The sequence below is a fragment of the Tenrec ecaudatus genome, chromosome 1, assembly GCF_050624435.1.
Source record: "Tenrec ecaudatus isolate mTenEca1 chromosome 1, mTenEca1.hap1, whole genome shotgun sequence".
Lineage (NCBI taxonomy): Eukaryota > Metazoa > Chordata > Mammalia > Afrosoricida > Tenrecidae > Tenrec > Tenrec ecaudatus.
In genome coordinates, this window is record NC_134530.1 from 160,789,051 (window position 1) to 160,857,422 (window position 68,372).

The following is a 68,372-nucleotide window of genomic DNA, read 5'->3' on the forward strand; positions in this document are numbered from 1 at the left end:
GAATCAGTCTATTACCAGTCAGGACTTTGTGACAATGTCCTTGGTCTTCCTTCTGTAGTAGTCACGTGGCCATGAATCAGACACATGATGTGCGGTAGACTTGTTCCGTCTGTAGGCTGCACAAATATCAGAGGAGCTGGATTATATGCAGAAGAGTGCGGCATCAGGATGGGAGGAAGGTGTATCAACCACCTGAGACATGCAGCCCCCACAGCCTCGCTGGCTGAAAGCGAGGTCTCGAAGCGCTTGCTGATGGAGATCAAGGACTGTGGCCTTCAGTGTGGACGACAACTCAATGTCAGGAAGACCAGAATCCTCACCACTGGACCGATGGGGACCATCAGGATAAAGGGAGGAAAGGTTAGAGCAGTCAAGGATTTTGTCGTACTTGGATCCACAATCAATGCTCATGGAAGCAGCAGTCGACATCAAAAGATGTACTGCATTAGGTAAATCTGATGCACAAGACCTCCTTAAGAGTATTGAGGAGCAAGGATGTCACTCTGAGGATGTGTGTGATGCAAGCCATGGTGTTCTTCAGTGCCTGTGAGTAGGACACTGAGTAGGAAGACCGTGCAAGAGTCCATACATTTTAAAGTACTAGAGTGCTAAAATGACAAACTGATCTGTATCCGAAGGCCAGAGGTTCTTAGAAGAAATGGCAAGACTTCTGCTTATGTACTTTGGACATGTCAGGAGAGCCCAATCCCTGGGGAAGGACGTCATGCTTGGTAAAGTGTAGGGGCAGTGAGAGAGAGGAAGACCCCCCACCAAGATGGATCAACACAGTGGCTGCATCAATGGGCTCAGGCACAGGAACAATTGAGGATGGTGCAGGGCTGTGGTTTTGTTGTTGTGAATTGGGTTGCTATGGGTCAGAGCCATAGCACTCAATGTTTTTTGCATTTCCATATGAATTGAGTCAGTTTGTTAACTGCTACACAGAAGCCTGATGGAATTGCATTGTATTTATCAATTTGGGAAGAAATAACATATCTTAAGGATCTTCTGATCTGTAAACATGGTATTTTCATTTTTTGAAATGATTCATATTTTGGGGGTGTTTTTTAAAAATCATTTTATTGGGGGCTCGTACAATTATCACAATCCATCGTGTCAAGAACATATGTACATTTGTTGCCAACATCATTCTCAAAACATCTGCTTTCTACTTGAGCCCTTAATATCAGCTGCTCATTTCCCCCCTCCTCCGATATTTTCATTTAAAGTTTTATTAGCCCTTCATCCACGCCATGCAATTAAATAATTCAATCATATCAAGAAGAGTTGTACCATTATCACATTCAATTCTAGAACATTTTTTGGAACATTTTCTTCTAATTGTAGCCAAAAATATCCTTAGCAAAGCATTCTCCAATTCCACTTCTACAAGTCTAACTCTGTGCTATCGATTACACACTGTGTTGCACAACCAAGACTGAGATCTTTTTCCAAGTTATCCCACCACCAGTGGCATGACCTCGGTGCTCCCTAAGCCAGAACTTTCTTTCTCCATCATCCATGGGAATCAATGTCAAGTTTGGCATTTTTTAGTAGTTTATTTGATACAGTATTCATATATATTCCAAGGTTTAATAACTTTTAAAAGAGTTGTAAATACACCATCAGTTCTAGTATTTTCATTTCTTTAGATCATAATTTCTATTGGTGGTTGTTAGGCTGGGTTCTCCAGAGAAGTAAAACCAGTTTTATTTTTTTAAATTTCGACCTACCTATCTCACTATATAAATGGTCTGCACAATTGTAGAAGCATGTAAAAGTCTGTGGTTCACATGCAGGGAGATGAACCAGGAAGACAAATCAGGAAGACCACAGGTTGGTGGATGCAGAGGCAAATGCATTCAAGGTCAGCCAGTCCTGTTAGCCCAATCAGGTCAGCTGACGCCCCCCAGGGTTGGCAGGCAATATGGGGGGGCTGAGAGATCAAATAACTAGGCAGATACAGGGTGGAGCTCCAACAAGAAGCAAGCAGCCTTTCCTCAGTCTACTTCTATAGGAAGCAGGCTAGACCCATGAGAAGACATCAGTTCTGCGACCTGAATAAAGGGCCTCCATTCCATGTTAATTTTGTAACCAGTTGGTGCTCAGCAGGTCCTGTTCTGGAGCTGACTAACCTGGACTATGTCACATCACAGGGGACCACTTGGCATAAACTGCAAAACCACTGAGACACTGGTCCAGCTAAGTTGACACAAAACCCAACTATCAGTGATGTTTTGTATTTTTCCTTAAATAGTTCTTGCACCCATTGTTAAATGTTTTCCAAAATATTATTTGATGCTTTTATAAAAATACAATTAATTTTTGTAATATTGTCCATGTGTCTAGTGACACTGCTAAGCTAGCTCTATACTTTTCTCGTATATTCCTTAAGGATTTCTACATAGATGGTCATGTATGTGTGAATAAAGCACTGGAACAGCCTATTGAAGGTACAGTTGAACCTGGGCTCCCAATTAAAAAACATGGGTCTGAGAAAAAGGGGGTAGGGTGTTTTTCCTCCCCAATGTCATCACTCCAAGTGACCCTAATGGGGGAACTCTCACCAGCAAAGCGTCCATTAACATTACGCCTTGGCGGTCATCAGTCTTCACCTGCCAGGACACTAGGAAGCAAGTGGCTTGGATGACAATGCTGTAACGGTTGAGTGGTCAGTGGGCTCCAGCAGGACTTCAAGACCCCTCTTCACTTTCCGAGACCGCACAGCCTCATAAGAGCCCTAGTCGCGTTACGGGTTAAACACCGGTCTGCTAGCCCAAAGGCCAGAGGTTTGAACCCTCTAGCCCAGGGGTTCTCAACCTTTCACAGAGCTCACCCAATTCGTAACAGTAGCAAAGTTACAGTGATGAAGTAGCAACAAAAATCATTCGATGGTTGGGGTCCCCACCACATGAGGAACTGTCTGAAAGGGCCGCACACGTCAGGAAGGTGGAGAACCCTGCTCTGTGGTAACTAGGGAGTAGCCTGCCGACGCATACGCTCTCTCAGAGGAATCTACTGCTCACTGGATGTCCTGCCAGAGCCGACTCTCACACCGAAGCCCAGGAGCCAACACCTACAAAGAATGTAGCCTCTTTATTCCTTTGAGAAACAAATGCTTGGCTTAGGGGACAAGAACAAGTCAAACACTAGATAGTGATAGTTCTTCCGATTGGTTCCAGGGGGCTGCAACCCAGGAAGAGGCCACAGGGGCTTTAGAATGCTTCAGTCCACTGCTGTCCAGCTAATCAAACTTCAGTTTGGTGCATTTTCAGCAGGATTATCCCAATAAAGACATCTGTGAAGATAGTACGAGAAAGAGATGACAAATACGGATACTTCAATATGTATGTGCAGTTTAGTCTGCTGTCCCTATACGTGCTCTAAAATCCTGTAGTTATTCCAGCTGACAGTGTGGTCAGCGTTCTGGTCCATCTTCATTCCACTGCTCCTGATTCTGCTCTGCAGAACATCCGAGTCTCGACGGCCATGGGCAGAGGGCAGGTCAGACCATCTGGGGTCTCTGGGAGGCCATTCCCTTGGCAGCCTGCTTGGCTAACCAGTACTTGTATCTTTTGGTCTTAGGCTTCTCAAAGTTCACCACAGACATAGGCACCCTCACAGTGTCAAGTCCATTTACCTGTAGACAAAATAACACCAGATGCCAATGAATGCACGAGAGGTAACACCGTGCCATTCTGGATTTCCACCCAACCAGAAAGGGAGGCAGCATGTGACAACTCACCGTTACCTCACACCAGTACTCGCCCCACCGTGTGATGGACTCTTCTGGTAACTTGATCGCATGGGGAGCTACCACAACACCAAGCTGCAAGAAGTCAGGGCGGAATGAACGCTTGTTCTCATGGCTGCCCCCTAAGCAGCAGCAGAAAGCATGCTCTCGAATTTCTTCTACTCTTGAGTACAGTCACCTGGGGCGTGTACTTGGGTTGACCTTATGGGTCGATACAGACATAAGCTGACAAGATGATAGAGAGAAGTCGATTCTCAGAGCAAAGCAGGATTTAACACCAAAATGGCTTTGTCCACAAAAGTAAAAATTCTCCAGTAAATCAATTACATCTCCACAGTACACCACCCTCCACCCTCCATGCCCAGAGAGGAAATAAATGAAACAGACCAATCTCCGTCAGTCTTCAAATTCTGTGACCAAGCTTCATCTCCAGCCATTTCCCTCCCGCAGCCTTACAAACCAACTGAGATGCCGAACTCCAGCCGGAGAGTTATTTACAGCCGGTACTACCAAAGACTCAGGTTGAGAGTGCCCCCTCTGAACAGTGGCATTTGGGGGACACTCACATTTCTGTTGAAGTGGCGGGCCACAATTTCAGGGTTCAGCTCCCATTTCACATTGTTCTTCATCCCTACTTCTAAGTGACAGGTTTTCAGAAATTTCACTGTCTGAGGGTAATTACAAGTAGCGGCACGGTTAGAGGTGGAATCAAAACAGAAGAAAGGAACAAAGTCTAAGAGTTCGAGAAAAGGCATTCACTTCTGCCTAACATCCCAGACAGGTGGGACATAATCAGGAAGGCTATGACATTCTTTTTGTTTTGGCTACAATATTCTTATCTCAAGGCTGATACCATGGGGAAATGTTTTAGCAAAACCTCATGGGGAAATGCACTTATAACTTGGCTGATCTTAAGCAAGGAAAGAGGCTAATCAATGGAGGCCAAGATAAACTGGGGGTATAATAGACCCCACAAGCATCTGGGATGAGGATCTTCTCGACCATGTCCTCAAATTCATCCGCATTAAGCCTGGTGAAGCCCCACGTCTTGGAGATATGGATCTTCTGGCACCCAGCACACGAGAAGTTGGCCCTGTGTGAGGCCTCAATCACATACTCCTGTTTTTACGCTTGGTGTGGATGGACATGATGACCTGGCCGATGCAGACTTCAGTCACCATGCCTTGGGGTTTCCCCAAACACCTCGCATCCCAGTTTGGAGGCTAGGTTAGGGACAGCAGAAATTAGCCAGATCTGAGCCACCAAAGAGCAGCAAAGGGTTGTCTCCAAGGTCCCTTAGGACAGTCTGTACATGCCAACAGACTTCGTACACTACCGAGGAGGATGCTGTTCGCAGCCATTGCACACTGGCCCCCACAGGAATGAGGACAGTCGGCTTAATTGGCTGCAGAGAATTAAACATTTTTTCAGTTTGGGGAAAGCTTACAAGTTCACGAAGCACGTTGGTTTCCCATTCAACAAGTGATACCCATTTTGTTTTGTGACGACAGTTGCAATCCCACTTCCTCCCCAGATGCCCATCCTTTCTACCTTCTGAACTTGGTTTCGGGGCCACTGCTGCTCTTTGGTCTCACATGGTCGATTATTCTAAAGAGCACACTCCCCCCAGCTGCAATTTTCCCTTTGTATGCCTGTTTATATTGACTGAAAGGTAATCTTGTTCCAGAGCGGGGTCAGTCCCAGGATTGAAGGGTGTCTATGAGTTACAGTCTGGGGGAAGGTGGGGTTCTACCATAGACTAATATACTTTCTATGCCAAAATTAGGACTTAAAGTTTTAACTTACACCTTTTCTCTTTAAGAATATCTTTCGGAGGGAGGGGGGAAAAAAAAGAGGACCTGATGCAGAGGGCTTAAGTGGAGAGCAAATGCTTGGAGAGTGATTAGGGCAAAGAATGTGCGGATGTGCCTTATACAATTGATGTATGTATATGGGTGGATTGTGATAAGAGTTGTATGAGTCCCTAATAAAATGTTTTTTTTTAAAGAATATCTTTCTACTCTTTCTTATTCAGTTTCCTGATTTAAAGCTTCATTCAATGTCTTCTGTTATACAGAGACCTCTCCAATCATCCTAGTCTATTATGGTTTCCATTATTTTAATAATTTACTGCCTTGAGTTTACTGATCATCCTATCCATCTGCTATCTCCACCTTACATGTAACTATCTTGGAGGGCAGAGCCCTCATCTCATTGTTTCATGGGTTCCTCTGTGCCCAAGACAGGGCCTCTCCCAGGTCAGGGTCTGCTAGGAAGTCCCCACCCTCTCACCGCAGCCCCAACCCTTGTCTTTCTCCCCCAGGAAGGCGTTCAGAAAGACACTGGTGACCCGTCGGTGGGCAGTAAAGATGCTGTCTCTATACTCACCGCCTCGCCAGCCCCGGTCTGCAGCTTCTCTGATTTCCCTTCTTGCCTCAGCTGGAAAAGAAGGAGCACGCTGAGACCAAGCAGTAGGAAGCAAGCTCGTGGCGATTAAGAGCACACGCTCCCTACACGCTGGGCTTGCAGTTTCTACTTCACTTTCAAATTAAATGTAACAGCCAAACGATCTTTTCTTAGTCTTCCAGTTCCTCTTGCCTTCCTTTGACGTACCAATTTCTCTTCCTCAAAGAGCTTCCTGTTTTCAGGGGATGCATAGACAGCCAGTCCTTCAGGAAAGAGTCGATTACGGGCTATGGATTTCGTGACGGACACCAGGTCACCCCGCACTCCAAGTTCTGCCAAAGAGAACAAGAGAGGCACTGGATAAGGAAAACTATCCAGGAGTCCTGTAGCGGTCCATGACAGCGCGGGGCAGAAATGAAAACCTGGGAAATGTGTTCAGCACCAGCGAAGGGCTGACACTGCGCTGGGTGTAGCGCCGATGGCCGCCCTGCACAGTCTTTTATTTTCTGCTAGCTAGGGCAAGGGTTAGTAAGCACATTTGCATGTTCTCAAAGTAAACAAGGAACAGGGAGCAGACTAAGCACTAGGATCTCCTAACAAACTGCCTCAAGGTTTTTGTCCTTGGGAAGCAGCACAGCGCCCTCGGTCAGGTCCTGCTCCCAGAATTGCATCCACGCCGTGTGCAGCCCAGGTGCCCAGATCTTCCCTCCAGTGCAAGGGCTATCTGGTGTCCATGGAAACAGTCCACTGCCCTCAGTCTCTGTTAACTCCTTCGGGGCCAAAAGAGTCTGCCAAGAACAAGTATCTTAGAAGAAAGAAAATGTGGCCCACCAAGCCTTGAGGACAATACTCCTGGTTAAGGGCAGCCAATCCACAGAGAAGACCATATGGCCAGTCCCACTATGACATGACATCTCTCAATGACCCATAGCTCTACAGGGGACAACTCTGGAGACACAGTGTGAAAATTGCACCTGATTGATCCCACCACACGGAGGCAAAACACTAAGGGTATGCAACAGAACAGCAAGGGGAACAGAGCAATGAAATCCCCAAGGAAAACCAAAATTAGACTTTGGGGCCAGGGCTTGGCGCCCCATCAGACTCCACCAGAAAACACTCCTAAGGCCAAGAAACAGTCCTTGAATGAACTACAAGCTTTTCTTTTTTGATGCCGTGTGTGTGTGTTGTTTTTTTTTGTCATCGGCTTTTTGTTGTTTTGTTGCTTGGTTTTGCTTTGTCATGTTTTTGTTCATGTTATTATCTCCGCAGGTCTGTCTAAATAAGATAGGCTGGATGAACAATCTGGAGGAGAAAACAACGGAACCAACAGTTCCCGGGGGACATGGGATAGGGGGAGGTTGGCAACTGGACATCCCCTAATAAAGGGTTGCGGGGAGGAGAAAACCCAGTTAGGGTACGGTGTAGCAACGATGAAACATACAACTTTCCTCTAGTTCCTAAATGCTTCCTCCCCTCCCACTATCATGATCCCAATTCTACTTTACAAATCTGGCTAGACCAGAGGATGCACACTGGTTCAGAAAAGAACTGGAAACACAGGGAATCCAGGACAGATGATTCCTTTCAGGGCCAGTGTTGAGAGTGGGGATACCGGGAGGGTGAAGTGGAAAGGGGGAACCGATTACAGGGATCTACATATAACCTCTTCCCTGGGGGATGGACAACAGAAAAGTGGGTGAAGGGAGACGTCAGAAGGGCAAGATATGAAAAATAAAAATTTATAAATTATCAAGAGTTCATGAGGAAGGAGCTGATGCCAAGGGCTTAAGTGGCGAGCAAATGTTTTGAAAATGTTGATGGTAACGAATGTACAAATGTGCTTTATACAATTGATGTATGCATGGATTGTGATAAGAGTTGTATGAGTCCCCAATAAAATGATTTTTAAAAGGTGAAATATTAATTCACGTCCAGTAGGAACAACATTTAAGGGATCTCTAATTTATTTACAACTTGATTTTGAAATTGAATATTCGTTATGCCGGCCGAGGTCATGGGAACAGCCAGTTCTTTCTCCCCACATACTGTGAACTGTGCTGCTGCGTTCCTGTCCCGTGTCCATGTAAAAGGCCAATACCACATTTCTCAAATACAGAGCTGCTTGTTCTCACAGAGCGGGCCAAGCCAGGCAAACGGGCAGGGCGAAGCGCAGGGAGCGGCGTGCATCGCGAAGGGCTGGCCCGGGCCTTACCCTCCACAGACTGCGTGAGGAAGAGCTCCAGGTTCTCCTTGGGCCGGTGTTTGGTGTCTTCCACCAGTTGGTAGACGCGGTGTCGCCGGTGCAGGCGCGGCTTCTTGCCCTTCCCGGCCAGCGGCACCTTCCAGCAGCGCTCCACGATGACTGTGCCCTGGAGCGCGGGGAGACCACGGTGAGCGCCCATCTGCCGGGACTCCCCCGCGTCGGCCCCGCGCCACCCTGGCCTCGACTCGCCCCGAGAAGCACCACTCGGGCTGACGCCGCATGCCCGGTCGAAGGACCCCACAGCCCGGCGCTGGCCCTTACCCGACCGAGCGAGAGGCTGAACTCGCGCTCTGGGCCCCGGGGGCCCGCTCCCAGGCGCGGCCGGATCAGCTCGCGGACTCCCGCCCAGAACAGAGCCCGGCCCGGGGCCGCCATGTTCCCGAGCTCCGAGGCACCGCTGAGGAAGGACCCCAGCGCGGCCGCAGAAAAGGCCCCCGGGCTGCCCGCCGTGCGCCTGAGCGGAGGGGTGCGCCGCGCCGGGCTGCCCGCCGTGCGCCTGAGCGGAGGGGTCCGCCTGAGCGGAGGGGGCGCGCGGGCGCTGCTCGGAGCGCGGAGGCTCGGCCTCGCCGGCGCGGGGGTGCTGTGGAGCCACACGCCGAGCCGCCCTCTGGGCTTCATTTTTAAACGGTGGCTTCGTTTCAGCCACTTCCAACTCTGACATGTTATGATAACTGGATTGAGAAGATGCCGACGCCTCCCATTAAAAAAAAAACCCACAATCTCCAGGCTACCTCAAAATGACGAGGGAGGGGACGGGTCCTTTAGAAAAGGGTTGCGGGTGTAAGGCTGAGCCACTGCCCTGCAGTGGCTGAGCAAATCCGCAAAGAGAACTCTCAAGCACAAGCGGTAACAGGCCACAGGCAGAGGAAAGCGGTAGGGCCCAGGTAATTCCCTGGTGTAGCTCAGTACGGGGAGTGCAACTTTGCCACCTTTTCCAAGAGGACTCCCAAGATCACCCTAATCCAGTAACTGCGTGTGTCGTCGTCGTCCCCCACCCCCCCACCCCACGTGAACCTGCTCGAGTTTTCCTGGCAGCAGTTAGTTCCTAACATAGTAAGTAATTCACTTATTGTTAGGCGTGGCTCTCACTGCTGGAAGTCCCCGTTTTCAGGTAACGTTCACAGCAGAAGAGTGCAGGCCCTTCTCGGATGACACAGGGTTGAGTTTGAACCTCCGACCTTTAGGCTAGTAGCTGAGAGCAGACTTGGCCACAGAGGGGCCATTGGCGCATAATAGGCCCTCAATAGGCACTTGATGAATAGATGACAATGAACATGGAGAGGTCTCAAACTAATGGGCACCAGAAACACATCTTTCTCACAATGCTTTTTAAAAAATAAAATCAATAACTTTTAGTTTTTTAATTAGTAGCGTGTATGTGTGTGTGCATATATTATTTTTTAAATGGTGGAATTCACCACATACACAAATCATTCCAAGAATCTAGAGGCTAGAGGTGTTGAGTTGGGTGAAGGGGAAGGTAAAATCTGTAAGAAGATGGAAAAGAGAGAAACAAACAAGGGGCAGGGAGCAGGGTAAGCTATTTGAAGGTTTGTCAAGTTATTGAAGTTGTTGAATATAAAATGATCTGAAATGTAAACCCCCACCTAATTTCACGATTTAAAAAATATTTGGTGCCCTGGTGGTGTAGTGAGTGACAGGGCGGGCTCACTTAACTGCAAGGCCAGCAGTTTGAAACCACTCACAGCTTCTCCGGAGTCTGCTCCCTTAAAGCTTGACAGCCTGGGAAAACCAACAGGGAGTTCTTTGACCCGAAGGGTCGCTGTTTGGAATCGGCTTGATGGTAGTTGGTGTGTTTACATTATGAAGGAGGCTTGATGTCATTTTTTTTCAAAACCCATTTCACTTGAATTATCTTATGCTCTGGTACCACCTAGTCTGCATTCCACCACGGCAAGAACTGGGTGGCACTGAGTCATGCCAGCTGTTAGGGTGTGGGCTTTCCATTTTGCTAGCCCCCACCCCCTGGCACCGCAGCTGCAGTCAGTTTCAGGAGCTCTCCAGGGGCCTGAACGATTAGGTTTGCATTGGAGAACGCACAGCCGGGTGAAGGACCACCAGGGCCTCTGAAGCCTTTCCTGCAACATCCAACACAGGCACTTTAGTTGACAGGCCTTGGGAAAGTGACTGCGGTCAGGTCCCAGAATCAGGGCTCTGTCCTGAGTTGGCCTGTACGGATATTTGAACCACTACGACAGCAGGAAAGGGCGTGTAGAGCTAACAGGAGCTGTGGGTTAGGGGCTAGGGTAGGGCAGTGGCAATGTGAAGCCTGAGAGTGACTTAAGCGCTGACCCTTTGTCCATGTCATAGTGCCCACCGGGTCACAATCACCAGACTGCTTGAAGCTCAGCCGCTCACACCCGAACCTCACTTTGCCGCAGGGAGGCACTGAACTGAAAAGCTGCCTTGTATCAGGTCATACCCTCCTGTTTATTCCCTTTCTTATACCAGGAAGGGGAAAACACGGAACTACCGCTACCCGATTTGGTCCCCATTCGCCTATTACCTTTACTGCTACAAATACCGGATCACCCGCCGGGAGAAGATGCTGCCTTGTTGTTGTAAAAGGTACTTGGAAGGAAAACAATAACATTTGGAGGACCTTGCTAAGCAGCAGATGATGGAACTTCTTTGGAATTTGTCCAACTATTTTGCCTGCACGTGCGGGGTGGTAGAGGAGCTAGGAGCCTTTCCTCATCCCAGAACGTACGCTAATTTGGGCCTCTCTTTTTCTCAACCAGCATCACTTACAAGGAGCAGGAGGACCTGACACTCCGGCCCCGTTCGTGCCTTCAGTGCTCCTGAGTCCCTAGTAGGCCTTCAGGTGGGCAGAAGCACTGATCAGGGGGCCCACAAGCAGCTGAAGGAACTGTACTCGGTAGGTGGATGGTGGGCTGGGCCTGCGACAGGGGAAGCTCCTTGTTCGGTTAAACCTGGGTGTGCCAGAACTCGACGAGACTGCGGGTTTTCTGGCTCTCCCAAGCCTCACCCTGCTTACAGCCTTGTCATTTGTCGATTGCTCCCTCTGTGTTTTCAGGTTTTCCTTTTCTGACAGGTTCCTGCCTTACATGGATCCCAGTGTTTTCAGATTTTACTGTATGAGATCTGCGGAGGAGGGCCATTCACAGCTTGAAAAAAAAAAGAAATATCGAAAACTAAAGCCAGGTGGAATCTTGGGGTGCAGATGTAAAAGCTGTGCGTTTTATGGAGCAGCGTTCTTTGGTCCAGACCACACTAAACTCCAAACAAACCCATTGCTGTGCAGTTAACTCTGACCGCCATGACCACAGAGGGCAGAGGAGAAGTGCCCCTTAGAGTGGGCAAGGCTGCCATCTTCACAGCAGCGGGCTGCCAGGGGGACAGCGGGCGGGTTCAAGCGGCTGCTCTTCCCGTTGGCATTCAGGAGCCCCACCGCTGCACCCAGTGCCACCAGGGTCCCCATGGCTGGTGGTAAAAATCGGGACAGGAAAAGAAGGGAACTCGAGCTGTGTATTAAGACTTCTGTAAGGTACTTGGACAGTCCCTCTCAGAAAAGCCACACGGCAGGGAGCGCTGATGGAGCACATAACCTCCTCTAGTTCTTTCATGTTTCCTCCCCTCACGATTATGGATTTTGTTTTACCCCATTTAATGATGTCAGATATGTGTAGGTTCATTTGTATATCTGAGACCGCTGGATACATGAAAGTCAAGATAGACATCCTCTCAGAAACAGTAAGGGGAGTGCTGAGTCCCTGAGGGAAGGAGAGGTGGGGAGGGAAGGGGGGATAGGAAGCTGAGGGCATTGATGACTATTTAACCCCACTCGATGGGATAAACAGGGTTTTACGTGAATGGATATGTTGGATGTGTGAGATATGGCTAATTAAACAGGTAAGGGTTCCTGTGGTGGAGTGTAGGGGTGGGAGGGGAGAAAGGGGAGCTGGTACCAAGGAGTTCAAGCAGAAAGAAAGTGGTTTGAAACTGATGGTGATAGCAGTTGCCCAGTACTGCTTGAGGTGACGGAACTATGAAACCTGTAAGAGCTCCCGATAAAAGGCTTAAAAATGCCAACCAAACCCAAACGCTCCCTGGACTGCAAGTTATATGCACCAGAATCCACAGCTCCCTGCTTGTTCTTGTTCTTGTGCATTTTATTTCACTGAGGCACATGTGGAAAATGGGAGAATTTAGAAGAAAAAGGTAGGGGAAAGTGATGGTGTGGCATCCGTGCAGCCCTGGGGTGAGGCGAGTAGGGAGTAACACTGCATCTCCTCAGTTCTAAATCGAGTCTGGTGCCAAGAACTCCGTAACAGAGAGGGCTGTTAGGCCTCAGGCCTGAGTAATCAGCGAGTCTCTAAGGTGCTCCCAGCCCCCTCCTCCTCTCCCTACACATACGTACCCCCCACCCGCCAAGCTCTCTCTGTCAGAGCCCCGATTCGGAGGGCTGGATGAACAGAGCTGGTTGCTCTCACATTTCCTTCTGACCTCTTCTAGGCTGGGAACCTGACGGTGCTAACCACTGACCCCCTGCTCCACCAGGACCCAGTGCAAGTAGACTTCCACTTCCGCCTCACCCCCCAGACCTCTGCCCATTGGCACGGCCTTCTCTGTGATCATCGACTCTTCCTGGATACCCCATATCGGGCCTTGGATCAAGGCAGCCGGGAGAGGTGACTGAACCTGGATGGGAGGGAAGGGCAGGGGCTCTCCCTCTGGTCACACGGCAGTCAGGTAGCGGGTGTAGTGACCGGGACACGTGCAGACCACCTGGCATGCAGTCAAACCTGTGGATGAGCCGGGCTCCGGGCTCCAGGGAGGTTGCTGGACTCCAGAGGTTGAGACAAAAGCGGGAATCCTGCACCAATGACAACAGCAATTCCCTCCTGCCAGCCGTTTGCCTAGCTGAAGCAGTCCCTCCACTCGTCCTGGCTGTCAGTCCGGTCGTGGGCCATCTTTTGGCTTCAGAGAAAAATCCACCACAGCTAGTTTGGCCACTCCCAATTCCTTTTGCTTTGGTGGAAAGACAGCCGAGCAGTCAGGCTCTGCCGCTTACAGGGCGCATTCTGGCTGGCTCGCCATTTCTCTAACCGGGGCTGCCCTCCGGCCCCTAGCTTGACCGCCACCCTGGAGTACGTGGAGGAAAAGACCCATGTGGACTCCGTGTTCGTGAATTTCCAGAATGATCGCAACGACAGAGGTAGCTGCTGTCCTTCCTTGTGCTCCGTGCAGCTGGCGGGTCCATCTCCTTTGTGGGAGCTCCTCTTCCCACCCCCCCTTTAAAAAGGGCACTCTCAGGCATTAAGGCCCCTAGCACTGTCCCTTCAAGGCACATCTGGATTACCAGGATGCCCTGGAGGGCAGAGCTGAGGCAAACTGGGGAAGCACCGGAGAACTGGGAGGCCTTCTTGGGTGTGGGGGACGGTGATAGGGGCTCAGTGGCATCAGGCACAAAACCAGGAAAGGAAATCACGTAGTTCTCTGAAGCCTGTCACAGAAGCAGCACGTCTTCCCGCCGAGTTGGTAGTTCTGACAAAGGCTGTTTAACCATTCATGCTCCAGTGCCGTGTATCAGCAGCCAAACCGACCCTTCAGGGGTCTCAGCTTCCATCCTGAGGAGCTGTGTGCTCCGGTTCACAAATGAGAGCCCTGACCTTTGGAAGCCGGGCTGATGACATCACCCCCATGCTGCGCTGCCCAGCACCCCTGACAGCTGCCCCTGGGGGAGGAGCCCTCCGTGTGGGTTGAGACCCCTTTGGGGGCCCAACAACCCTTTCACAGGGGTCGCCTGATTCCTAACAGTAGCAAAATGACAGTGATGAAGTAGCAACGAAGAGTGTTATGGGTGGGGGGTCACCCGAGGCACTGTGCGAACGGGCCGCAGCATTCGGAAGGGGCGAGCCACTGCTCTAGGGGAAGAGGTTGTGCTCAAGAATGCCAGTAATCTCTCCTCTTCCTTCCACAGGTGCCCTGCTGCGGGCCTTCAGCTACATGGGCTTTGAGGTGGTCAGACCAGGCCACCCTGCCCTCCCTCCCTGGGACAATGCCATCTTTATGGTGTACCCCCTTGAAAGGGACCATGGCCACCCGCCCAGTGAGCCTCCCTGATCATGCTTATTCACAGGCTGCGGGGGGCGGGGAGCCTGGAGGTGGGAACCAAGCAGCCAGCATGTGATCCGGGATCCTCCTCCATCCTAGGAATAAAGGGTAGCGCAATCCTCCAGTGTTGTTTCTTTGGGGTGGGAGGCAGTAGGAATAGAACGTTCGCCTGAGTTCGTTGTAGGGTAAGCACTAAATGACTGGCTGCCTGAAACTGCCCCAAAGTTGGTTGGTTTTATTCAATTTTCATCTATTGAGCACTCAGACTGCGCCTTGTGGGGCCATTTCCCTAGCTCCAGAGCTCCAGTTGGAGACCAGGATCCCATGGTCTTTGCCTCAAGGGGCGGATTTCAAGCAAGCCAGAGTGGGCAGGTGCCCCAGGAGCAGGAAGTGCGGGCTGTGCTTGGCTGTACCTTTGGGGCTTTGAGGAGCAAGCCGCACAGGGAAGGACCCTTCATTTCCCACACCAGGGGTCCGGGAATGATTTGCCCTGGGAGGTGGCAGAACAAAGGCTGCTGGGAGGGAGGAGGGGTGGGGGAGTCCCTGTCTGCTGAAGGCCATGTGGTGTCTTAGCCAAGCCACCTTGCAGGGCAGCTGGGATCCCAGGGCAGTGTGCGCTTCAGGAAACTCAGGACGCCCGCACTGATGCCTGCGAGATCACCCTCCTACTTCACCAGATGGTCTGCTATACTTGGTTTTTCTGAGAAAATAAAGCCACTGTACCTATCAGATAAAATATGGTTGCCATGTAGGAGCAACAAGACTTTACCATGAATCCCTACCTTACAAAAAGGACAAAGTTTTCCAGTTCATATTGCTTGGCCGCCCCCTTCATTAGCCATGGTCACTCCACGACCACTACACACTTAAAAGTACCGTCCCGAATGGCAAGGGAGCCCCAGTGGGTTACACGCTAGGCTGAGAACCACAAGGTGCGCCGTTCGAAAACACTAGCCCATCCCTGGGAGGAGGATGAGGTTTTCTCCTCCCATGAGGATGGACAGCCACGGACCCCACAGGGCAGTTGTGTCCCCCCCCTCCCCCATAGGGTGGCTGCAGTCAGAGCTGATTGGATGTCAGGGAGCTGAGCTGCTGGACACTGTGTGCGCGTACGCAGGGCACTCACTGCCGTGGTGGGGAATCCAATCCCTGCCAAGGGTTTAGGTGCGTATTTGCACACACTTTACTGGCTGAGGGAATGTTCCCTGGAAGGAGGGGCGTAGGAACAACACTTGCTTTTTAGGTGGGCCCCTCGTGTGAAGTCATTTTGTTTAGAGTTTAGTTTCCTTTTGATCCAATCAATTTTGTTTCAGATTGTCTTAAGAACTTTATTCAGCAAAGAATCCCCCAAATGATTTCAACAGCCATATAATGTTCTGTCGCTCAATGAGCTGCCTCTCTAAAAATTTTTATTATTATCTTGCCTCTTTTTTTCTACCTGGTTTTTACCACCGTTTTCAGGGAAACAGCAGGAGCACTGCTTCAGCAGCCCTGGGCTCCAGGAGTGTGTGTGTCAGCAGTTGAGGCTACTCTCTGCTTTTTCCTTCGGACTCACTGCAGTGCGGGAGCCCCCAAACTTCTCTTAACCAGAGGCAGATGTCTGCAGCATCATCACTTCCAGGGACCCAAATTCTGGCTGTTTCCCAGCTTCCAAAAGGACACAGTCTAGTGTGAATGGGCACTGTGACAGGCGGGGGGCAGGAAGTAATAATGCCGTGGTATTCCAACAGTGGGAGGGAGCTGTGTGTGTGTGTGTGTGTGTGTGTCTACCGCACACTTGCTGGTAGTCCAGGGCAAGTGTTCACAAGGTAGACTAACAGGAGGGACTGCAGGGGACCTCTCTATCACAGCTGCTGCTCTTCTGCCAGACACACAGCTTGCCGGGCGCGCTCTGGGAGCAGTGAAGCTGCAGGACAGTGGGGAAGGGGGCCTCCCGCTCCGCTGGGCTCCACTCTGCGGCACAGCAGCAGCAGCTGGGGCTTCAGAGCATGCGGTCGTCTTCGAGGTTGTCATCGCCACACAGGGAGGCCGCTTCTAGTGCACAGAGCGAGGAGAGAGACAGTGTCCTGCGCTAGCTGGCCCAGCTGTGAGGTTCCAGGGGAGAGAGAGGCCTCTCTCTTGTGGTCAATGAGCTGGCGAAGCTGTCACTTTCCTCAGCTGGCAGAAATCGAGAGGTGGTGCCCTCCCAAGATGGGAGAGAGGAGGAAACGCTGTTCGTACCTGATAAGCTGAGGCAGGACAGGGTACGTGCCATCTCTTCAGGGCTCCTCTTGGACTCCGGGAACATGCTGTCTAGAGAGACGTCAGTTTCTGTGGCCTGATGGGAAAGAAACCCCAGAAAGAAGTTGTTGGCTGGTGGATGAGGAGAGCGGCCAGTCATATTTCCCGAGCGTGGCTCCTGAGGGGCACACGCGTCCTTGATCAGTATGTGGGGCAGTTCTGAGACCCCTTAGGAAAGCACCCTATCACAGTCACCACTAGAGCCCTCTGGTCTCTCAGGCTCCGGGCTGGCTCTGAAGAATGACTACAAGGCTCATCATTACCTGCAATGTGTCAGGGACAGCTCCGTTTTCTTCCATTTCTTCAGGAAGCTCAATTGCATATCCTTTTCGAACTAATTCTAATCCAATATCACATTTCTGAGAGGGAAAGAAAAAGTGATGTTCTTTTGGAAGGAAGGAGAAATCTGAGGAAAGAGGGCAGAGGAGTCAGCTTCGACTTTAAAGACATCTGCAGGTGAGTGTGGTGGGGCAGGGAGACAGGGGCAGGAAAGGAAAAGGAGGCTGTGCACACGGCAGAGGAGTGAGCGAGCCCCAAGCTTACCTTCCCATTGCTGGTGTCATATAAGTAGATCTTTGGCCAAGTTGAGACCCCACTCTGGACATAGCTGGAGATCTTGGCCACCAGGGGTGTCCACTCAGCACAATGAGTGAGTCTGTCAAACTCATCCAGAGCTGCCTCTTCCCACTGTTCACCTAGCAACAGATGGTAGAAGAGGGCCGGGGAGAGTCTGTGCTGAGGTAGTGGGTGGGGTGGGGATTCTCTATGGGCAGGAAAGAACCCTGGCCATTCCTACCCTAGAAAACACCCCTGGCTTCTCTGGCTGGGGAGGGCCTGCCCTGCAGGCAGGTTTCTGGTCACTGCTACTTGGTGCTGGTGCAGAACAGGTTCTGAGGTCCCCAGAGCACTCCCGCATGTGCTGGGTGACCTATCCTACCCAGAGGCAGGGCCCGAGGCTGTGTGAGCGCTTTACCTGAGGGGGCGATTTGTGCCAGGCTGCACTCTATTGCTTGAAATGGAAGGCTCAGGAAGTCACTCCTAAGGCAAAAGAAACGCGTTAGAATCCCAGAGCCAGACCAAACCCGCCCCCAACCCCCAATTCACCACCACCGAGTTAATTCAGACTCACAGCGACTACCGGACAGGTAGAACTACCCTGTGGGATTCCGAGACTAACTTGTCACAGGATTAGACTGCCACATAGGTTCCCCATGGAGCAGCTGGTGGGTTTGAACTGCTGACCTTGGGGTTAGCAGCCCCATGTGCGCCCAACTATGCCATGAGGCTAAGTGAAAAAGGTATTGCTGCATAATCAGAAACCTTTGTTAAACTCGAGAATCAGTGTAAAGCTGTTTCTTGACCTGTCCTCCATGGGGGTCTCTGTGCACCTGAAGGTGGTGTTTCCACCCCTCTAAGCTCCCCTGAAGACACACCCTCTCTGATTTACATGGGGTCAAGACAGAAGTTTTAGCATCTGCCAGGGACTCAAATCACGTTCCTTTGAAATGCTTGAGCTGAGACCGAGTTTAAAGCAGCACCATATCTGGGCTGTGGGGATGGGGTGGGAGGGGTCTAAGTTTCCCAGTGAAGTCCTCACAGGGCAGCCCTTGGAGGCTGCGCGGGTGCATTGTCATGAAAGAAAAATAATTCTCAGTGTCACTTTCCAGGACTTTTCCTGCACCAACGCAGTTTTCAATTCTCCTAAAAGTTCTTCCTAGTAAGTCTATGCAATCGTCTTAAGATGACTCCTTTGAAACGTTTAAAAAAAAAAAAAGACGACTCCCTTGGAGCCTTACAACACAGTCACGCTAACCTTCTGGACTGACTTCTCTGCCCGAAATTACCATACAGACTCCTCGTGTGTAAGCCAAGTTTTCCAGCACATTTTAATGCAGTTTTTGTGGTAAAATTAGGTGCCTCGACTGATATTTGAGTCAGCTTATACTCGAGTATATATGGTGATTGGCCCAGTGGATGTCCTTGGAAAGGTACTATTTTGGTAGAACTTTTTAAGGTGCTCTAATGAGGCGGAGAGAATTGTAGAGAGAGCTGTGCTGAAGCGTGTTTGTGTGGAACCAGCCTGTGCAGGGATGAACCCGGAACCCTGGCAGCGAAATATACTATTTGCTCACTCTCGCGTTATTGGCTTTTAAAGATAACCAGCTCACCCAGGGTGAGGAAATAATCACAGGCTTTCGATGGGGGGGGGGGGGTGTCTCTTCCACATTCCCCTGAAGATGCGGGTGAGTGCCAACAGCTCACCAGCCTATGGTCAGGGCCAAGTTAACAGTGGGGCTGAGCGTTGAGGCCGCCCAGGCCCGTCTCCACACTGACCTGAGAGTTCTGAGGTCCTTCTGTGGGCAATCTCCATTATCTCCAAAGTCAACAAAGTAGAGGTCCAGGTTCCCATTCTCCAAGGTGCCGAGGATTCGGGCTCGGTACCAGGACCCATTCGTGGGTAAAGGCGCTGCTACAATGTCCCCTACTTGCACAGTCAAGTCTTCAGGCTGCATATGAGGAGGGAGAGTCAGGAGGGGGAATGTTACCAACTAGAAAAACAACTACCAGACGGGTGGATGAGGACATGTCCCCCAGAAAAAGGAAGACTCTGTGACAGAAGGGAAAGACCCCGGGACAAGCACTCCCCTTTTCATCAAATCCCGCTGTCCCTACGGCAGGCAGCAGCTCACCAGACTGTCCTCATAGTGCTGGGTCATCTCGCTGACAAGCTTATCCAGCTGCAGGCTGCGGGAGCCTATGATCTGGATCCAGAAGTGGCTAGGGTTTTCAGAGGCGGAGACATAGACTTCCAGGTACTCGTCGGCATGGAAACTGAAGTCAGGACTGGGGACTGAACACAGGGAAAGGATGATGGCCTTATCAGAACCATCTCTGGCTGGAATGCGGATGGGTGAGGAAGGTACACATACCAAGTGGCTGTTGACATTTAAAATACTGCTGGATGACAACGGGATGAATCGTTTAAGCCCACCGCCGTACAGAAAGGTGCTAACCTATCTTCTGTACCTGTCTGTGTCACGGAGTTAGATGATGGCTTACGTTCTTAGGCATGTGCCATATGCAGTCACATCAGTCACCATCTACGACAGTGAGTCGCCCCCAGGGGGCTGCGGCATGGCTCCGTGTAAGGATAATTTATGTGGCCCCGAGTCCCATCCTCCTCTGACTCACAGACCTTGGATGACTCCATGAGCCTCTTGGGGCCGCCCTCTTTCCTGCCCATCCCAACACCGGGCACCGAAGAGAATGCTCAGAGCCTTCTCATTCTTCTTGAAGAGTAAGCATTTTTAAAATGGTAATGAGAAGATGAAAAACCAGGCTGAGTATTTTAACTTGTTTAATAAAATATGTTTGAGAAAGAATACCATGTCAATTCAATTCTTTGATAGGTTACAACTCACAGACTAGTTTTCTATTTCCATCTAATTATTTTTCATCAACTGGCTTATATGTAGAAAAAATAGTACTTAAACTCTATAAATACTAAGTAAAATATTGTCAGAAAAGCAGAAGCAGGTGACAGATTTGTAAATGTAGTCAAGAAAATAGAAACTTTTAAAAGACGCCATCTTATTTAGGGTCCTGAGGAGCCCTGGTTAAGCACTCAACTGCTAACTGAAAGGCTGGCAGTTCAAACCCACCAGCCGCTCTGTGGGAGAAAGACGGGGCTTCCATAAAGAGACAGCCTTGCCAGCCCTGCAGAGCAGCGCAACTCTGGCCCAGGCGCTCGACTGCTCTGAGTCAGAAGGCTGTTGGGGGTTTGGAAAGCCAGCACTTCCATCTTTCATAAGGCTAACCGGTTCCCTCTGTTACATACTTTCAAACATGGCCATCTGTGGACTGGCCTGGGCTCCACACTGCTGCTCAAAGCCATCACCATGAGGCCTCTCCCAGGAACCTTCTTCCTGCGGTGGCCCTACAACAGCTCGGTCACCCCCGCCTCTGTGGGGGGCCACAGACATCAGTACAGCTTGCTCGGCTGAACCAGAGGTGCCCCTCCTCCACGCGGCGGGCTCCCCGGCTCCGCCTGGCCCCGTGGCTTCCTCTCTCCTCACGCTGATGGGCTGCTTGCGTGGAACTCGAGTTTCTGCAGAATGAGCAATTCTCTTCCGAAGCTCTTCATCCTCGGACACTTTATCCAGGATCAACTGCTGTGGGAAAAGAAAAGGACGCGGTCCACAGGGGCAGCCCTTCTGACCGGGGGCAGCGCGGGGCGCACTCTGCGTTCCCGGGGATCCAGTGCCACCAGCTACTTGCCTTGGCGGTTTTCACTTCCTTCTGCGTTCCTGTGATTTTTATAAGTCTCGACAGCAGCAATGTCCCTTCTGCCTCCTTGTCGCAGGTAATCTTGGCTCCAGAGGCCTTGCAGATGGCACGGATTGTTTCACCACCTCTCCCTGCAGTGGACAAAGGAACTCCTGTCCTTTCCTCCCCTCTAGACTACTGCAGGCAGGGCCAGCTACCGGAACCACACAGGGCAAAAGCTCCCCCTCAGCAGCTTCTGAGAAGGGAATTCTATTCAGACTGATTTGGTTTCTTTGGGGAAAAATCACTTGCTTTTAAAATTTTATTTAAATTCTGTTCTTTGGCTAGGTTAATTTCTTTGTGTCATTCCTTTTTCTTTTTTTACAATCAAGGGCAGATTTTCCATTCTCAGCTCATAATGTGAAGTGCTGCATGCTGCTCAGACGGGGACCAAGGGCGTGCATTTCTCTGCCTGTAGGGCGGCAGCACTGAGGGGTGGGAGGTTCTAGGCCAGGGGTCAACACGCCTTTGAAATGGAAGAGCCAATCCTGTTCCTCACAACAATTTAAGAATTATTCGAGAGCCATACATATATTTTTACAAATAAATATAATCATAATATCTTAAATTTTTTCCCAATTTTACTTCAGAGCCATGTGTATGAGGGGGCATCCCCCCCCCCAAAAAAAAACAAACAAAACAAAACCGGGAAAAAGCTCCACTGGGCAAGCTTTCAAGATACCCATTTCCCCGCTAGGAGAGCACATCCAGCAACCGGCTCGGAGTGAGTGCACTAGTGGCATCGCCGGGAAGGTTTGCTCTGGTCACCGAACATTTTTCACAAAAGCAGTTTTGCTCAAACCTTTTTTGTGATGGCCGATTTAAAAGAACAGCGTGTGGCTGTGAAATTTTGTTTCCTGTTGGGAAAAATGCTGCAGAAACTGTTGATGTTGAACACAGCTTACAAGGGCAGCGCGCGCTATGGGGGAAACTCAAGCATGTGAGTGGTTTTCTTGTTTCAGAAAAGGTGAACTGTCGATGGATGGATGACGAAGCTCGTCTGGACGTCTGTCAACGTCCCACATGGAAGAAAATGCGGGCTCGTAGTGCATCTGGAGTTCACTGAGAGCTGACTGGTCTTGCTGACCAAGCTTTCTCTATGGAGGCCCTGCAAGACTGTGTTACAAAAAGACCTCATTTGTGACAGATGGGGGCTGCTTTTGCCACCATAACAACACGCCTGCTCATGCACCCATCTCAGTGCACCAGTTTTGGGGAAAAACCAGCAATGCCTCTCTTGGCCCACACACCTCTTTCACCTGACCTCAGTCTGTGTGACTTCTTTGTGTTTCCATGAATGCAGATGGACATGAAAGGGCAGTGATTTGATGACGTAGAAGAGGTGAACAACACACACACACACACACACACACACACACACACACACACACACACACACACGAGGTGCTGTCAGTCATCCAAACAGATGAGTTGGAAAAATGTTTCCAAGAAAAGAACCACAGTTTTGACAAATGTATCAAGTGTAATGGAGGCTACTTTGAAGGTGTTGAGATTGTTTTATAAAAAATGTTAAAGACGTAGCTTTGAAAAATAAAAAATTCCAGGTTTTTTGGGGTGCCCGCTCATATGTGTGGGAAGAGTTGCATCTGGCTCGTGAGCTGAAGTTTGCCATTGCCTGTTCTGGGGAAAGCATACGGGAAGGCGCTCCGTGCACTGTCTTGAAAGGCCGGGGTGCTCATGTATGAGCATCTTTTTGCTTCTTAGAAAATCGATACGGTAAATGCATGGGCCTGAACCCTTCCGATCTTCTCAAGGTAACGGGTTTCATTTCACTCTGGGTTAAATGCAAAGGTCAAATTCTGATCTCCTTGACCCTGTCTTTTTGTCTCAGCAAAGCGAAGGGAGGGACGTAGGTTAGGAAAAGCTTTTGAGAAGGTGTGAAAGGACAGGTGCAGAGTAAGGGAAACACGAGAGGAAGCCATCGTCTTACCTATGATTCTGCCCACAGATCTCTGGGGAACCGAGAGCTGCTCAGACACTGGGTTATTCTGCGTCAGGATCTGGCGTATTGCAGCTTTGGCCTTGCACACCTGAACGGGAACCCCACTTATGAGGAGCACCCGCTCATCGCCTACATCCTCTGTGTCCACATCAATCCGAGCACCTGTCTGCTTCCGCAGCTGCAGAGAAAGGGGCACACAGACATTCCGGGGGGCTTCCCCCCACTGGGACCAGCCAGAGACACCAGTCTAAGCCGATCCCTGAAGGATCGCAGGTGCCCGCGGGCACCAGCTTAATCAGGTAGCTAAAGGCAGTCCTCAGTTTCCAGTACTTAGAGGGAGCTTTAGAAAACCTCATGGTAAAAATCCCACTATCCTCTTTGTCCCCCCATTATCCTTTCATTCCCCTTGTCCACAAACTTGTTTAAGCTCCTCATAGTAACCCCAAGTGGCAGTTACTTCAACATGCTTCTCGCTACATTAAGAACTCTTCATTTTATTTGAATTAGAGAAATGAGGTATTTTGTTTTTTGGTATTCCAAATGAGCAGCAGAATATAGAAAAAATTTCCACGCAGATACGTTCCCATTACTTACTGTCAATGAATGACTTCATTTGTGTAACAGTAGAAAGGAAGGGTTCAAGTTGTAGCCAGTTGAGTATCAAATCAAATGCCCTATTTCAACCCAGCTGACTCACATGCTACAGAGACTCATCTCGAAGGAAACCGCACGGTTGGCTAAAAAGCCCTTATTACACATACAGTGTATTTAAATACATATCCAGTGAATGTATTTGACAAGAAATCAGTAAGCCTAATCCCTGGGAAAGCCACTGCTTCTTCATATACACTCCTACCTGTTTAATATTGGCTCCTTGTCGGCCAATGATCAGCTTCACAGAGTCCTGGGGAATCCGCATCTCTACCTCGATGTCATCTTCACCTACAAACGTCAGCCGCTCTTCTGCACAGGCACATCAGAGCATAGCTAGGTTAGGCCCAAAGCTCCCACCAGCCCCACCTCTGGCCCCCAACTCTGGCTGTCAGAGAGCAACGGAACCAAGTGCGCAGCCGAGGACTTCAACCATAATGACGGAAGCACCAGCTCCGCGGGACTGTCGAAGGCCTTGAAAGCCCAGACAGCGGTCGTGCCCTTTAGGATGCTCCAACGGAGGGCACACCAGGCTCCGTGAGAAAGGGGAGCTGGGCACTGGGCAAACTACTAATCTCAAGACAACTCCTGGAGAAAAGAGAAGGCCAAAAGTTGCCCAAGGAGTCCACTAGGCTCCGAACTTCTCCTGGCTATCTGTACCTCAATATTTTAACCCTCTAGGTCCTGCTTATGGGGAAACCACCTTCCCCAGTAGCCCGAATAGCCAGGAGCATGTGCAGAAAGTGCATATCTAAATGTGAAATAACCCACGGCAGCAGTGACACTGCTAATGGGGACCAAACAACGCAGTTCGAGAATGTTCTCCTCGTGAAAACAAACAAGCAACCAAATTATTCTGCTGTAAGGCTCCTCAGAGAAAGTCAGTTACATCCCAACAAACACCGTCAAGTCTGGAAAGGGAAGAGTTTCCGTTTCAACTCAATCGGGCCAGGCATGCCCCCGCCCCGGCGCTCACATACCTCGGCTTTCCTTGTACCTGCGGTACATGATGTAGCCAATGGTGGCACCGGCCGGGATCCCCAGGCCCAGGGCTACTTTCTGAAGAGTGGACAGGCTGGTCCAAGAAGCCTGTTCAGTGGACATTTTCTGTACTCTGACTCACATCCTGAAACAAGCAAATGGGAGTAAAGGAAGGCGGGCACCTTCATCGGATCCTGTGTGACTGGCAGGGAGGCGGAACTCATCACATGAATTTTCAAAAGGATACTGCTTTTAGATCCCAAGAGCCTCAGGAGACTCCAAACATTGCAGTTAAAAGCTCTTGGGGTGTAAAAGAGGCTAGCTGAACACACACACACACACGCACGCGCGCGCACGCAAATAAAGAAGATGCTTCACTTTTTTCCCTAAGGAAAACTGTACAGTGATCAGTTTTAAAAGACAGAAAACAGTACTAAATGAGTACAACATTTTAAATATACACACTGATGTTTCACAGCAAACTATTTAAAATTCCTTGTGTGCGCCCTTCTAGGCCTCCAGGCCTTTCCGTGGGATTCCATTCCAGGCTAGTGAAGACCTTGCTGGTTCCCTTCTTGGGAACAGAGTCCTTCCTTACTCACTCGAGTTCCTCAACAGCCAGCAGTGAAAGGGGCTCTGTCACTCTCCAGATGGCCGACTGAGCAGGTGGTATGGGGCCCCATCTCCCCCGCTCCACCTCTCTGAAGCAGGAAGACAGCCCTTCCCTCTACAGACCCTCGCCTCGCGGCTTCTTGTCCTTGTTTTCTCTGCCCATTTCCCTAGAGGGTCCTTCTGAGCTTGGGTTCAGTTGTGTCCCTCCCTCCCCCGGGCTATTTCACCGCCTGCAGGTCCATGGCTATCCCTGCGCTGACGCCTCCAGCAACCCTGCCGGTGGCCTGATGCTGACACGGGGCCACTGCAATGGCCCTCTTACTGGCCGCCTGACGGTGAGGCCCTTTAGCTTCATTTTGTCTCAAACGAATGTGAACGCATCCTGCACGTTTAAAATGTCCGTATTCCATGTACCTTCCTCCCCTTAGACTTCCCCACCTTCACGGTGCTTGTCAAACCTCAATGCCTCCTTCCCCGTCTTCACTTCACCTGAGTCCTTGCTTCCTGCTTCACTGCGAGTCAGCATACAGCGAGACTCCCCACAGCTCTCACCGTATCTGCCCCTAACACCCCGTCTCCTCACTGGTGGCTGTGGATGAAGTGGATGTGCCCTGAGCACGAAAGTGCTGCTCCACCAGCTCTTCTTCCTTCTTGGGCAACAACTTCCCATTCTTTCCTTCCCTTTCCAGAAAACTCAAGACAGTGTCCACATATCTATCTTCATCATTCTTGAATCCATGCTTACCGCTCGTGTGAAGGTCCAACAGTGACGTCACATTGGCCACGCTGCTCAAGAGCTCCTCGCACTGGACCTCACCACGGCTGGGGACTCCCTCTGCTGTGAAACCCCGTCTTCACTTGGCTTGCATGGCAACACTCTCCTCCTGGGTTTCCTCCTTTTCCTGGCAGCACCCTCAGTCTAGGTTCCTTCTAGAAGGAACCTCAAACTTAACAGGCACAGCAGCTTCCGATCTTACCAGCTTCCCAATAGCCTTGCTGTCTCACAAACAGAAATTCTATTCTGTTCACTCAGACTAAAAATCTTAACCTCCCTGGTGGTAATAGTGTGGCTCGGGGTCAATGTTCACCGTCAGAAGCGGTAACCCCGAGCCACTCTCGCGATTTCACTGCAGACAAGTCCCTTAAGGAACCTCAAATTACAGCGACACAGTCCATGGGTTAGGTGTTCCAGGTAGTGTAGCTTGCAATTGAAGCACAGAACAAGCAAGGCAGCCGCACACTGGTCCGATGGTCAAAGAGCAAGAGACAAGAAAGGCGAGGCTCTCGCCAAGGCTTTTCTCTCTCCGCCCTCCAATTAACAAATTTACTGACATATTATACCGCCCACAGCCTGATGCTGCCTCTTGTGCGCATGACATCCTCATAAGAAGGGTCCTGAGAGATCCCCTCCCAGAGGGGTCTAGAGGAGATGAGTCAGTCAGGGTGGGACCTAGCACCGATGAACAGAGCTTTCCTCCAGTTCCTAAATGCTTCCCCCCCCCACCCCACCCAACTACCATGATCCGAATTCTACCTTGCAGGACTGGATAGGGCAGAGGTTGTACACTGGTGCATATAGGAGCTGGAGGCACAGGGAATCCAGGATGGACGATACCTTCAGGACCAGGGGTGTGAGGGGTGATACTGGGAGAGTGGAGGGTGAGTGGGTTGAAAAGGGGGAACTGATTACAAGGATCTACATGTGACCTCCTCCCTGGGGGATGGACAACAGAAAAGGGGGTGAAGGGAGACACCGGATAGGGCAAGATATGACAAAATAATAATTTATAAATGATCAAGGGCTCATGAGGGAGGGGGGCGCAGGGAGGGAGGGGAAAAAAGAGGACTTTATGCAAAGGGCTTAAGTGGAGAGCAAATGCTTTGAAAATTATGAGGGCAAAGAATGTCCGGATGTGCTTTATACAATCAATGTATGTATATGTATGGATTGTGATAAGAGTTGTATGCTCCCCTAATAAAATGTTTAAAAAAAAAAAAAGAAGGGTCCTGAGAACCTCCCCCCCCCTTCTGCACCACCTTCCTGTTGATAAACCACTTCAAGTCACACTGGTGGCAGCCAGAGCCCTAACATTTGCGTCCACCACTATTGGGTCTACAAGACTGTGCACCAACCAGCCTGTGATCTCCCAGCATTCTGCATCATTGTGTGTGGCTGTGAGAGTCTGAAGAGGGATTTATGGACTAGTATCAGACTTAGGGAGTAGTATCGGGCTTGTGGAATTGATCTGGACTGGGCTGAGATGTTTGCTTGATAGACAATTACTTCTTGATCTAAAGCTCTCTCTTACACACGCGTGTCCCTGGATCTGTTTCTCTAGTCAACTTGGTCTAACACAGATGCTCACCATCAATCAACATTTCACATTTTTTGAAACGAGAAAACCACTTGTACACTTGAGTTTTTCCCATGGTGCTGTCCAACATCACAACAGTTTCTGCAACATTTTTCCTGAGCAGACACAAAATCTTCACATCTTACATTGGCCGTCACAAAATTGCACTAACTGGGAGCGAGTTGCTCGATGCCCACCTAGCGGGGAAAACGCATGCTATGAAAGCTCTGCTCAACAAAGCTTTTCTTTTTTGGGGTGGGGGGTGTACACCATGGTATAGATATTTTTCACAACCATTTTACTGGGAGTTAATATAGGTATATCATCCCGCCCTTCCAGCACATCAAGCAGTATTATACATTTGCTATCACAATCAGTTTCAAAACATTCTTCCCTTTCTGAAATCCTTGACTTCAGCTCCCTTTTACTGCCCCCCCCCACCACTTTGCCCCCTGAGAACCTTATCCTACTTGCTGTCTCTGTAGCTTCATCAACCCTGGGTTTCATATACTGAAAAACATGTAACAAGAATTCAAGAGGGTGACCTCTAATGACGTATCACATCTGAGATAGACCCAATATGAACAAACAAATACAGAAGATGTTGAACACTAGATCAGGCTTCATGTGCACCAGAGGGGGATCAACTGACAGTTTAACCATTCAAGTCAGGCTTATCATGTTGACCTTTGATGGTCATCTTTCCAGTGCACTCCATTGGGTAAGCGTTTTCCGCCCACCCCTCCCTCCATCATGGCTGGAAGGAAATCACTGGGGCTTGTTTCCTGGGTAGATCCCACGAATGGATCCTGGGCTCCCACTGTCACCCACAGCCTTCTGCAAACCGGATTCTCCCAGTTTAGGCTCTGATACTATTCTCTCCTTTGACTTCAGATGACATGATTTACAATCCTCCGGTGACTGGTGATGGTGTGCTTCTTCCATGTGCACTTAGTAGACATCTCACTTAGATGTCTGCTTGTCTAGAAACAAGCCTTTAAGACCCCAGATGCTATTTTATTCCATGCCCAGGGACCATCCAATTTCCTCACCACACTTGGCTGCAGTGTTCCCTCCCTGAGGGCAAGTATCGAGCAGGGCTAGGATGTAAGAACTCATTGTTCTTAAGTTGGAGCTGGGATTTCGTGTGAGCCTAAACCCATTCCTGGATCTGTGATTTTGAAGCGGAATCTTGATATGGTACAGACTCAGAGTGTCTGGTGGATTTGAACCACTGCCCTTTTGGTTTGCAGCAGACAAGCACTTAATCACTGTATCACCAGGCCCTTCTCCAGTCATACCCAGGACCAAAAGTTGCATCTGCTCACAGAGGTTTACTGACAAGCAGCGCCATATAAAGTTCTTTATGGAACTTGCAGAAGGTGGCTAAAGCGGTTTTTCGCAGATGGCATTAAATCCATTTAACCCAGCCCCTGCCCAGACTCAAGGCTGGAAGACAACCCAGTCTCCTTTTGTTACCGTGGCCGGGTGCTCTTTACGCGGGTCTCATCTATTACAGGCAGTTACTTCTCAGTAGTCCCAGCATATCACTTTAAGAGGTTGAGGCTCAGCCTGAGAAAATGCTGTTTTGCCTTTAGGTTTTTTTTAGAGGAAAGGGATTGAGCTTAAAGTTGTTCTTATCCCCCAAAATTTTAAGGTTCCTTCCCCAATCCACTGGATAAAAATCAAGCTTCTCTTTTTATAAAGTACAGACTAAATCTCTTTTTAGTTAGAGTTGCATCAGCACCTCTGGCTATACCAAAGGAAATGAAACAAACTCTGCTTGATAAAGGAAATAAAATCCCTATATACAGGGACCTAAACCATTACTTTCCCATATTAAGAAACGGTTCCTTCGATGTATCTTGAAAAGATACTTCTCTCATTCCCTGATTTCTTTATATATATTTTCATATGGTCTCTAGAGCAACAAGCCTGTCTTCACAAAGCTTAGTTGAGCCACCTCAAACAGTTAGCCTTCTGTGATAGGTTGAGCATGCTGGAGCAAAGAGGAGGGGAAAGAAGCTGTCCTGAAACACAGTTTAGTATGCACGAGAAGCACCAAAAATACCTCCGTGTGTGGCAACACAAGACAATCTAAATGCTTGGTCAGCGTAACAGGTGGGAGGAGTCAACACTGTCAACGTTTATTTCTTGGGTGGAACACGGTTGAGAACGACTTCATTAAAATACAGTTTATCTCTGTTGTCAGTTATTAAAAATGTTTTTCTGTACATGAAATCCAAAATAGGTAAATCGATAGAAGCCATGACTGGATTAACAGGGGTATGGCAAGGGAGACTGTGGGGAAAGGGCGAACTGAAAACAATGAAGCAAGACCTGTTCTAAAATGGATTGTGTAATTATTGTACAACTGTTCTTGATGTGACTGAACTATTGCATTGTATGATACGTGAATTATCTGTGCCCATAAAACTATTAAAATTAGTCAAATGCAGTTTATCGTTGATAGTCAAAGCAGTAACTACCGAGGAGCCACTGTGCGCTTGGGCCGGGATGCAACACACAAGACGGACTGAGCAGCTTTCCTCCTAGAGCTTCCTGTGAGCGGAGGCAGGGCTTATGACAACGTGCATACAAACAAATCGTATTTTTTATCGACAAAGTTCATATGAACAAATTAAATATTTAAAACCAATGGCCAATTCTTAGGTCTCATTTAGTTTACTTCATTTGTATTGAGTATGCCTTCCCCTAATATGTTTGACACACGTCAAACTGTAACTCATCTGTCAATATACATTTTTACATATCTCAACCCCCCACCAAGCTTTTTTTTCTTTTTCATTTTTACAAATGTCCATGATCCAGTTATCTAAAGCATTCCATTCCACTGGCATAGTAACGGGTTGTCTCACAGGGTACTTTTAGAATCAGATTATGTAGCAAATTAAGTCAACAGAAAAGATATTAGTCTAATTCCACAGTGGTCCTTATGTTGATCACCTAGAATCTTAATTGGCTAAAAATTAAACCTCAACAGTCCCGATTCCGCAAATACACGACATTTCTTTAATGTTAAAATAAGTTTATCATTACTTTGAGAAGCACTTAGTGAGATGCCCATTGCTGCTTACACATTGTCTTCTTTTGGCATTGTACCTCAGACTTATCATTATGAAGGCGGCCAGAGGGCCTGTAAATGTCAGCATTTTATATAGGCTAAGCAGTTACTAAACATCAGTTCATTTCCTATAAGCCCAGTGTGTTTATACTTCATCCCACCCTCTCCCACAGTTGAAGTTGTTTTGCTGTGTCTATCTTGGTCTTTAATATAAAACCCACCTAGTGACAGTGTTGGAGAAGTGGCCCTACAACTACACACTGATGCCACCTTCAAGGCAGCGCAGGAGAGAGCTTCCTGCTCCTGCAGTGCGGCTCCTCCAAGTCCAGAAGGAATCTTCATTTGCTCCTTTAGGAACCTTTCCTTAAGGCGTGCAGGTGTTAAAGGGCCGGGGAACAAATCTGGCCTGAGAACAAGAGCAATACTTTGATCTCTACTCGAATGTCTGCCTTCAACACTTTTTCTGGCCACGCTAAGGGCCTGAGAAATCACTGCATTTCAGATCTTGGGGGAGAGTTGTAATCTTGGAAAACCACTGTCCTAGAGGGTTGCTTATTCATTAGGCGTCAGCATGACTTGGTGGGAGTGATTTTTTTTTGTAAACTTTTGGGGAACCACAGAAACAATCTAATTCCTTAATAATGTTGCAGCTGAGGATACTGAGACCTAGGGAGATAAAGATGTCCCTATTGTTACACAACTAATTAATTACACATTTCTACACAATGTGGCATTCAAGAGAAATGAATCTCTTTTGAAGGCCAGTCATGGGTGTACCTCTTTAAGGAGGCTAGAAGAGCAGTATTTATTTCAGTCCAGAAACTACAGGAGCTAGACAAAGGACAGGTGGTTCAGAGTCAAACCCTCCTCAGGCCTGACTAGATAGCAGCGGCTGCGGGTGGGTAGTTGCTTTAGACTCAAGGCAGGTCAACAGCAGCTTTGAAGGGGAAAAGACCAGGTTATCTGCTCCAACAGAAACAGACAGACCACACAGACACAGCCCAATCCCCAGAAATTAAGAAACCAGCTCACTGCCCTTGTGTCAACGCTGACTCCGAGCAACCCTGCAGGGCAGGGTACAGCTGCCCATGCGGTTTCTGAGACTGACTGTTTACAGGACTAGAATGCCTCACCTTTCTCCTGTGGAGCCGCTGATGGATGCAAACTACCAACCCCCCGGTTAGTGCCCCACTCCTAACTCATGACACCACTAGAGGGCCCTAGGAATTCCTAGGGGGCAGTTCTACTTGGTCATGTAGGGCTGGGAAGAGTCAGAAGCCACTTGAGGTCACACAACCAGAGTGGGTGGAGGGAGATGCTGCAGCAGAGCACTGAACTGATTCCTTCCAGTCTGACCTCTCCTCACTTGGGAGAATGTATCTTTCCACTCCAGATATACTGCATCAGCAGCTGCAATTTTAACAGCACCAGAAAATTGTTACAATGTAGATTCTGACTCTGTGCAGCTGGGGTGGGATGGCGCACACATTACGGGGTTGAACCAGAATGAGCCAGTTTGAATTCTTAGCTTGGAGCCCATGCAGGTGGTAGATGGAAGTAGATGGATTTTAGAGATTTTTTAATAGGCAGAATCCGCCAGACTTTCTGACTGATTTATGAAAAGACTGAGGGTAGAGTTGGGGAGTTGGCTCTCAGGCTTGACCATCTGGTGGTGCATGATGGTGTTTAAGATGATATTAGAGCTTAAATTCTGAGAACGCCAGTGCTAGTGGCTGGCAGCGGCCCCAAATCCATTTGCAGGGCCCCCAAGTCTTCATTGAATTCTTTCTGATCCTTAACCCAGGGTAATCTTGCCCTCAGGCGGAGAGCGTTGGAAAGCAAATTACCTCCATCCTGGTCAGCCCTCCTTGATGGAGGTCACTGTACCTCACAGGGGTCAAATAGTCCTGAGTCAAGTCTTACCAGCCTCCACCTGTAATTAGGGGGCTTGCATGTTCCCAAAGAATACAAAAGCCTTGGTCAGCATTCAAGATTCTCTCCCTCCACATGGACCACCAAGCGGGGCTGAGGTGAGCATGCTACCATAAATTGTGTCTGACTCCCATTTATTTCTATATTTCTCTTCTATGTCTCATGCGCTCTATAACTTTACTATACTCTACTTATCATTGCTATACAATTGCGCCTACCAGACCCGTAATGATGTGTTAGGGGCTGGCTTCCCCTGGCAAGTATTAAGGACTGAAATTGGAAAAACAAGCAAAGATCCAATATATTACTCCGGCAACTGTAAACGGTGTAACTACATAAAAAGTTGGCGGGGTGGGGGTGGGTGGGAAGGGAAATAAAAGGCAAACGGATAAACCTGGTAACGGTTCTCAGCTTCACAATCCTACAAAGGATTTGTGGAACCTTCCAAACTGACTTGGGGTCCGCTCTGGCGCGGGTAAAGCTGCCCCCAGAACAAAGGCTCACGCAGGGGCTCTGACCCCGACCCCTTGGCCACAAACCGTCAACTGGCCAGGGGACTCGCCCGGGGCTTCCCCGACGCCTCCCACCCCTCAGCGCTGCGCTTCGGCCTCCTGGTTGCCAGGTCGCCCCCAACCCAGCCTACCCCTAAACCCCTGCTCTCGGCGCCCGCTTTTACCGGTCCTCGAGAAGCAGCGTCGCGCGCCCGCCCAGCCTCACACCTCGTCCCAGCAGCAGCACTCGCCTCCGACTAGGAGTGGGCGGCCCAACCCAGCCAGCCTCGTTCCAGCGGCCGCTGCTCCGCCCCCTCAGGCCGCCCGCGCCAATCAGCGCCCCTCTCGCAGCCCAGCTCATCGCCGTCCCGTCACAACCAATCCTTCCACGAGTTGCCTTGAGAGACGGAGTCGCTGCGTGGCGACACCCAATGAGCTGCTCGGAACGCAAAGCCGGCTCAGGACGTGAGCCAATAGGACTCAGGGAAAGCGGCCGGTGATTAGAATGACACCTGCTGAGCATTAACCTGCGCGAAGTACTCCCAGCCCCACCTCTAGGCCGAGCACGGAGGAGGGGCCCATCGCCGACGCCAGGGCGGGCGTGGGAGTCGGCGCTCGCGGGTTCGGGAGCGCGGAGCGCGGGGCCGCGCGTGCGTGGGGCTGCGCGCACGTCAGTGCTTTCCTGCAAAGCTAGTGCCCGCCAGACCCCAGTGACCGCGGGCCCCGCGGCGCCCTCTCGCCATCTGCTGCCACGGCTGGGCACCGTGCTGTGGCGGGCATCGGGCCACACGGGGCGGGAGGGAATTTGGTAAAACCAGAGTAGACGGAAGCCAGGGAAGACACTGTGTCGCCGAGTGAGGGCCTCACTCTGCGATAGGAGTCACCCGCGATGCGGACGGGACTGCTCCCCACGGCCCCAGGGTAAGGCAGTTACCGGCGTGGGGTAACTGTCCCGGGGGACCAGGGCCCCTTTGGGGTGGGCTGGAAAGGGCGGCGGGCGGGGGAGGGACACTTGCGGCCGTTTACTCCGGAAGGCTGGATTCCCGCGTCCGTCCGCTCCCTGGACGGTTGGGAGCCGTTGGGCCCAGCTCCTTACAGCCTCTGGCCGCCCGGAGCATCGCGAGCGCGGTCCTCGCCTGCCTGCCTGGCCCCGAGCCCGGGCGTGGGCGTTCCTGGTGGCCTGGAACCCTTGCCGAGCCAGCTAAATAAACACTGTTGTGTGTTGATGGAAAGCAAGATTGCATTTTTGGTCAGTTAGGGAGATGTCTCTGAGCTTCAGTTTTTCGTTCTCAATTATTTTAAGAGAATATGTAGGTATTTGATGACGTAATGCATGTGCGTTGTACTAGCTTAAAAGAAAAAAAAAAGATGATTAAGTCTATATCCTCAGCGAGGGATTCATTTCTGCAGAAGCAACCTGTTTTTCGCAGGACATTCTAGTTAGGTATGTTCACAAGCGTGGTGACACATAGGGGATTCAAGATGCGCATGAAAAAATTCTATTGCCTATGCATTTCAGTTCTCCGTGCACTTTTTGAAACTCCCTACTCTATTTTTATGTAATGGTGACAAATTATTCACACTATTTTGCAACTCCCTTTTATATCCAAATCTCTCCACAAACAGCACATTTGTATACATCTGTTTCATAGTGATCGTTTCAGAGTATTATTTGAGAGGTATTTTAAGATATATTTCACCAGTGCCCTGACATGTTAATATGAGAGCATACTTAATTTTGCTCCTGTTTATCTACCTGTTTGATACATACTAGGTCAAAGAAGTTGTGTGCATTTAAAAAAATGGGCAAGACACAACCTTGCAAATTGTGTTTTCCAGTTTTCTTACCCAGCAGCAGCAGTAACAGTGCTTGGAAAGGCTGTTTTTTCTCTACTCACAGTATTTCCAAATTGATTTTCACAGAGGCTGGGTCTTTTTTCCTCCCCTTCCAGCAATGTTTGAAAGGGACCTGGTCTATAATAGAGGATGTTATCAAATTTTGATTCTTGACACTTTGATACTATAAATGAAATATCCTCATATCTTTAATTCTCATTGATTTCATTTTAAATAAGGTTATATGGACTCAGGGTTGGGAGGGGTCACTGAAAATAAATAAGGTTATACATCTCAATGTATTTAAATGGCAGTTGTAAAAAAATGGCAGTTGTATTTTATTTTCCTATAAGTCATTATTTGTCCATTATTGGTTATTAAAGTCTTGTCTCACGTTTGCTCTTTATATATAGGTAAAAACATTTCCCCAGTTTGCCATGTCTTTTTACAAATTTTAAAATTATTTTTTTGTGGTCAAATTTGTCAACATAAGCCTCTTTAATAATATCTGAGTTTCATCTATTTAGAAAGATTATTTTTTTAAGATGACTAAATTCTATGTTTCAGATAGGTTTATAGTGCTTTTTTGTATATGTAAATACTTGAGTGAGTCCTCTGGAATTTATTTTGGTGGACGATGTGAGATAAAGATCCAACTTAATTTTATTTATTCACTTTTTTAGTGTGTTTTTAAAAATCATTTTATTGAGGGCTCATACAACTCTTTTTTTTACTCCTACAACTCTTAACACAATCCATACATACGTCAATTGTGTAAATTTGTACATTCGTTGCTCTCATCATTCTCAAAACACTTGCTCTCCTTGAAGCCCCTGGCATCAGCTCCTCATTTGTTCCCCCTTCCTCATAAACCATTGATAATTGATAAATTATTACTCTGTCATACCCTAAACTGTCCGATGTCTCCCCCAACTTTATTTTGTATTTTGTTTTCCTCAGCTCTGCATATTAAAACCCCCGTATTTCTCTCATTGATTTTGAATGCTACCTTTATAATACCAAAGTAGCCATTTTGATTTGTTTCAGTGAATTGTCTATTCCTGTTTTAGTACTATACTGCTATTAAAAATTGATGGAAACTATATATACAGAAAAGTGTACAAATAAGTATACATTTTGATTAGTTAAAAAACAAACAAACACATCTGCGTAGCCGACACCCAAATCAAGAAACAATATTTCCAACACCCCCAAACAGCCTTTGCATCCCCCTGTGCTCTTAAAACCATTGATTACAAAACCGTATGTACTGGCTGCTTTTGCTCAACATTGCTTCTGCAAGATTCAGCCTTACTAATGTATGTGTAGCTGTAGTCCATTAATTGTCACGATTGTACAGTACTCTATTATGGGGCTATACCACGAGTTACTTTTCAGTGCTACTGTTGATGTTATTTTTCCTTGTGATCACACATTTGTAGATGTTGAAGGGAGCGTTGTCATATTTATGATAGTGAATCTTCGTGTAATATTTGTTCAAGTCATTGATGTCCAGTAGTATCTAGATAGTTTTCATGATCTAGAAGTGACATATTTCTTGATTGTTCCTAGGAATTTGAGAGCCTTGATTGCTAGAGCCAGCTTTGCGTTTTAAGAGGGTGAGAGAGTAGCTCAGACCCACAGAAGAAAGTCTAGTTTGATAAAAGCCCCTCAAGGCTACCTTATTGGCCCATCATTTCCCATATCCAGGTGGGGGTTGGGCAAAAAGAGGAAGTGAAGTGGAAGTCCAAAAGGGGGGATTAACAAACCACTGGAGATATTTCTTAATCTTCAGAGCAGTGAGAATCCAGGTGGAATGACTTTTTTTACAGAGTTAAAAACAAAAGTCACTGACTCCTAACTGGCTGGGCAGGAATGCTGGAACTTGAAGAGAACTTTGGGTGAAATGATTATGGATTTATTCTCAAGCCACTGTGCCTTTGGGATTTGTCATTTCATTCTCTTGATAAGACCTCATATCAAAATGGAAAGATGTGAGTGGAAAGATTTGATTTGCGTTGGAGCTGAAACGGTAAATTGTGATTTTTCTTCCTCCTCTAGAAGCCTGGTCTCTTTTTGAAGGGTGTTCTGAACAGGAAGTAGTTAGTGGAACTAGGTATTGTAAGTTCTGGGTTCCCTAGAGTTCAAGGGGCAGGTGTGTCCACTCATAGAGCTGAAGTAGAAAGTCGAGGTGGTTTGAGGGCCAGACAGTGAGGGGTTCTCAAACACAGGCCACCTGGCTCCAGAGCCTTGGCAGCCTCATGAAGATCCCTTGCTGGACAATAGGCAAACCATTCATTCAATTCATTCATTCATTCATTCCTCCCCCAGAAACCAGTACTAGGGGCATGGACCTTTGTGCCCTGCATTTTGCTGTTCAGTTTTTAGACCAGGGTGATGAAGTTGTAGCCAGTGTCCTAGGAGAGACACTTCCCTCGCCCCTTCCTCCTCCTCCTCCGTGACCCAGCTCTCAACAAACAAACCCCCTCAAACTCACTGCCATCGAGTCGATGCCAACTCATAAACTGCCCCTCTAAGTTTCTGAGACTGTCACTGCTTATGGGGGTAGAAAGCCCCATCTTTCTCCTTTGGAGTAACTGGTAGTTTTGAACTGTCCACCTTTTGGATTCAAGCTAGACATGTAACCACAAGGCCACTACAGCTCATCTATGACCCCACTCCAAGTTTTCCTGTTTAGTTCCCCTTACAAAGCATTTTGGAGGAAGAGGTCTCTGGAGTCCCTGGCCTTAGATGCTGTCTAGTTTTAGTCCCTAGCAAACTCACTTCTGAAGCAGGTGTCTCACTCTGCCTGAGAGGTGCTAGTGGGGGCTGGGGTGGGGGTGGAGGACCGAGAAGCTAGAGGCAAATATTACAGTGGGTTTTCTTACGGGGCCCACCCTCCCACTTGCTCTGACCCGTGCTCCTGGCTGCTTCCCGTGTGGTCCTCCCCGTCCCTTCCTCCTTGCCTCCCTGCTCGGAGCACCGGTGGCCTCAGGTGGCAGTGTTTCCCCTGCCACCTGAGGTGTCTCACACCACATGCATTCCATGGAGTCTGCGATCGCTTCAGAACAACAGGACAACACGAACATTTTTGTGCATAGCTGACCCCAAATTCTCAAGAGCTCATAGCTTGCACGAGGTATTCTAGAAGGCGTCTTGACTCAAAGTCGAGAATCATTTCCTTGCAGCGGGCGCTCTGAGGCATCTAGCATAGCAAAGGGAATGAAAGAGCAGTCAGGAATCGGAGCGAGAATGTTAGGGACCCAAACACAGAGGGGTATATTAGGCCAAAGTGTCCCCAGCCCAGGTGAGACCATGCTGAAGTGAAGAGAGAACGGGAGAAGGAGGGATGGGATGATCTCAGGAAGGTCATGCTGAGCTGGAGGAAGGGCAGCAGGTGGACAGAGCCAAATTCCTCTGGAATCTGAAACATCCCCGCAGATGGCAGATTTAAGTTCCCTGCTGGAAAGCCCCGGAGCAGCCTGTCTTCCACACAGGCTGCTGAGGGTAGAACCCGGGACATCGGAGAACTGGAACCTTCGTTTGCTACTGTGGCAGGACAATCCCGTCCAGCCATCTGGGAGTTGATGCTGACCCCTGGAGTTTCCCCTTCTCCTTCCTGGTCCCTGAGGTAGGGCCAGCTAGGACACTAGGGGGCGAGACAGAGAGGACGGAGGAGACTCCCAGCATGGGAACAAAATCCCCTTGCCATCCTGAACCACGTACACACCTGGGTGAGTGCCAGTGAGTACAGACAGCGATGCCTCTTCCCCACCAAAGAGCTGACCAGACAGGTGGGGTGGGAGGTGACCGGTGGCTTGTCACCTTTTTCACAGGTCAGGTCTTGGGAAGGATAGGCCCTGCAGTGACTAGAGCTGTGCGTTTTGAGTCAATGCTGAGTTCAGAGGCAGCTCCCTCCCTCACAACTGTGTGTCCAAGCAAGCATTGTAACCTTTTGACCTTTTCCATCCGCTCTGATGCCTGCCTGCCTGCCTTACCAGGTCCGGGTAGAGGTGAGGATTAAACAAGACGGCATATCAAAGGCTGCTGTTGAAGAATAGGCCCTTGGCCATTATCTCTCTCGCACACTGTCCTCCTCTGGACAGAGCCTTCAGTGGCCTGCCCGGTCCGTGGTACTAAATACCTCTGTGTGCACACCCCGCACACACCTGGCCCTGGCTGCAGTCACCTCCTCCGCAGATCTGTAACAGCCTGTGCAGCAGAAGCTGAGCTAACCGCAGGCTTCTAAGGGAAGGGAAGGGACTGGCTGATGCCAGGTTGTGGAAGTGCTCAGCACAGTAGCCTCACTCCGTGGATCAGTTTCACCCCACGGAGGCAGTCTAGAAAGGCTGTGACAGGAAAATGAGAGATAGTTTAAAAACAAAATCAGAACCCCTCCAAATGTAGTTCTCCCCCAAATCAAGTTGATGGTGGTTCCTTGCCTCCTAGTTGACAGAGTAGAATCGCTCTCCAGGATTCTCTTGGCTGTGCAGTTTCCACTCAACTACTCACCAAGAGTTTTATGGTGCCTGGGCCTTGGCTGCCCAAGAGAGCTGCCGCCCACCCCCATTCCCACCCCCACCCCCGGGCACATTGGACGATTTGAAAGGTGGCTAATGAGACCAAGGAATGGAAATTGTAACGGATTCCATTTTAATTAAAAATTTTAAACCAGTACTTGAGTCAGTTCTTGGGGCGCTTTTAAGAATGTTTGGAACAATTTGCGTGTGTATATCAACTTTTTTCAACAATAAGGTATTTCTGGTGGACACGTCATGACCGAAGTAAGATGTTTTGGAAGTGTAAGATATGTACTGCGTTTCAAAGACTTGGGAGTTCTGGTGGCCCAGAGGTTAAAGGGCTCAGCTGCCACCCAGGGGTCAGCAGTTCACTGAGTTGAGGAAGAAAGGTCTGGCATTCTACTTCCATAAAGATTCACAACTTTGGAAATCTGACAGGACAGGCCTACTTTGTCCTGAGAATCAGAAACAACCCAACACCAATGGGTTTGGGTTCCCCCCGCCCCAAGATTTAGTATGAAAATAATCATGTGAGATTGTTTTTAAATAATTTTATTAAATGACATGTTGAAACTATATTGGCTTTGATGATATTGAATGCCGTTGAGCTGGCTCCATTGTGACCTGTGAACACCAGAAGAGACCACCGCCTGGGCTTACGCTGTCCTCACGAGGGTGATGTTGGGCCCAGTGTTGCAGCCCTTGCACCGATTCATCTCCCCAAGGGTCTTCCTCTCTTCCCCTGACCTGCTGCTTTACTGGGCAGGATGTCCTTCTCCAGGGATTGTTCCCTCCTGATGACATGTCCCAAAGTACACGAAGCCAAGTCATGCTAGCCTCGGTTCTAAGGAGCATTTTGGTTGTACAACTTCCAAGACAGGTTTACTTGTACATTTGGATTCATTCGGCCTAAATAAAAGATACTGCTAAAATTAACTGCACCTGTTTTCCCACTGTTTTGATGTGACTGCTGGAAAACTGGAAATTACGTTTGTGACTCGTTACACTTCCGTTGGCAGCACTGCTGTGCCGCTGCTTCGGGACACGGGCAGCAGTGTCTTCCTGCTGGCGATGCGGCGTCTGCCCCCCATGGCACAGGGGGCTTCCTGGAGAAGATTCCAGGGAACTGCGCAGTTCCCTGCCCTTACTGCATTGCAGAGCAGGCACCTGGAGGGAGAATTGCTCGCCCAGGACCTCAATCAGCTGCCGCTGCAAGATTTATGGGAAGGCAATGGCCCGGGGAAACCTTTCCGGCACCTTCTTCCCGGGAGAGTGGGAAGTTGCCCGGAGGCCAGTTGACTGTGTGTGTGTGTGATGAAGGGTTGGAGGCTCCGGGGTACCCACCCTGATTTCTCAGCAGTGGCATTGGCTCCAGCCCCTCTGTCCACAGTGCTGGATTCCCACTTTCCCCTCCGGCCCTGCTCATCTTCCCAGCGCTGTCGGGCCGTTTGAGCCGGCTGTGCTCGTGAGTGGAGTCTCCTCAGAGCAAGGACAGGAGCAGTCTGGATCAGCCGGGAAGCATATGCTGTTAGCGATTTTTGTTTGGTGGCGGCTGGGTGGGAGCTCTGGAGGGTGGAGGACAACGAAGGACACTGGGCAGATGGTGCTGCAGAGAGAAAGGCTCCCCAGGGCCGCCGGATCCTCTGCTGCTCATCCTTCCTCCCGCTCCACTCCTTTGCTCCTCCTGGCACTCCGCTCCCTCTGGTGACGTGGGAAGGCCCTGCCCTCTCTCATGAGCGCTCAGCATCACCACCTGCTTTCCTTCCTGGCTCTTGGTGGCCCTCCATTTGAAGCACACTCAAATAGTGGTAGTCAGCAGCTCCTAAGACAGCGACCTCTATCCAGAGACAGCTTCCCACTGCGCTTGGAACGAGGGAAGCTGCAGAAGGCCAAGGGCAGTTCCTACATGGGAGGGGGCTGGGGTGGTGGTGGGGGTGGGGTGTCTGGAGGCCTCTTCTCTGGCTTGTTCCTCTGAATGTGGTCGCTGCTGTCTCCTGGGGCCCCTCCTTTGGCAATAGATTCTTGCTGATTGTCATTTCCTAGGGGTTCCTTTATTTTTCCTTGCTTTTCCCCAAGGGCCCCTGGGAGCTCTAATGAATGATGAGATTCCATCCAGAAAAGACAAGACTGAGGGAGGAGCTGTGGGCGTGGGGTTGTGGTGGGGTGCCCTAGGCCCGGATTGCTGCCTCTGGATTCCCTGCGAGGCGGATGATCTGCCTTGCTCCGGCCCCAGGGACAGGAGCTGAGCCTAAAACCAGGCAATGGGCACCCTGAACACTGTAGGGCGGCCTCCTTGGTCCGAAACCACTGTTCGTCAGGTAAGCCATTGGGTACATGATCGGTTGGGGGGTCAGGAAGGGCGGGACAGGAAGATTGGACAACAACCCCGGGCAGAAACAGACGGAAGGAAAGAAAACTCCAGAGACCACGCGTGTGGTTTGGGCTGCTACTGCCATGGCTTTCAGCAGGTTTAATGATGTGAGACGCAGAGGCTCATGCAGACGGTACCACTGTGTTCTCAGACCCCCGCTCCCCATCCCACGTTCAGCCCCGCTCTCAGCCTCAGGGGGTTGGGCACTGGGTGGGGGGGCAGGGAGCGTTGAGGGGTGGGCATGGATCTGACTGGGAGATGCAGGCAGGACTCCCCTGGAGTAATGGAACGGGCTGGCAACAGTATACTTCTGACAAGCTCCTAGGGGTATGCTGAGGAAAGCCTGGCGCTGAGACTGACGCCCGGGCGCAGCTCTGTGAGTGTGGTGTCAACAGGGTTGCTGACGGGCGGTGATGGCCCAAGGTTGGACTCAGGCGGGAGATGTCAGAGGTCTGTGCTGGGGGGACTTGAGATTCATGATCACAGTAGCCCCGTCTCTGCCTGCTCCTCCCCTTTGGCATCCCAAGCGGGCTTGCCTGGCCGCTGTTTGAGAGCAAAGGTCAGAAGAGCTTGGCAGTGACCCGGTTGCCGCCAGAGTTATTATCCCCCGAGGGCCGGGGTGCCACGAAATCAAAGGTCATGTGGTGTTTGACCCGGCCCTTGCCCTTGCTCCAGAGGGCAATGAGGCCAAAGCAGAGGGTCACCGAGGTGAGGAAGGGCAGGAAGCCCACCGCCAGTACCATGGCCACCCCGCGGCTATCCAGGGAGAAGGGGCCCGGGATCCCTGACGTGGTGATGTTGGGGTCGGAGAGGGTGCCGTTGGGTGGTTCCACCTGGATGACCTCCAGCCAGGTCCTCAGGGAATCGTTCCCCGCTACGTTGCTGACCATGCAGACGTAGGGGCCCCGATCCCGCAGCTGCACGGAGCGGATCTCCAGGGTCCCGTCCTCCAGGACCCTTACCCTCCCAGCCCTTCCCAGCCAAGCCCCCTGGGGCCTCATCCAGGAAACCGTGGGGACCGGGTCCCCATCTCCAGAGCAGGAGAAGACGGCATGGCCCCCTTCCTCTGCAATGACCCATCGGGGCCCGGACTTGCGGATGAGCGCCGGCTGGCAGGTGAAGTGTCCGGGAGGTAGGATGTCCGAGAAGTCACGCAGGCTCTTGCCCTGGACGTGCTGGGGGCCGGCACAGGCCGGAGGCGACGAGCCGAAGTCCAGCCGGCGCCGGAGCCGCAGCAGCCAGAGGAGACGGCAGTCGCAGGTCAGGGGGTTGCCGGACAGGCGCAGGGTGACCAGCTTGTCTGGGGCCGGGAAGGCGGTTTCCTCCAGCGTCTGGAGGGCGTTGTCTTCCACGTCCAGGAGGTGAAAGGCGGTCAAGCCGTGGAAGGCATGGGCCGCGATGGAGGTGAGGCACGCCCCGGACAGGCGGAGCTCCTGCAGCCGCACCAGGGCGCTGAGCGTCCGCGCGGGGATGGCCGAGATGGGGTTCTGGGAGAGGTCCAGCACCCGGAGGAAGCTCAGGTGGTGCAGCGCCTGGGAGGGCACGGAGCTCAGGTTGCAGCGGGTGATGGCCAGGCTGCTGAGGTTCAGCCCCAGCAGGCTCCCAGGCTCCAGAGCCTCCAGCGGTGGCCAGTGGTGGATCTCCAGCTCCCGCAGCTGCCCCAGCCCCCGAAGCGCCCCCGCCGGCAGCCTTCCGATGTCCAGTTCTCGAAGGCGCAGGGCCGTCAGCCCCGGGAGGCGGGCCAGGGCCAGGCCGGGCACCGTGCTGAGGTTGCAGCGCTCCAGGGTGAGGGTGCCCAGCTTAGCCAGCCCTGAAAAGGCCCCCGGGGCCACGAATACCAGGTGGTTATCCCCGACCTCCAACTGCTGGAGGCTGCCCAGCTCCCCAAAAGCCCCGTCCAAGAAAAGGACAATCTGGTTGAGGCGGAGGTCCAGCAGTGTGAGGGCAGACAGGCCGGAGAAGACCCCTGGCCCCAAGATTCGGAGCCGATTGCCCTGCAGCCTCAGGGTGAGCAGGCTCTGCAGGCCGTGGAAGGCCCCCGGCTCAAGGGTTGAGAGCTGGTTGTAGCTGAGGTCTAGTGCCCGGAGCAGGCCCAGGCGCGAGAGCATGCCCCGCTGAAGGCCCCACAGGCGATTCCCACTCAGGTCCAGGAGCTCCGTGTCCAGCGCGAGCCCCCCGGGCACAGCCTCCAGTCTCCTGTGGGCACAGAGCACGGCGCGGGGTTGGGTGGTACAGTCGCACACAGTAGGGCAGCCACCACTGCCCGCCCCGGGCAGGAGGAGCAGGAGCAGGAGGGGCAGTCCCCGGGGCCAGGCCGGCTGGGGGACTGCGATGGTGTCCATCCCCTTTTCAGTCCTGGAACAGATGATGACATTGCCCTGTTTGGAAGGCGACTTCAGAGGATGCTAACCCTGGTTGGGTATCCCTGGGCCTCAGAGGGGGCAGAGATTGGCCTGTCCATCTCGGCATGGCTAGCAAATGGACACAGGAGCAGACAGGAGTATACCACCTCACTGGCAGGAGCCCGCTGGGTTGGCTTTGGGGGACCTGGGTTTCTCTCTCCCTTCCAGCCCTGGAGGGCATCCCCAGTCTCAGCAGCTCCCCAGTCAAGCCTGCTCCCTGTGGGGAAAGGTTTATGGAAGCCCCTAGGAGGTGACTTTGTGTCCCCTGCAGTGGATTCTGAAGGATACCTGGTAGCATGGGGCTACACATTGAATCAGCGGGTCAGACCCACCAGCCGCTCTGCAGGGGAGAAAGATCAGATCGGCCACCTTGGAAGACCCAAGGGGCAGGTCTTTTCTGCCCTTTGGGTCACTACTGAGTTGGAATTGACTCAGCAGCAGTGGGAGGTAACGAGTTTTCCCCTGTGTCTGTGGGAGGGGGAAATAAAAAGCTCAGCTCTTTTCTCCCTGACATCTGCTGTCTCCAAGCTCCGCAAGGGCTCTCTGCCCGTCCTCGTTCGGAAGGGTGAATATTGCATTGTGTCTGCCCATAGCTTTGCTCCTGAAGGCTCTGGGGGGTTGTGTGGTCTTGGCCCTGAGCTCCCTGTCCCGATTGGGCCCAGGCCCTTATCTTGACTGAAGTCATCCAGGGCTGGGAACAGGCATGGCTGACCTTGGTCTCCTTCTTGCCCCACAATCCCCACCTACTGCCTCTGCCTCCTCCCGCTTGGCCCAGGCCTCAGGCCCTGGAGTAGCAAGATCCAATCTCCCAGAATGCCTGCATGGATGGCAGCCAAGCTACACATCAGCCACGACAGGATGTGGGGACCAGTTGGCTGGGAGACTGGGAATCCCTTCCCTGGAGCCACAACCTCAAGAGCAAGCCCCTTCTGTCCTCTAGGTAAAGGGTGGACTGTGTGAGGGGCGGGAGAGGTGCCCAAGTCTTGAGTTTTGTTACTAAGTTCTTAATCCTAGGCTTCTCTTAGATCCCTCACTCGTGGAAGGTTGTTCTGTTAACTTTGAAATGTCTTCATTTCATCATAAGGAGAAAACAATATCACCACCGGTGTTTGGAGATCACAGGAAAATTACTTCCCAACACGGCAGGTGTGCATTGTCTTCCAGTGATTATCCATGTCTGTCTCCTTACATTATCCTTTTTCCTTACTTTAAACAGTATTTAATTGTTTTTATTTTATTTTATTTTTTACATGGCAAATTCATTCCCCCTTTTAACCATTTTTATACAAATTGTCCCGTGCCCTTGGTTACGGATTTTTAACTCATGTCAGCATTCTCGTGACTTACATTCTGAGTGCTTTTCCATTATCTACGTCCCGTCCCCTCCTTGCCTCCTCATCTTTGTTTCTGGGTGGTGGTTGACAATTTTGTCTCAGACCGTTCCTGGTTTAAGGGAGCACCTTACTTATGGGTGATGGTATTTATTGGATTAAACCAATCTCTTATTTGACTGACTGAAAGATGCCCTGAAGAAATAGCTTTGCCGTCAAGTCCAGAGGGCATCTTAGGGAGATAGTCTCAGAGGTTTGTCTAGTTTATATCAATTCGGTAGGTCTTGCCTTTGGATGTGCCCTCAATAAAATGATTTTTTTTTAAGAAATTGACTTGTGTTCTATTATTTCTCTCCCATTGTATCTGGGACCTTCTATAGTGGCCCTGGTCAAAACAGTTGGTCGAGGTAGCTGGGCACCTCGGGTTATTCTGGTTTCAAGTGAGAAGAGGTTGTGGTATGTGGGCTAGTGGTCCCATGGACCACCTTCTTTTAGCCTTCGGTTTCCTTCATTTCTTTTGCTCCATATGAGTGGAGGCCAGTGATTATGTCTTAGATGGCCACTCCAGCACTTTTAACCCCCTCAGAGGCTACGCATCAAACCAGGATATAGAGCATTATCTTTGTGAATATGTTATGTTAATTAACTAAGCTGTCCCCTGACACACTGGAGTTGTGATTCAAGGCCAGTGTTTGTGTCTGAGGGTGATCTTTTGTCCCCTTTTGGTCTCAGCTACCTGAGCAACACTCAAGAGCCCGAATATGGACCGAGGAAGCACGAATCTGCAAGGAGAGGCCCTTTCTGACCAGATGCTGTGGTGTGGGCAGGAAGGGAGCTCTCGGTTGGCACAAGAACTATCTGGCCATAGGTGGTCTGCAGAGCCTGTTGACGGACAGTAAGCTTTTCCTGGGTACCAGGAGCCAGGGCAGGATCAGAAAGATGAAGATTGATTGAGGTGATGGGGGAGAAGGAGCCCCACCCACCGGCAGCGAGAGCCCCTCATCACACCCTGATCACTGCCAAGGGGCCTGAAGGGGGAGGGAAAGTATAATTGGCAAGGAAAGGTTAAAAAAGAGGGAGGCGCCAGCACCAGCTGGTGCTCCCTGGGAGAGTGCTCCCTAGCTGTGGGTCTTGACCACCATTGGGCAGGAACCATCATTGTCAGGCTCTCTGGGCCCCATGGGCCAGCTTCCAACACCCCCCCCATTGTACTTAGTAGTGGTAGGTTTAAAAGACAGTGTGATTTCTGCCCCTTTCCTCCCCACTCTCCAGTCTAGAAGGGTTGTTCTGGCTGCTCCCCTGTAGCCACTTCCAAGAACTCTAGTCACTGGGGAAATGGAAGGAGCAAGCCCAAAGAGCAGCAGAAGGGATGGCGGAGAGATCTGTGGACATGGCTCAGAGTCACTGACAAAGAATGGCTGAGGGGGAAGGCTGCTGGCCTGCCTCCTCTTGCCTCTGCCCCAGCCTAACAGGTGTCTCTAGCATGCTGAGGGCTCTCCTGGAAAAGAAATGCTCCAACATCCCTCACGCTCCTGGTGCTCCTTCCGGGAAGCCCATCTGACAGCTAGCTCTCCATCAGGGCTGCTGCAGTTCCTGTCTGTCCTTGCCCTGTGCCCAGCAGAAGTGCGCCGCCCAAGCATGTAACCCAGTCTCCTTCCCACTCCTGTGAGTTTCTCCCCAGCCTGAAAAGCCTGCTGGGCCAGGGGTTGGGGGGCCCAGGGCCTACCTCCTGCCTATATTTATAAGGTGGCTAATTTAATCACAAACTTTTCTTGCCAATCCCCATGGCGACAGGACTGGCTTCATTCCATTTTGCAGGAAGAAGTATCAGACTCGCTCCTTTCTTTCCTGGGGGGGGGGGGGGCCTGCAGCATCACCCCCTCAAGGAATGAGAGCTTCCCTCTCCTTGTCCCCAAGTAGTGTCCAGAGACACATTTGAGCCCTGATGGCATCTTTAAAAAACAAACAAACTGAGGCATGGGGTCCTGTGTGGGGAGGGGGCTCTTGGAGAGGGAGACTTGGAATTTTCACTCTGATTGTCAATAACCCCCAGCCCACCCCCAGAGCTAGAGTGAGTGGTGGGGAGACGAGGCCAAAGTGAGCAAGGGGAGGGCCCCTGGGATTCCCCTTCAAAGTCCTATGGGGACCCCGATTGATGGGGGGCTGGCAGTGGGGCTAGTGGCAGTGGTACCAACCCTGTGCCTGGCCTCCTCTCTGAGAGTGCCCAGGGAGAGAGCAGCTGCCGCCTTGGGACAGGGGCTGGGGGCACTTACCGGAAAAGCAGGAGGGCGGCATCAAGTTGGGCACCACATCCACACAGGGCTTGGGGTCCTGTCCCATCGGAGCCGCACCCTTGGCCCCTCACCTCCCGGCCCACATCTCACTCCTCACTGCTTGCCCGCCGCGGCCACTGCCGCTACTGCAGCTGCTGCTGCCAAGACAGAGGGACCAGACCGAGGGAGAGAGCCAGCAAGCATTTCTACTCTCTCTTTTTTTTCCCTCCTCCTCTCTCTCTTTTTAAACCAGGAGAGAATGAGTCTGCAGCAACCCTGTTGGTGCAAAATAAATAAATAAAGCGACCAGCAGGTAGGGAGGGCTGCAGCAGGAGCTGCTACGGTGGGCGAAGGGGGTGGGGATGCGGGGTGGGGTGGGGACTGTCGCCAACAGAGGCTCCTGGGAAGCTCCAAGGGGCTCTCCTACCTCTCCCTCCCATCAGCCAAGCCTGCCAGAGGACTGTGCTCCCCAATGTCCCCCTCTTCCCCTCCCCCCCCACTCTGTGCGGAGGTCCTGTGCAATCTCTCAGCCTGAAGTCCCCTGCCAGGGGAGATCTTCCACGGGGACGTCCCAGACATGGGACACTGCTGCTGCTGGGTAGTCCTAGCAGAGGCTCCCCCACCAGGCATGCCAGAGTCCCTTTCTCTCAGCCTCAGTGGGAGAAGCTGGGTGGGGGATAGAACCCTCCTGAAGTTACCATGTGGATGGATTAGCCGGCTGGAAAGTGGGGTGTGGGGGACAACAGTGTAGATCAGTTTTTTCAACACTCCCTCCTGCGCCCCTCTGCCGCCCCCTACCTCTAGAATTCTTTCATAAAGAATGGCACCCCTTGGATCCCTGACCCCAGACCAACAATACAGCACTCCTCCCCCCTGCTGTCCCTCCCTCTGGGCAGGGAGGGTTCACAGCTATTTAGAAAATAAGGGGAGTCCTGGGGCCAGAGAGCAAGCAGGCTGGAGACCAGGCCTCTCCCCTGCCCTTCCCCTCTCAGCAGTCAGAGGGTGGGACCATGTCTTTGGCCTTTTTCAGCTTGGGGGCACGGCTGGAGGGCAGGGCTGGGGAAGTCCCCCAGGGACCTGTCCTTGGCCTCCTGGCCAGTGTCCAGCCATCCCTCCTCCGCTTGGGGCTGCTTGTGGTTGGACATGGCCCTAGCGGCTGGGAAAGGGTTCACCCCCCCACCATCCCAACTACTGGTGGACGGGAGTACGGCTGAAAGCTTGGGGGTGGGGGTGTCCCTCAGGTTGGAATCCTTCCCTGAGGCCACTCGACTTCTCACTGCTGGCACGAGGCGGGGGTATCTGTTACATTTGGGGGTGTCTACAGAGCTGCGTAGTTGCAGGTTTCCCAGAAGCCCCTGTGCTCCCCTGAGCAGTGACCCCAAGGATGAGAGACCCCGTGTGTGATACTAGCTGCGTCTGCCGACCTGCACCACGGCGGGCTGCGTCTGCATGCGCCTCCCTGAGGCATGTGGTCATCCATGTTCCCAGTCCCCACGCCCATCAGCCCACCACCCCAGTTCCTTATGTTCAACCCCCCCTTTACCCTCCACACCTCCATAAATCTAGTTTTCTGACTTTTTTTTTTTTTCCAAGGCCTGGGAACAGGGCAGGTGGATGCCAGGCTGGGAGGAAGGAGGAAGGCAGGAAATCTGAAGATGCCGATTTGCGTTATGGTATACACAGTTCCTTCTGGGCTCCCCCTGCAGCCGGCTGGCCTCCGAGCTGGCTCTGTCTCCCCAGCACACAGCCCACAGGGAGAGAGGCAATGAGGTATTTCAAAGACCCGTTCGTTCATTGGTAGCTCTGGAGCCCAGACTTGAGATGCCTTCATCCAGAGGGGCCTGGACACCCCCTGATTGTCCTGAGGACGCCTTGGCCCTTCTAGAGGTCCCTTCTATCCCAGCCCCCTGCAGTCCCTGCCCGCCTCCCTGAAGCTGGGGCCGAAGTGGGAATGGAGACAGAACGGAGCTGAGACCAGAGCTGGTGTCCCTCCATCCACGCCCGCCAGCCAGCTCACTGCCAGGCAAGAGTGTGGGCAGAAACCAGTCTTGAAACTTGCTCAGGCCCAGAGAACCTGTGGAGACCACCCACCAGGCGACACAGGAAAGGAAAAGGCTGAGGAGGAAGGCAGCCCCTGCAGGAGGGTCAGGGGCGCTGGGGCAGGTCACTGGGCCTCCGTTTCAGTGCTGAAGAGTTCCTTGTAGAGTGGGGGGAAGGCAGCTTGGACCACGATGGGGTGCAGGTGCTGGAAGGTCTGCAGCTTTTCCATGTGCTGGCTGCACAGGCTCCGCAGCTTCCCCTTGGGCGGCAGCTGGAGCAGGGAACAGGGAAGGCGGGGCCATCATTTCAGCCCAAGCCCCCCCCTCTCCCCCCACGGCGGGAGGTCCTTTCCTTCTTCCTGGGCTAAGAGAACCCTTCTTGCCATCCCCCACCCCCATGGGCACTTCTGGGGCAACCCAAGAGGGGCACGGATGGGCTCAGCAAACTGGAGACAGGTGAGAACTGATGTGGGACAGGTGCATGCTCAAGCGCGGGTTGATGTAAGGCTCCTCTGCTCCTAAAATGAGTCCAGCTACCGACTCCTTAAGGAGCCCTGGTGGCGTAGTGGTGATAAGTCGAGCTGGTCAGTTCTTGAAACCATCAGTCACTCTGCAGGAGGACAGACGGGCTTTCTACTCCCATAAAGAGACGCGGTCTCGGAAACTCACAGCAGCGGTTCTACCCTCTCTTATGCTCACCATGAGTTGGCATCGGCTCCGCGGCAATGAGTTTGGGTTTTTTGGTTTGGTGGTGTAGTGGGTTATATATGGACTGCTAACTGCTAGGTTATCGGGTTTGAACTACCAGCCACTTTGAGGGAGAAAGACAAGGCTTTCTGGCCCCATAAAGAGTCAAGCCTCAGAACCCCACAGGGGCAATTCTACTCTGTCCTATCGCCTTGCTATGCGTCAGCATCAACTCGATGGCAAGGAGTGAGGCAGGACTTGCGAACTCATACGTCATGCTCACCGTAGAGTGCGTTTCTGTGACACTCTGAGTGTGTTATAGGCTGTCCTGCTAACCATGAGGCTAGCAGTTCGAACCATGCACAGTTCAGAGGAGAAAAGATGAGGCTTTCTATTCCCATGCAGTGACAGTCTCGGAACCCCACAGATGCAGTTCCACTCTGTCCTCTAGGGTCACAGGAGTCAGAATGGCAATGGCCGGGAGATGTCTCTGCCCTGGTACATGCCACTCCCCTGACCCAGAGCACCCGTCCAGCTCTGCTTTGCTTGGCTGGTTCTCCTACACCTTCAAGGGCTCATGCCTGTAGGAACCTTTCTCTAAGCACGTCGGCCTGGATTAAAGGTGTTTCTCTGCGTTCCACTCACCACATCAGAGTGCAAGGATCCGACTGTCTGCCTCCCCCTCGTTTAAACTCCAGAGAACTGGGGCGTGTGTATGTTGTGTGTGTCTACAACTCCCTGTCCTCTGTCCCCATCACAGTGTTGAGCACTTGGCAAATGCTCATTGACTGTCCCTTTGAAGGAAGCGGAATTTCAGAGCAGGGATCAGGATGGCAGGCAGGGAACTCCTGCTGGCAGCTCTCTGCCGGAGGGGAAATGAAAGAGCGGCAGAGGCTGTAGAAACAAAGGAAAAACTCACTGGGGAAGAGCTAGGATCACCATTTACCTGCAGCCCATTCCTATATAACCAAGTGAAGCTTGAAAATCCCTCTCACCAGCACCCTACCCCACCCTCCGCCCCCAGCTAAGCGGCTTAGAAGAGGAGCAGCCTGGGGAGCTGAGGCAGGGGGAGCCCTTGGCTTCTCTTGAACTCATGTCTTTTCATCCCCGCTGTTTTACTTGGAAGAAGCCATCGTGGCCAAGTGGTTATGCATTGGGCTGCTAACTGCAAGGACAACAGTTCAAAACCACTCCGAGGCACGGTCAGCCACTCCGAGGGAGAAAGATGTGTCTTTAAGCCCCACGGACAGTTACGGTCTCAGGAACACGGGGGTGGGGGGGCTGTTCTAATCTACCCTGTCCTGTGGGCTCTCTGTGCGTGGGCATCGACTCGATGGGAATACGTTTGGTTTGGTTTGGTTTGACTTGGAGTTGCGCTGGGTGACGGCAGTAGCCAGGGTGGCTGCTGCAGGGCTGGGAAGGGTGGAGCAGGGAGCCTCCCTAATAGTCCTCCCAGGGACTGGGAGCAGCTGGACTAACTCGGTAATAACATTTGAGGGTGGAGCCAACCCAATTTGCTCTCTAATTGCTCCCCCAGTTTCCAGTCTCTCCTCCTCCTCCTCCAGGCCTCCTGCCAGACTGGGAGTTCTTATGAGCACAGGCAGCCTTGTTGTTGACCCCGTTTTTATTTCCTCAGCACCTCGCACAGTGCCTGGCACGAAGCAAGGCCCCAACAGAGATGGCTTGCGTGGTGACATCAGTAGTCCCTGTGGGCTGGCTCCAAATTAAGTCGCCTAAATCGCAGCGCTGGCCCTCTCATTGCCCTAGCCTCTGGTACAGCCCACTGCCTGCAAATACAGCCCCAACTCCTGTCGGCATTGAAAGTCCTCTGTGATTTTCCCCTGACCTCATTTTCGGGCTTACCCTCGGCTCCTCATCTTTCCCCATCAATCTAGCCCAGCTCTTGGAGCCTAAACCTCAGTCACGATGTACCACGAGCTTGATTCTCTCTGTGTGCTTTTGACCTTTTCCCTTCATTCAGATTGGCCCCTTCAACCCGGGATGCTTGTCCCGTCCCCACTGATGCCTGGTAAAAAATCTTCCATCTTCCATAAACCCCGGACTCCAAACCCATTGTTGCTGAGTTGATGCTGACTCACAGTGACCCCCACGGGAGAGAGTGGAGCTTCCCCAGAGGGTTTCCCAGCCTGTACTCCACAGCATCAGGCCAGCACATCTGGAGCAGCTGCTGAGGTCAAACTACCGACCCTTTGGTTGGCAGCAACGCACTTAACCATCACGCCACCAGAACCGCTGCATTTCTTCTGGCCTGTCTTAACTGCTACTTTGCCCAGGAAGCATTTATAGTTCTCCCCTTTTACCCCCAAATTATTATTATTTCTATTGCATGCTCTCATGGCGTCCCCCGAAGTCTCCTATCACAGCAACATCCCGGGCGTGGAGGGATATGGTGGACAGGGCACTGGGATTACATCTTGCACATAGCTACTTGGACAGGTCCGTGCAGCCTCCTTATCAGCTGCAGAGAGACCGCAGCGCCTGACCTGCTGGCTGGGTTGTCATTGAGGGCGAGAGAGCGTACGAGGGTGTTTCTTAAAGTTCATGGAACACATGGAATGAAAAGCAAATGGATTTTGTTTCCACGAGCTTTTTGCAGCCCCTTTGTATCTGCAAAAGCACTTAGCTGATTACACCGTGATTGCATCACACGGCACTTTTTGCTCGACACTACCCACTGGTACAGGCGGCTTTTCTTCTTAGGAGATGCTGAACTCTGCGTGGGGGTGAGAACCAGCATCTCTGTATCTTTCCACAGCGCCACGTAGAAGCAGGTGCTGGCTAAGCGCTGGCTTATTAAATGGAATTGCTCCCCAGAGGCCCCTCCCAATCCCAGGCTCTCCATTTGCCACTGGGCGGAATGTTCCCACTGCGGTGGCAAGCGCCCAAACCCAGTGTAACCCACAGGCGTCCCCTCCTCTGTCCCTCCAGACCCTGCCCTTGTAAGCCCTGATGTCACAGACTTGGCCAGGCCCGGCCTCTTCTACCCCGGGACCGCCCTTACCTTTGCCAGGATGCCTTGGCGGTGCGTCCTGCAGAGATGATGGTGGAAGGCCCGCTCGAGGTTGCACTGTAGCTGCTCCACTTTCCTGATATCTTGGAGCCCGGGCCGGCCTGAAGGACAGATGGGCCCATCGCCGGGACAAGAGAGAGCACAGACATGAAACTTCCACCCCGAGACACATCTTGGGGTCCATTTGTGCTAGACAGAGGCCTTCCCATCAGCGGCAGGGTGTGTGGGTTTTGCATTTGATTATGGTAAGCTCTGGGGCCCTGGGCTTGGCTAGCGGTTTATAAGAAAAACTAAAGGAGGTACAAAAGGGATGAGAATTCCCATTCCCCAGCTCCAAACAGCTTTCTCCCGGGTGCCCTGAGTGCACACCGCCCTTTCCTGCTATTTCAGGGCTGTGTGTGGGGAGAGGTGGGTGGGGGAGCCATTGGAAGAGAGCACCTCTTCCAGCCACAATGACCCCAGACGGGAGGTGGCCTCAGTGAAGCTCCCCCCCCACCGGTCCCCCAGGCCTGCACCAGGGCTCCACTGCTTTCTGTGGCTGTCCCAACACACTAGCCACCTTTCACCCCAGCTCCATAAGATTGCCAGCCGGCCTCGTCTCTTCCTGCTGCACAACCCCTTTATGCTCTTTCAAGTGCTTATTTCCAGGCTTGGGGGCACGTCTCAGTCTATACACATGGCCGAGCCAGGAGATTGATAATCTTGACCTTCAAGCTCAAGGCAGCAACCCCCCCCCCACCTGACTCTCCCCAGATTCTCTGTGTATATTTGGCAGTTGGCTGGGTCAGCCCAGCCCACCCCATTCCTTGGAGGGAATGTCCCGCAGTCATTTCCTCCCCAGCTGCCCTCAAGTCCGACTCAACTCTGACGCACAGCGACCCCAGGCGCGTCAGGATAGGACAGCGCTCGCGTCGGGGTGCTGGATGCCGGACTTTTCAGAAGGGGTCCCCCAGGCCATTCTCCTGAGGTGCCTCCTAGTAGACTCGAGCCTCCAACCTTGAGGCTAACTGCTCTCTCTCGCTCGCCCAGGAACTCCGCTCCAGGCATGCCATCTTAAAATGAGTTTACCCGGGCAGTACATGACAATCACCTGGGGGCTTCTGAAACTCTGTGGGTGCCCAGGCTGCCCTCCACCCCCTTCCACCCCAGTCCCCGACCAAGTACCCAGAGGTCTCTGTGAAGGGGCGGCCCTGGCATCAGCAGCCTCAGAAGCTTTCCAGGCCGCTCCGAAGTGCAGCCTCAGCTGGTTCAGTGACACAGCGCCGCAGGCCTGTTCTCCACACGCACCCCCGCCTCTGCCACTCTTCCTCTCCCAGAGGCCGCTCTGAATGGCCACGAGACCCCCACTCGCTCCCTAGGCAGCAATGCTGGGTGGGGCTCAGACTGCTATTTAAAGCGATTCCCCAGTCCTAACCACTTCCTAAGGGCCGACGCTGCACAACCGTGCTGGCGTAGTTGGTGACGCCTTGGTCTAACCACAAGGTCAGCAGTTCGAACCCACTGGATGGCAGTGGTTTTTGTCTCCCTTCCCCAGCCCCATGGGCCAGGGTCCTCAATGTCCCCCATGCCTGAATGGCCCAGCCCCGAGCCCAGCCCCACTCACTGGCATTGATGAGAACCAGGGCAGTGTAGAGGGCAATCTCGTCCTCAGAAAAACGTAAGGCACTCAGGGAGTGGGAGAAGTCAAAGATGGCGCTGATGAGCTCGCTGCAGCCTGGGGGGTGCGGGTGGAAACGGGGAAGAATGAACGAGGTGGCTGAGATGACAGCCAGTGCCCTCTGCTTTCTCATTCCCCCGTGCCCCTCACCCAAGGCTCGGAACAGCTCCACGCCTCCGTATTTGCCTTCAAAGAAGACGGTGTGGTTGTCGGCGTTGTAGGCCCGGCACATCCTGACCAGCACCACTTCCATGGCTCCTGGCCGTGAGGAAAAACAGGGACAGGGATAGTGTCAGGAAAGAGGGGAACCTTTCCTGTCCAGCGCTCGTCTCCCCTGCTTCCTCAGCACCCCCGCCCCACCCCTTGATGTCCCTGCTTCCTCAGGCCACCTCCTTCCACGAGCCCAGCCCCTTCCCGTGCTGAACCGGCCATCCCCGAACCTGCTTTCAGCAGCACGATCTGGTCATTCTGGCAGAGCTCCATGAAGCCCACCAGCCTCTTGGCGAACTCCACCACATACTGGATGGCCTCGGTGAGGCGGTGGGCACAGTGCTCCCACATCTCCCACATGGACTGTGGAGAAGGAGTGGCCATGGTCACCCTGCATGCCCCCATGCCCCAAAAGCCTTCCCAGCACTTACACTGTCACCACGGGTCTTCCCCAGCACATTCTTGGCATGAATGCACACGCAGTCGGCCACCGAGCAGCTCAGCTAGGGGCAAAGCCTACGGGGTAGAGATCTGCCCTCCAAGAGCAGGCGTTCTTGCCAAGGGTGGGAAGAATAGCCCGACGTCTAAACAAGGAGGTATGCGGAACTGGCTGGATCCGTTCACTCGTGGCTGAAGAACGAGCCCGAGACAGATATGCATGTGCGAAACTGGGACGTGCGCAATTCCAGGTCAACCCTGGTGAAGAAGAGGCCCAGTGGGCCCTATAAGGAGCCTGATGATGGGATTCTTGCCAGGACTGTGCAGCGTGACACGTTCAGAACATTGAGGCCTGTTGTTTCAGACTCTGCCAGTCAAGAACTCTGGTTGCTGTACATTCCATATGCAGCCCATGCTTCCTAAAAAGGACATATAAGTTTCCAGCAGGGCCTCAAACCGTAATGTTCCCAGTCGTGGCTGCTCTTCCAGGTATTCGCAGGCTGTAACTTCTGGTCTGGCTCAGCCAGGTCAGAACCAGGAAGGACAAGTGCAAAGCCCTGCTGAGCACCGAGTGAATGCTCCCACTGCCCAACGGGTCCCGGCAGAGCATGCTAGGAGACAGCATGAGCATTGCGGCCTCTGGTAAGTCTTGTCAGCTCGGCTAGGCTTCCCAGTCAGTTACAACAGGACTAAACACCAGCGCCTCGCTTGGTTGGTGTAAGGGCCCCAGACAGTTTATGGAAAGCATCCAGCACAGTGCCTGGTAGGGACGGGGTGCTCGGCCAGTGGTTACAGAATTACAGTGATTGTTATTGTTGATAGGGAGGAGAGAGATTGGGCGAAATTTTAAGTAAAGCTCACCGATCTGCCAGGGTTTAGACCTGCGGTTCTCCACCTGTGGGTTGTGACCCCTTTGGGGGCCAAACAACCTTTTCACAGGGCACCCGATTCATAACAGTAGCAAAATGATAGTTATGAAGTAGCAATGAAAATAATTGTATGGTTGGGTCACTTCAACATGAGGAACTGTATGAAAGGGTTGAGGCATTAGGAAGATTGAAACCACTGGTCTCTCCTCTCTCTCTCTCTCTCTCTCTCTCTCTCTCTCTCTCTCTCTCTCTCTCTCTCTCTCTCTCACACACACACACACACACACACACACATGCACAAATGCACACACACCACCATACTTTAGGTGGGTGGGGACACAGACACCTGTCTGTGACACCCGTCTGTGACACCCGGGCTCACCTGAGTCCACTTTTGTGTACCTGGAGGCGTCTTTGGACCCTCCTACTGGCGGTGGGTGTCCACCTTTCCTGGCATGTCCCCCACCTCACCTTCCTCTGGTAGCTGGTCACCTCCTCCCGTGAGAAGATGTTGGGGCGCTGCCCTAGTAGGTCTTCCAGCCGCAGTTGACACGTTTCTCGGTACGACTTACACACGTTCTGCACCAGGTGCTCTGGGCCCGGGGAGGAAGGCAGGAGTGTGATCGTGGCCAGCCCCTAACCCCTGCCCTTACAAGGGACGTCTCAGCCCCGGCTACCCCCACTCTGCATCCTCCCTCCCTTCTTGTTGAGGAACCCTAAGCTCCCGCCGACTCATGAATGCATGGGGTGCTGCTCAAGGTCCCCCTTTTGGAAGCCCTTCCCTCACCTTCATGACCCCCTCCCCCTCCCCAGTTGCTCACCGATCTCCGTCAGGGAGGCATAGGGTGTCTCAGGGGTGCCACGGAAACTGGGGCTACTGCCATCCAGGCCCCGCCCTAGTTCCCCCAGCCCAGGATGTCTGGGTTCTTCAAAGCGAAGTCCACATCGGTCAGGGGGCAGCTGGCTGCCCGTGCTGTAGAAGCCCTCTCTGGCCTCGGCCTTGCACCGCTCAGGGCTGTAGTCAAGGTGGTACGAAGCCCCGTTGAGCCCTGCCTTCACCAAGTGGCTGGAATATGAAGGCCCCGAGCCTGGGCCTCTCAGGAGGCCAGGGGGACAGGCAGAGGCCTCGGGAAGGTCAGGTGAGGCACCCAGGGGCAGCTGTCTGTCTGGGAGCCCAGGGGTGTAGGTGAGGGTGTCTGCTCCCTGGGCCCCGGCAGGAGGGGTCTTGGCCACTTGATTCCGCTGCTGCTGCTGCTGCTGCCTCTGCAGTTGTTTCTGCACTTCCGCATGCAGGCTGTCCCTCTGCTTCTTGGACATGCGGCCGAACTTGACAGCTGAAACAGGTTCAAGGGCTCAGTTTTTTGAGGCAGGAGAACATGGCACAGGCCAGGGACAACTGGCGACATTGCGACCATCTGGGGATTCACTTGGTGCCCCTTGAATGGCTGACTGTGCGCAGAACTTCCCCAGAGCTGCCCCTCAGGGAGCTCCAGGTATCCTGGCCAGTCCCACCTTTCTGTTGGGGGTGGGGTGGGTGGGGTGGGGAGGGGTCTGCTCAGATCCCTGCTCATCTCAGCCCCTCCCCAACTCCCCCAGTCCACACCTCTAGCTCTAAACTGGCTTCTGCCAGGGGTCATGTTCTAGGAATGCCCTCGGGCTGGGGGTGGTCAAGTGGAGGCCCTCGGGCTGTATTGGGGTCACCTCCCGTCTGGGAGGGCCGGAGGAAGAGGGGTGCAGAGAACATAGGTCTCCCTGTGGTCAGGCCTGCAGCTCCCGGGTGACCTAGATACTCACCACAGCCCAACCCAGACTCCGCGGCTTGCTTCTGAACATCCTCTTCTGCTGGTTCTTTCCTGCCTTTTTGCCCCCCACCCCCACCCCTCCCAGGTGTGGGGGCACAGCCCCTCGGCACCCCTGCGAGCTTCCTTTCGCTCTGTTATTTTGGGCACTGAAAAGTGCTGACAGGCTCCTTCTGACTCCCCCCTCACCTCATGCCTCCCCCGGCCTCCCCCACCGCCCTGGGCTCCTTGTGTGGTGGGTGGGGGTGGGGAGAAGGGGCTGTCCAAGGTGGTGGTGATGGTGGTGAGGAAGGTGGATGAAGACACCAGGAACGCCAGCCCTCCCCTCCCCACCCTCCGTGCCTCCCGGTGGTTCTCTAGCCGCCTCTGGCTCCATGCCAGCCACAGACCAGTGCCCAGGAAGGGAGAGGAGCTAGAGGCAGGGAGCAGGAGGGAAAGGTTTGGACACCGGATGGAATCTGGGCCAGAGGGCAGGTGGAGGGAGGGCACTTCATCCCAAGGAAGAAGAGAGGAGGCGCCCTGAGGCGTGGGGCAAAGGCCGAGCTGGCCTGCTCTGTGCTCGGAGTTGCCGTGGAGTTGCTAAGGGGCTCATGCCCACCCCTGTCTGTGGAGGACAGCCGTCCCAGAGGGCTCAAGCTGTGACCTTCTGGAAGGAGATCTCCAGGCCAGTCTTCCAAGGCATTTCTGGGTGGCTGTGGACCGCCAGAGCCTAACATGGAGGACCCCAAGAACTTTCCTGGTGTGACCCTCCCCTGCCCACGGTGGGCAGTGTGGGACAAGAGGGGAGAGTGGGGAGCTGATCAAGGGGGAGCAGTTTGGCTGGCTCAGGGGCCAGGCTGCCTCCCTGGGGGCCTTGGGAAAACCCGAGTGGCTGCTGGCTCACGGCCTTACCATCTCGGGACATGCCCAGGGCCAGGCATTTCTGCAGGCGGCAGTGCTGGCACCGGTTGCGGCTCGTGCGGTCGATGGGGCAGTTCTGCTGCCGGGTGCAGGAGTAGGCCACGTTGCACTGCTGGCTCCGGCGGAAGAAACCCTGGACGAGGCAGACGGAGGGAGACTCCATGCCCATCCCAGCCAGGCTCACTCAGTCCCTAGGACCACCACCCCACAGGGTCCGGCTTCCCGGCAACTCTGGCTCTGTCCTCCTCCTGCAGTTACTTCTCCAGTGCAGCTAAGCCGTCCCTGAGCCGGGGGCTGTCAGGTCAGGGTCCCCCCACCCCACACACAACTCCCTGCGGGAGACCGTCCTGAGCCTAGTGGAAGGCAGGCCTGAAGTTCCTTCTCGTGCGTCCCCACCTCTGCAGAGACTGCGTGGGTGTGCTCGCCCGCCTGAAGGCCACCCCTAACTCACCTTGCACCCCTCACAGGTGATGACCCCGTAGTGGATCCCAGATGATTTGTCCCCACAGATTTTGCAAGGGATCACTTCAATTTGTGCTGAAAGAGGGAATGAGAAGGTGGTCAGCCTGACCCCTCTTCTGCAGCACCCCCCCATCCCAGCACCGCACGGCTTTTTCCTGGTCTCCAACTGGCTCAGCTGGCCGTTTCTTCCCTTGCAGTAAGGAAGGGGAAGTAAGATCGTGCTGCTCAGCAAGGGGCTGTGGATCTGGCTGCCTTTCTTGGTGGAGGGGTGTGCCAAGGAGGGAGCTAGGAGTGGCTGCTCTGTGGGGGCCAAGAAAGAAGCTGCAGAAAGGACACCTGCACAGCCCTTCAAGTTGAAAAGCCCCAGTTGCATCCCTCCCCCTTGGGGACACAGGGGTCCCCACTGCCTCACAGCACCTGCTTCCCGCCCAAGGGGCTTCCATCATGCCCCACCTCCTCGAGCCCAACTCCCCGTGGGTGGGTGCAGGGTGAGTTGGAGGCCATGAAGACTCAATGCCTGGGGCAGGGGCCACACAGGGAAGCCAGCCGCCCTCTGCCAGGCAAGGAGCGGGGCAGAGGCTGCACAGAGGCAGAGGGCTCGGGAGGGAGAGGCTGCCACGCGGGTCCCCATCCCGGAGGCTGGGGACAAGCCCGAGATGGAGCCAGACGGGTTCTCGCCTGAGTGGCGGGATGGAGAGAGGCTGGCTGTTCACATGTTCACATCGCCTGTACGAGTGTGTACCTGGGCATCTGTGTCCCACTGGGTTTTGCCAGATCACGAGTATGAAAACCCGTGGGCCCAGAGACCCCCTGTACTGCTTGTCCTCTACAGACAAAGAAACCTGCCTGCGGGGAGGGAAGGGTCTGGCCCACGTTCGTACAGCCCGTTCTCCTGGGTGTCTTTCTAGCTGCCTGGCCTGGTCCATGACTTGTGGGAACACCACATACCCGTGGGCATGTTTCTTTCTCCCCTGTGTGCGCGCGCACGCATGCATATGCCGTGTGCAAACATGTATGTTGGAGGACCCATGGACATGACTCCAGATGCTCTCTCCTGCTGGGCCCAGTTCACCTTGCCCTGCTCCGTGCCCCTTCACCGAGGGCCCCACCTTTGTCGCCCTCTCTTTGCCTGTGTCCACTACTCTCTGCCCAGTTCCAGGGGCCACAGGAGGCCTCGCCTCACGGGCCTTTGAAGGGGAATTGGGCAAAGCTTGCAGTCCTTGGCGAGCGCAGCTGCTTTTAGCACTAGCAAGGGCAAGCGGGGACTCCCTAGGTGCCCTCACTAACCTGCCATCTCCTCTCTGATCGGGGCGCACCTCCTGTGATCTAGGCTCCCCCTTACTTCTGACCCATCTTGAGTTCTAGAAGGGCAAGTCCTCATTCCTGTGAGGTGTACCCTGAGCTCCAGGCTTGGACTCCGGTCACTTGTAGGCCTGCGGCGGATGTCATGTGGAATGGTCATCATCCCTGGACCCACAGCTCCTAAGACCCCCTTGGACAGCCAGCCTGGAGTTGAGCCATAGCCCGAAGCTGCTGCCGTTTCCTGGGGGACCCAGCCCTCTGGTGTCTTAAATCCCTCCATTAAAACTGGATTCCTTCCCCTGACTCCCACCCCTGCTGGCCCATCCCCCCCTAGCACCCATAGTGAGTCCTGGCCACCCCAGACCAGAGGGCAGGTGAGTTTGTTCTTTCTTTCTCCCACCAACTTTTCAATATATTAAATAAAATACCAATTCTCGCCAGGAAATTAGGCGCATGTTTCAGTGCACAGGAAGGAAGGGAGAACAGAGGTGACCGGGCGGCTGGGGGCGGGGGCTGGAAAACAAGGGTGCCCTGCCCAGTGAGCCTCTGAGATTCTCTTGGAGCACCGTGCCCTCGCCCGCTAGACTGAGCTACAGTTCAATGCCAGCTGCGGACAGCTTGCGCCAGGAGGAAAGGGAGGGGGAGGGAAGGCCAGGGAACTGAGTGGGTAGAAGGGACTGGTAAAAGAGCCCCCTAGATTCTGCTCCTGCCCCAGCCCTTCCTCCTCCAGCACTGTGGGGACACTTGCTTCCGTGGCCCTACAGCCACAGAGGAGAGAGCAGCACGGCCCACCCCGAGCAGTAAGCAGGAGGGAGGGAGGGGAGGCCAAGCCACAGTGGGAACCTGGACCTCAGTCCAGCAGTCAACCACAGGCCTCTGGCCTCGTCCCTTCTCCAGGAGCCACATCCGTGTGCGTGTGTGTGCTGATCACATGGGTGACCCCAGCCATGTCTCCCTGCCCCTGGCCTGACCTGGCCTAAGGACTTCACAGCAGTGTCACCAAGGCCCTGCCTTTCTCATCAGAGATGTGGCCGGGTCAAGCGCCTCCTTGGCTCATGCCCATGCCTGGTGGGTGGCAGAGGCTGGGACCACAGACAGAGGTGCCCTGTGGGAAAGGCGCATGGAGGCAGGACCACTATGAGGGAGCGTGAGGCTCCTCGCCTCTGAGCCAGAGAGGCACCAAACAGAGGCATGGGCCCAGAGATAGAGACATAGACCCCGGCCACCCCCCCAAACAAAAAAAAAAACCAACTCATGTCCTGGACTGATGCCCAGCCCATAATGTGCACCCTTCTGAACCCTCAGAGCCTCCTTCCCCTCCCCTACCACCTGTACCCATCGAGCTGCCCCTCAAAGAGAAACTATGAGTGTGCGCATGCGCGAACGCAGCTGCCTCGTGGAGGAGGGAAAGGGGAGAGGACTGGCACCGTGGTGTGGGACTGGGCAGATGCTGCAAATAAAACAAAACAAACAAACACCCAACACCTGCAATAGCTCACCTTCAACCTCCAGCCCTGTAGCGGATGGTGAGAACCCGGATTGGGGAGGGGGAGCTGAGTAATCACAGGATTACTCAGACTGTTGCCTGGGAGCCTAGCTTGCCAGGAACTTACCGTGTAAGGCCCTGCCCGTGCCAGGAACTAGAGTCCACCAAAGGTCAGGAAGCCAGCGGCTAGCCCCTGCGTAGCTGACTCCCACAGAAGGCCCCGCTCTGCCCGGCACCTGCCGCTGCCTTGGGAAGGAAGGCATCTCTGGCCACTCTCTCCCGAGACACTCAGAGGAAACCCTCCCTGCTCAAAGTGGTCTGGATGACTGACCTGGTCTCCCCCTTTTTTCCCATTTCCCCCAGGAGTTTTATTATTATAAAATCCACATATCAGACACTGCCATAGTCAAGCTGCCTTTAAAAAGAGTTGTATATACATCATCACCATCAGTTCTACTGCAAACCCCCCTCCCCCCTTCTCACACGCCTCTTCCTGCTCTTCCTGCTTCCTGGACAAGACCCCCTGTGCCAAGCAGACTAAGGGTGGGCCAGTCAGACCTGTGCCATGGTGCCGTGGTGCCGTGGGAGAAAGGCCTGGCGGCCTGCTTCCCTGAGGATTGAAACCACGAAAACCACATGCAGCAGTTCTATTCTGTGATCAGGGTTGGTGCCTTTTATTTATTTTATTTATTTATCTATTTTTCCCAGCTTTTATTTTATTTATCTGGCAACTTTTATTTATCTATTTTTCCCAGCTCCTCCCGGGGCATGGGGGTGGGCAGATGGTCTGCACCCAATCCTTGTATCTGCCCCACGGCCCAGCCTGACCGTTAGCACTTTGTATTCCAATAGAGAAAGAGGACAAGCAGACACATCTCTACTCAATCCCCTTGTTCAACTTCTCTGGAAGGTTGCGTGATCCCCACTCCCACCCAACCCCAGCATCCCAGCAGAAGTCCCTAAGCAGAGAAATACGGTAGAGGCCAAGTGGTCCCTCCTCCTCCACCTGGCAGTCTCTCTGCTCCGCTGGCTCACAGCTGTGAGATTCATTCATTGATAGTGCTTTCTGAAGGCATCCAGAAGCCTGGCCTCAGCCACCTCAGTTAGGAAGCCACCCCTTGGGCCCTATCCAGGTGTCCTAGGCCACAAAGAGGAAGTGGTAGGAGCAGAGGAGGGGCTGCTACCTAGAGGGGGCCGCCTGCCTGCTCCCTTCAAACCCTCGAGCCACCCCAGCCCGGTGAGGAACGGGGTCTTCATCTCCTCCTGACACCTTCTCAGCCCAGAGCTGTGCCCTTTCCCTCCACCGCCCTTTCTCTCTCCTTTCCCCACTGGATACTGATGACGGCGGGGCAGCGATGCAGACGGGCACATCCAGAGCCAGTTCTCCCGCCAGCCCCAACATTTCCCTTTAATATTAACCACCCTAAGGAGCAGGGAATACCGCAGGCGTCCCCGATTTACAGACTAAGGGAGAAGGGACGGATGCCCAGAGAGCAGTAGCCTGATCGGGTCCGAGTGGCAGGTCTGGCCTTTGAGCCAGGTCTGGTCCCTCTGGGCCTGGTGCCCTCAACCACTAAGCTCTGTGCCCCGTATGCACAAGCCGCCCGAACGCACTCCAGAGAAAGGGGGTGGAGAACGGGGATGTGGGCTGGTGATGGGACTGGGGAGGCAGCCCTTGAGAGAAGTTATTCCCTCCATCCTAACTCTCCCCTCCTCCTGCCCCTAGCCCTGTTTTGGAGGCGGGCTTCCAAGGCCAAGGTGGAACAACAGAATGTGGGACTCTTGTGGACAACCTGCTGCTATGTTAGGGTGTGGTCTGGCTTTTATACATATCTCTATAGGCCTCTCTTTTTGAGAAAACAAATGACCACCAACTAGCAAGGAGGCCACAGCCTCCCCCCGCCCCCCCATCGCCCCCCCGCAAGCGTAAGCACCCCTTTTGCCACTGACACCACAGCTCTAGCCAGCCGGCCCCTGTGCTGACCAGCCTGGCCCAGCTCCGTCCTTTCTCTGTTCTCAGTTCCCCAGGCGTCTGCCACGCTGGAAACCAAGGTGGTGGACGCCACCACAGGGGGGCAGGAGAAGGGGCTCGGCGGTTCTCTTTGGTGGCCTGGGGCCCTTCCCCCAGCCTGGGACCCGAGACTTTTCTGCTGAGACACTCAGATCCCAGGGCTGAGAAAATTGTGAAGCCAAAACTCAGGTGGGCGAGGGAGAGTCTGGGGCTTTGAAAGGCCACGAAAGACAGACAGACAGACAGCCACCCGAAACCCCCTCGTGGTGCCCCCGCCACCCCCGCAGTCTGGGACTGGAGAGAGGAGGGGAACAAAGAATGGAGTGAAAACAAGCAGTGAGTGGGGGAGGGGTGATTCACTGGAGGAAGCCCGGGGATGGGGCGCCACAGCCCCTTCAGCGGCTCGCCTGCCAGCTTCCCCTGCCGAGCACAGAGTCCGGTGGGGCCCTGAACGTCTCCGCTGTTCCTGTCCCTCCCCCGCAAAATGATCTGTCCACCCTCCCCAGGCCTGGAGGAGCTCTGGGGAAAGAGCTGGGAGAAGCAGAAGCAGGAACAGTGGCCCTGAGTCCCCAGGACTGCCCTCCTTGGGGAGCCTGGATGTGGGAAAGCCCTGCCTGGGCGCTGGTGCCACACCAGCCCAGATCCGTTCCCTGGGGCTGGCCTGGGTAGGGCCATGAGAAGAAAGGGGCAAAGGGGAGGCAGGGCAGGAGGGGCCCGCATGAAGCCCTCAGGTGGCCTGGCTTCTTTCTCAAGATGAGCCCTGTGTCTTCCTGGGGACCGGGGCTTCTCTTTCTGCACCCCTGGGCAAGCATGCCGCCCCTTTGCCCCATCCTGAACTAATGCCACCCGGACTGTGGGCTCCACATTGGCTGTGCCCCACAGCATGAGATGCATGGATGCTCTGGTGGAGACCACTCAGCCTCTGCATGCCAGTGGCAGGTCGCCATGTCCGGAAGCCTGTGCCGTCCCAGCCTGGACCTCATAAGACCCAAACTCCTTGCTGCTCGGTCCATTTAGACACCCAGTTAACCCCGTGTTTTACGGAGGCGTCACCAGGCCTTTCTTCCGTGGGTCTGTCCACCAGGTGGTTTGAACCGCCCACCTCTGGGTTACGGGAGCAAACCGTTGTGACACTCAGACCCTGTGGGTGACGCAGCCTCCCTTTCTGGCCCTTCGTGCTGTTTCCCTAGCTCTCTCTCCAGGATTTGTTCCTCAAGGTTTTTTGCTCTCCTGCTCTTTTCTCGTGACGAAGACCGGCTTTCTCCTCCCCTAAAGGGTTGCAGTCTCTCGGGAACTCTCAGGGGGCAGTGCTAGCCTGTCCCATAGGGCTGGCACCAGCCGGCATTGACTCAACAGCAGTGAGTTTGGTCTTGGCATTTCCTCATTCTGACCTCCCTCTGTTATCACTGTCTCCCCTGCGTTTAACCAACACTCTGTCCTTTGCCCTTGACCTCTGCACCTCTCTCTATGACTGGGTCTGTTTCTGCCCTTTGGGTGCCTGGCCCTTGGCCTTTGGGTGAAGGCGTCTCCAGCTGTAGTCAGAGGGGGTGCTGGTGGCCATCACTCACTGGTGGGTGATGCAGACACCTTGGGGCTCTGAGAGACCCCGACGTGGCCAGAGCTGTGGCACTGAACCCCAGATCGGAGGAGTCCTCCTCTCCCTGCCTAGCAACTTGGTGGGGATCTAGGGGGTAAGGTGCCGCGCTCCCCCAGCCTCTCCTTCAGCTTGACCCTCCCACCAGGCTCTGAAGAGCGCCCACCGTAGCTTCTCAAAGCGGATTCCTCATTCAGGGCCATTCTGGGAAGACCAGGAGCCCTGCTGTAATTGTAAGTCTGTGCTGGGCTGCTCGCTGTCAGACCCGCAGATCAAAACCACTAGCTGCTTCTCGGGAGAAAAAGATGGGCCTTTCTATTCCGGTAAAGAGTTACAGTCTCGGAAACCCACAGGGGCAGTCCTACCTTGTCCTATAGGGTCACTATGAGTCAGAATCAACTCGATGGCAGGGAGTTTTGCTTTTGCTTGTTTTCCCTCCCTTCTGGGAAGACCAGGGCTCTGCTGCGAATGGGGAGAATGGAAAACAGAGGCAGGAGGGGCCCTTGCTCCGAAACAAGGAGATTTCAGCTAATCTGGCAGCCCCCACATTGCACGGAGACCCAGCTCCGAGTGAACAGGAGCTGTCCACTCCACTCCCCAAGGGGGCTGAGACTCCTCTCCTGAGCCCTGGCCCTCACATGGTTTTGTAATGTTGGTTTGATTTGCTTAAAACACCTACTGCTGGTTTTTCAGATGAGAAGAGCAGGAGACCACAGGGCCGGCCAGTGATACACTGGCCCCAGAGCGGGCTCTTTCGACTCTCAGTCCTTGGAGATTGCCAGGATCCAATGTGGCCTCCCTCCTGTGGCTTGTGGGAAGATCCCAGGCGGAGGCAGCAGGGCCTCAGGCCACAAGGGCACGGAGACCTCCACTTTCCACCTTCACCCCGTGCTCTGGGAAGTCCTTGGCTTCCCTTATGTGAGTATGGGGGTGGGAGGAGGCCGGGGCTGGCTGACTTGCCCACTCTTACTCTGCTCGAAGGCACAAGGATATCTGCCCACTAGCTGTGGGTCCCTGGCTCCCAGCCAGGAAGAAGGGAAGGCCAGAGAGTTTCTGCTCCCATCGTCACTGCCTTGTCGCAGTCAACTGGGCAACTGAACCTGGAGACAACGTACACAGTATATGTGTACACACATGCGCCTCCCCCCAACCCCACCACCCGGGCCGGGACCCACTTGATCTTCACACACCTGCACTGGGCAGAAAGCTGGGTGTTTCTGACCCCTCTGCCCGCTGGCCTCAGTCTATTCCCTTGGCCCTGCAACTTCAGGGCACAGCAAGCATGTCCTCTGCCCTTCTTGCCCACCCCCTTCATAACATATTGGCGCCCAGAGAGAACCAGGGCCCTCAGTGAGCAGCCTCCATGCACTCCCAGCTGTGTCCTCGTGGGCAAAGCACCCCGCCTCTCAGCCTCTGTTTGTAACATGAGGGGCCAGGGACCTCACATATCTGAGAACGCCTTTCCAGAAGCACAGGACAGCAGAGTCCCTGCATAACCCTTTAGGACCCTAAGGGACCTGTCTAGAGCCTGAGTCTCCCCAAGAGACCTGGACACACCCTGCCAGGAGAAGTGCTCACCTTCCCCACTGCCCCCTTCCTCAGGCCTCAGGCGGGACACCAGGGTCCAGGCAGCGCCCACCCCAGGTGGGTCTGATCACTTACTTCTCATGACTGAGCCGTTGGCTTTGCTGGCTGAGGCTACCTGGCCTTCTCAGCTGGGGCTGGGTGGTCCAGGGATGGAGCGGCTCAGCAGGGTGTGAGGGGGGAGGGCTCTGGACCCTCTCAGCTCTGCGTCAACCCAAGCTCTGCACCCAGCTTTCCCCAGAGCTTCTAGGAGGGGGGCTTAAGCTCTGCACTGCACAGGTGGCCCAGGGACAGCCCCCTCCGGACTCCGCACCCAGGGGTGCAACCGGTAGGATGACAGGCGCCCCACGTGGCCAATCTGGGCCTGGGG

General features: G+C 52.9%; 5 protein-coding genes and 1 non-coding gene across 6 annotated transcripts; 1 reads left to right on the forward strand and 5 right to left on the reverse strand.

Moving 5' to 3' along the window:
- Nucleotides 1–1,061: 1,061 nt before the first annotated feature.
- MRPL9 (mitochondrial ribosomal protein L9) lies at nt 1,062–8,925 on the reverse strand. Its single transcript, XM_075562142.1, has 7 exons — nt 8,688–8,925; nt 8,376–8,532; nt 6,368–6,492; nt 6,143–6,193; nt 4,321–4,422; nt 3,746–3,829; nt 1,062–3,640 (listed from the first exon to the last, which is right to left on the reverse strand). The coding sequence occupies exons 1-7, from the start codon at nt 8,799–8,801 to the stop codon at nt 3,506–3,508; spliced, it is 768 nt and encodes a 255-aa protein (XP_075418257.1). The 5' UTR covers nt 8,802–8,925; the 3' UTR covers nt 1,062–3,505.
- LOC142438382 (small nucleolar RNA SNORA70) lies at nt 5,033–5,165 on the reverse strand. The gene has a single exon (XR_012782763.1). It is a non-coding gene; the product is annotated as a small nucleolar RNA SNORA70 (small nucleolar RNA).
- OAZ3 (ornithine decarboxylase antizyme 3) lies at nt 8,382–14,702 on the forward strand. Its single transcript, XM_075562154.1, is given in 6 exon segments — nt 8,382–8,553; nt 11,189–11,249; nt 11,251–11,325; nt 12,924–13,099; nt 13,541–13,626; nt 14,392–14,702. Coding segments are annotated over 6 exon segments (573 nt in total). The 5' UTR covers nt 8,382–8,521; the 3' UTR covers nt 14,535–14,702.
- A 1,150-nt stretch (nt 14,703–15,852) lies between these two features.
- TDRKH (tudor and KH domain containing) lies at nt 15,853–33,495 on the reverse strand. Its single transcript, XM_075540354.1, has 13 exons — nt 33,386–33,495; nt 24,726–24,871; nt 23,951–24,057; nt 23,083–23,272; nt 21,084–21,223; nt 20,644–20,977; nt 19,496–19,656; nt 19,140–19,312; nt 17,779–17,843; nt 17,349–17,500; nt 17,069–17,164; nt 16,746–16,842; nt 15,853–16,559 (listed from the first exon to the last, which is right to left on the reverse strand). The coding sequence occupies exons 2-13, from the start codon at nt 24,847–24,849 to the stop codon at nt 16,507–16,509; spliced, it is 1,692 nt and encodes a 563-aa protein (XP_075396469.1). The 5' UTR covers nt 24,850–24,871; nt 33,386–33,495; the 3' UTR covers nt 15,853–16,506.
- Nucleotides 33,496–42,487: 8,992 nt separating this feature from the next.
- Nucleotides 42,488–44,269, reverse strand: LINGO4 (leucine rich repeat and Ig domain containing 4). Its single transcript, XM_075540606.1, has one exon. The coding sequence runs from the start codon at nt 44,267–44,269 to the stop codon at nt 42,488–42,490; it is 1,782 nt and encodes a 593-aa protein (XP_075396721.1).
- Nucleotides 44,270–50,097: 5,828 nt separating this feature from the next.
- Nucleotides 50,098–60,158, reverse strand: RORC (RAR related orphan receptor C). Its single transcript, XM_075540617.1, has 9 exons — nt 60,015–60,158; nt 59,555–59,696; nt 57,686–58,198; nt 57,336–57,457; nt 55,788–55,920; nt 55,498–55,605; nt 55,294–55,404; nt 53,682–53,791; nt 50,098–50,244 (listed from the first exon to the last, which is right to left on the reverse strand). Exons 1-9 carry the CDS (start codon nt 60,156–60,158, stop codon nt 50,098–50,100), a joined length of 1,530 nt encoding a protein of 509 aa, XP_075396732.1.
- Nucleotides 60,159–68,372: the final 8,214 nt, after the last annotated feature.

Excerpts from the sequence above, each read along its gene's own strand:
- TDRKH (XM_075540354.1), bottom strand. The coding sequence starts at position 24,849 with ATGTCCACTGAACAGGCTTCTTGGACCAGCCTGTCCACTCTTCAGAAA. Across the intron at positions 21,224-23,082 it reads ATCTGTGGGCAGAATCATAG|GGAGAGGTGGTGAAACAATC; the intron begins GTAAGACGATGG and ends TGTCCACTGCAG. Across the intron at positions 19,313-19,495 it reads AGCACTATGAGGACAGTCTG|CCTGAAGACTTGACTGTGCA; the intron begins GTGAGCTGCTGC and ends CCTCATATGCAG.
- MRPL9 (XM_075562142.1), bottom strand. The coding sequence starts at position 8,801 with ATGGCGGCCCCGGGCCGGGCTCTGTTCTGGGCGGGAGTCCGCGAGCTG. Across the intron at positions 6,493-8,375 it reads CCTCACGCAGTCTGTGGAGG|AACTTGGAGTGCGGGGTGAC; the intron begins GTAAGGCCCGGG and ends TCTCTTTGGCAG. Across the intron at positions 3,641-3,745 it reads AGTACTGGTGTGAGGTAACG|GTAAATGGACTTGACACTGT; the intron begins GTGAGTTGTCAC and ends TTTTGTCTACAG.
- RORC (XM_075540617.1), bottom strand. The coding sequence starts at position 60,158 with ATGGGGGGGTGCTGCAGAAGAGGGGTCAGGCTGACCACCTTCTCATTC. Across the intron at positions 58,199-59,554 it reads CCTGGGCATGTCCCGAGATG|CTGTCAAGTTCGGCCGCATG; the intron begins GTAAGGCCGTGA and ends AACCTGTTTCAG. Across the intron at positions 55,606-55,787 it reads GATCGTGCTGCTGAAAGCAG|GAGCCATGGAAGTGGTGCTG; the intron begins GTTCGGGGATGG and ends CCTCACGGCCAG.
- LINGO4 (XM_075540606.1), bottom strand. The coding sequence starts at position 44,269 with ATGGACACCATCGCAGTCCCCCAGCCGGCCTGGCCCCGGGGACTGCCC.